At 44.1% G+C, this 72,089-nt stretch overlaps 1 protein-coding gene across 1 annotated transcript; it reads left to right on the forward strand.

The window, feature by feature from the left end:
• Window positions 1–13,333: 13,333 nt before the first annotated feature.
• On the forward strand, window positions 13,334–31,701 carry AKIRIN1 (akirin 1). The gene is made up of 5 exons (XM_075853235.1): window positions 13,334–13,721; window positions 23,206–23,346; window positions 23,607–23,738; window positions 28,061–28,132; window positions 30,270–31,701. The coding sequence occupies exons 1-5, from the start codon at window positions 13,520–13,522 to the stop codon at window positions 30,278–30,280; spliced, it is 558 nt and encodes a 185-aa protein (XP_075709350.1). The 5' UTR covers window positions 13,334–13,519; the 3' UTR covers window positions 30,281–31,701.
• The last annotated feature ends 40,388 nt before the right edge of the window (window positions 31,702–72,089 follow it).

The following is a 72,089-nucleotide window of genomic DNA, read 5'->3' on the forward strand; positions in this document are numbered from 1 at the left end:
CCTCCAGGAAGTGCCGCCACTCCTCAAAAGCCCATTTAATGGCTAGAAGTTCGCGGTTGCCAATATCATAGTTACTCTCCGTGGGCGAAAACTTCCTAGAGAAGTAAGCACAGGGGCGGAGATGGGTGAGGGAGCTGGTACCCTGGGACAAGACGGCCCCCACTCCCACCTCGGAAGCGTCAACCTCCACAATAAATGGCTCCTCTTGGTTGGGCTGAATCAGCACGGGGGCCGAGATAAAGCACTTCTTGAGGGTCTCAAAGGCCTGGACGGCCTCAGGGGGCCAATGGAGGACATCAGCACCCTTGCGGGTAAGGTCCGTAAGAGGCTTAGCGACGACCGAGAAGTTGGCAATAAATCTCCTGTAATAGTTGGCGAACCCTAAAAAACACTGTAACGCCTTAAGGGAGGCAGGTTGGACCCATTCCGCCACAGCCTGAACCTTGGCAGGGTCCATGCGGAATTCATGAGGAGTGAGGATTTGCCCTAAAAATGGTATCTCCTGTACCCCAAAGACACATTTTTCAGTCTTAGCAAACAGATTATTCTCCCGAAGGACCTGGAGCACCTTCCTGACATGCTCCACGTGGGAGGACCAGTCCTTGGAAAACACCAGTATGTCATCAAGGTACACAACAAGAAAATTACCCAGGTACTCTCTCAGGATTTCATTAATAAAATTCTGGAAGACAGCAGGGGCATTACACAACCCAAAGGGCATGACCAGGTATTCGAAATGACCCTCGGGTGTGTTGAACGCAGTTTTCCACTCATCCCCCTCTTTGATGCGGATAAGGTTATATGCCCCCCGTAGATCGAACTTAGACAACCATTGGGCTTCCTGAACCTGATTAAAAAGATCCGGAATCAAAGGAAGTGGGTACTGGTTCCTTACGGTGACCTTATTCAGGTTACGATAATCAATGCACGGCCTAAGACCACCATCCTTCTTCTCCACGAAGAAGAAGCCAGCACCTACAGGAGAAGTCGAGGGGCGAATGAAACCCTTGGCCAGGCATTCTTGGATATACACCCTCATGGCTTCACGTTCAGGACATGAAAGATTAAATATCCTACCCTTAGGAAGCTTGGCACCAGGCACCAAATCGATAGCGCAATCGTAATCTCTATGGGGGGGCAACACCTCGGAGGCCTCCTTAGAAAACACATCGGCGAAGTCCTGAACAAACTCAGGAAGCGTGTTTACCTCCTCCCGGGGAGAAATAGAGTTAACAGAAAGACATGACATAAGACATTCATTACCCCATTTGGTGAGATCCCCAGTATTCCAATCAAACGTGGGATTATGCAACTGCAACCAGGGAAGGCCTAAAACCAGATCAGACGATAATCCCTGCATCACCAGTACAGAGCACTGCTCCAAATGCATGGAGCCCACAAGGAGTTCAAAAACAGGAGTATGCTGAGTAAAATAACCATTAGCAAGGGGAGTTGAGTCGATTCCTACTACAGGGATAGGATAAGGTAAATCAATACAAGGCATCTTTAGAAACATAGCAAATTCCGCAGACATGATATTAGCAGATGACCCTGAATCCACGAAAGCACTGCCCGTGGCAGCCCGGCCAGCAAACGAGACCTGAAAGGGAAGCAAAATTTTATTGCGTTTCACATTAACGGGAAATACCTGTGCGCCCAAGTGACCTCCCCGATGATCACTTAGGCGCGGAAGTTTTCCGGCTTCTTATTCTTGCGCCTGGGACAGGTGTTCAGTAGATGCTTGTCGTCCCCACAGTAGAAGCAGAGACCATTCATTCTGCGAAACTCCCTACGCTGTCGAGGGGACATGGAGGCCCCGAGTTGCATAGGTACCTCCGAGTCCTCCGTGGAGGGGCGAGGAGACGGGACCTCGGGGGGGATCGCAGAAAAGTCAGAGGGGAGCAAACTGAAGCGTTCTAGCTGACGTTCCCTGAGACGTCGGTCAAGTCGTACTGCTAGGGCCATAACCTGGTCAAGGGAGTCAGACGAGGGGTAGCTAACCAGCAGATCCTTCAGGGCGTCAGATAATCCTAACCTAAACTGGCACCTTAGGGCCGGATCGTTCCACTGAGAAGCTACGCACCACTTCCTAAAATCAGAACAGTATTCCTCAACCGGTCTCCTACCCTGACGTAAGGTCACCAGCTGACTCTCGGCTAAGGCAGTCCTGTCAGTCTCGTCGTAAATGAGTCCGAGGGCAGAGAAAAAACGATCAACAGAGGAAAGTTCAGGGGCGTCAGGAGCCAAGGAGAAGGCCCACTCTTGGGGCCCTTCCTGGAGTCGGGATATGATGATACCCACCCGCTGGTTCTCGGAACCTGAGGAGTGGGGCTTTAGGCGGAAATATAGTCTGCAACTCTCCCGGAAGGAGAGAAACGTCTTACGGTCCCCTGAGAACCGGTCAGGTAACTTGAGGTCGGGTTCTAGAGGTGAGGTAAGGGGTACTACTAAAGCAGCGTCACCCTGATTGACCCTTTGGGCCAGGGCCTGGACCTGTAGGGAGAGGCCCTGCATCTGCTGGGCCAGGGTCTCAAGGGGGTCCATGATAGCGTCAGCGTAGGAGAAATGGTAGACTAGGTAAGGGCTTGTAATTATGTAATGGCCGGAAGGAGGTGAAGGGAAAGTGAGCCCTAATCTACCCACCGCCCTGTCCCTGCCTACTTGCAACGACCCGCCCTAGGCGACGAGGTACAACTGGGCGGCGGTCCCTACGCTGTCTAAGTGCACAGGAAAACAAACAGGGAACATGCAAGGGAAGGGGCAGTAGCCACGGAACGCCACGAGGAAACGGAGCGGCGAACGGACAGTCAGGACCAGGACGAAGTGAGTACACCCAAGCGGGCAAGGAGACAGAAGCAAGCCAGGGGCAAAGCAAGGCAGGTCAAGCAGAACTGCAGCAAGGCAGAAGCACGGCAGAAGCAGGCTGGAGCAAGCAGCAGTGGGGCGAGGAATCCAAAAGAATTACAAGCACTGAGGGAGAGAACAGGGCAGGTAATAAAGGACAGGGGGCGGAGCTAACTCCGACAGACCAGGCCGCGATAGGCTCTCCCACTCCTGAGCCTGCCACCCTGGTTGGTGGGAGATGGTGTCAGTCGAACAGGTCTGGCCTCAGGTGTGGATTGATTAATCCCAGGAGTATACCTAGATGAAGTACCTGGCAGATCCCTAACAATTTGACTCCTATTTCTCGTGTATTTATTTCAATGGTATTTGGGGTTTCTATTCCGACATTGGGGAGCATAGAAACCCGCACTTGCTGGTAGCTTAACCCATTTACTCTATAGTCCCATGAGACATATGTTGATAACATGGTAGATACAGTAGCATGCGTCGGTGACTATATAGTCACCGATATAGTCACCACATACTCTGGGAGTTTTTCCTGCCATATGAGTCTAACGTCAAAAATGAACACACTGTGAACAGTCTTCGGTATGTACCTTTATCATATAGGTAACTTTATTGATCACATGGGATTAAAATTCTAGGAATGGTTTAAAACAGTCAGGCCTTGTTCACATAGGGCAGTTTCGTGCAAGCTTTTGGTTTTCTAATGCCAGGAGTGGAATCTAGACCGAAGCAAAGTATAAATGAAGGATTTGTATTTCCAAAATCCTGGAAAACTTTGGTATATAAATCTCGCTACAAGAATCTCTAGTGATCGATAGCCTAATGTGGAACATATGTAGAGGACTTTCTACATTAGCAACTGACAACCGACAAGTGTAGCTCAATGTCCTAAATTAATCACTTAGTAGCTGATAGACACAATTTATTCTCCCTATTCTTTATCATGGGGAAAGAGATTATTCACCAAAAGTAGGAATTAGACCTACCGGTAATTGTATTTCCAGGAATCCATCATGACAGCACCACAGGAGGTTGCCCTATTGACCTCTATAGAGACAGGAAGACAGAGAGGTTAAAAGGCCCCTCCCACCACCCACTTGCCAGTCTTTTTCAATTACTACACCAGCATGGATGCAACCCTATTTTATTTCTAGGGATAAATAACTGACATGTTACTTGCACAAATCAGAATTTCAGTAAGGGAGGGAATGTAAGGGTGCTGTCATGATGAATTCCTGGAAATACAATTACCGGTAGGTCTAATTCCTACTTTCCAGTACATCCCTCATGACAGCACCACAGGAGCAATACCAAATTATAATGCTCAGGGCGAGACTACGGATTGGAGGACTTTCCATCCAAAACTTAAATCCGTATCTGACAGAACATCTAGCCTATAATGTTTGCAAAACGTATGGTGGCTTGACCAAGTGGCAGCTCTGCAGATCTGGTCCACAGAGGCTTCTCTTCTTTCTGCCCAGGATGCCGAAATTGCCCTCGTTGAATGGGCTTTGATGCCTTGTGGGGCACATAGTCCTTGGGACTTGTAGGCTTCTTGTATGGTAGTTTTTACCCATCTTGCTAGAGAGCCTTTTGAGGCTTTCTTTCCTCTATTCTTTCCCCCATACAGGACAAATAGATTTTTATTTTGTCTCCAGGAGGAGTGTCTATCCAGATACTGAAGAATTGTTCGCCTGACATCCAGGCAATAGAATTTTTCTTCTTGTTGGTTTTTAGGATCTGGATAAAAGGAAGGTAGAATTATTTCTTGTTCCCTATGGAAAGCAGTATGGAATACCTTCGGAATAAAGGAAGGATCTAGCTTTAGAATGATCTTGTTTTCTTGTACTTTTAGGTAGGTTTCAATGACCGACAGAGATTGGATTTCTCCAATCCTTTTTGCTGAAGTAATAGCGACTAAGAATGCAGCTTTTAGAGTTAAAAAATGCATACTAATAGTGTCGAGCGGCTCAAAGGGGGAATCGCAAAGAGCCGTTAACACTACATTCAAATCCCAGGTAGGAACTGATTTCTTTAGGGAAGGTTTCAGTTTAGAGACTGCTTGAGTGAATCTTCTGATCCACCGATGTTCAGCTAAAGGAATATTAAAAAAATTAGTTAAGGCCGAAATTTGCTCTTTTAAGGTACTAGGGCTAAGCCCTTTTTTCGTTCCCGATTGTAGAAAATCTAGAATTTTCGTGATATTGGGAGAAAAGGGGTCTGGTCCAGGGTCTACATACCAAGAACAGAATTTCTTCCAAATTTTTTGATAGATTTTTGAGGTAACTTCTTTATGACTTGATAAGATAGTTGAAATTACCTCATCTAACAGACCGTGGTTCCTCAAGATCTGCCTTTCAGGATCCAGGCTGACAACTTCAGAGTTTCTATTCCCTGAAAGAATAAGGGACCCTGGGAGAGAAGATTCTCCTTGACTGGGAGTATGATAGGGTCTTCCAATGCTAGGTATTTTACGATTGGAAACCAGCTTCTTTTTGGCCAATAGGGAAGAATAATGATGAGCTTTGTCAAATCTCCCTGGATTTTTCTTAATACCATTGGTATTAGCGGAAACGGAGGAAAGGCATAGGCCAGATCCATGTCCCAGGGTTGGGACAATGCATCTACTCCCCATGGGTTGTCTTTGAGATTTAGGGAGAAGAATGTCTCTACTTGGGAGTTTTTCCTTGTGGCAAACAGGTCTATTTGTGGATAACCCCATCTTCGGGTTAAGGACAGAAAGACTTCCCTGTTTAGGGACCATTCTCCAGGGACTACCTTGTCTATGTTGTTTGTGCAGAGCCACTACAGGAGGGATAATTTCACGGTCTCTGAAATTAGAATTCTTGAATTCAAGGAATCCTGTTTTCGATCCCACTGGGACAGGATCAGATTTTGTAAGGGTCTGGAGTGAAATTGACTCCATGGAATAGATTGGATGCAAGATGTCATCATTCCCAACATCCGTATTCCTTCCCCTAAAGAACAGGCTTCTTTACCCCAAAATTTCCTTACTTCTGTCAGTAGGAGTATTTGTTTCTCTCTTGAGAGGAAGGAATGTTGAAGGGAGGAGTCTAGTAGTACTCCTAAGAAGACCTTCTGTTTTTGGGGAGGAAGACTTGACTTTTGAAAGTTGATTATCCATCCCAATTCCTGAAGTAGGGAAAGAACCTGTGACCAATGACTGTCTAAGATAGACGGAGTATCGGCTGTCAACAAGAAGTCGTCTAGATATGGGATAATTACTATGCCCTGGCTTCTTACGAATGCCATGATCTCTGCCATAATTTTTGTAAAAATTCTGGGGGCGGAGGAAATGCCAAAAGGGAGGCAGACAAACTGGAAGTGGAGAATGGAAGGGCCGTTCTGAATCGCGAATCTGAGGAATCTCTGGTAAGCGGGGTGGATAGGAACGTGATAATACGCATCCTTTAAATCGATCGTACACATTGATGCCTCTTCCCTTATTAGAGGAATAGTCGATCTGATAGACTCCATCTTGAATTTTCGATATTTCACCCACTTGTTCAGGACCTTCAGGTTTGATTATTGTCCTGTAGGACCCGTTTGGTTTTTTGACTAAGAAGATCTTTGAATAGTGGCCTTTGAATTTTTCGTTGTGGGGAACTTGAGTAATTGCTCTCAATTTGCGTAGTTTCTGGACGTCCCGGATAAGGAGCTGATGAAGGTCTTTTGCTTGGTACTGGGTTATTAGAAATTTCTCTGGAGGAATGGAGGAAAATTCTATTTTGTACCCTTCTTCTATAATCTTTAGAACCCAGGGGTTCTGGGTTATTCTGGTCCATTTGGGTAAAAATTGTAGGAGTCTTCCCCCCACACTCTTGGCGTCATTGCTTTGAGGGCTGAAATGAATTATTGGGGTTAAGGAGATATCCTCGACCCCTTCTTCCTTTGGGGAACTCAAGCGACCGGACTTCCCTTTCCCGCTGTAGTTCTGTAAGGTTGGTTCCCTCTGTTGGCGAAACCTCCCAAACTGAGGGGTTTTGTTTTTTTTGGTTTCTCTTCTGGAAACCCCTTTTTCCTATCCGCTGCATTCTCCAGCATGTTATCCAGGAGAGGACCGAATATCAGAGACCCTGTAAACGGGATAGAACACAATTTGTTCTTGGACTTCGTATCTCCTGACCACATTTTGAGCCATAATGCTCTTCTAGCAGCATTTGAGAGAGCCCCATTCCTGGCAGCAAATCGAATGGATTCCGCTGAAGCGTCTACCAAGAATCCGGTTGCCATCTTTAGTAAGGGTAGAGATTCTAATAGATCTTGTCGTGATGTCTTCATCCTCAAATGGGTCTCCAGCTGTTTTAACCATGTAAACATTGCTCTCGCTACTGATGTGGCCCCGATATCAGTAGAGATTAAAGCGGAGGAAGATTCCCAAGCTGTTTTCAGTAGCCCGTCTGCCTTTCGTTCCATGGCGTCCTTCAACTGAGAGGAATTTTCAAATGGGATTGCGTTGTTTTTAGCTACCCTGGCTTACTGGGACATCTACTTTTGGGATCTCATCCCAAGGTTTAGTGTCTTCTGGATCAAAGAGAAGTCTGTTTTTAAATTCCCTTGAAATGAAGAGCCTCTGAGATTTTCGTTTACCGGAAAAAAACTTTGTTTTCTTTTCCGTTAGACCCCCCAAACATCTCATCCTGGATGGTATGTGGTTGGTCTTCTTCGGGAATATCCATGGTTTCCTGTATTGCCTGGATTAAGGTATCAGACATCTCAGAAGAGAAGAAACATTTTTTCTCTTAAGTGGATGAAGTTGAAGGCCAGAGTTCCTCTCCTTCTTCTAACTCACCCTCCGATAGGTAATAACACTCATGCTCAGAGTCAGACCCCTGAGATGGAGGACAATATTTTTGCTCCACTTCAATCTGTGGTCTTTTTGCCCGGGAGTGTGAGGGAGTTTCTTCAGGAGGGGCGAGGGAGGCTACTGACTGACTCACTTCTTCACGAATCATAGCCCTAAGTTCAGACATAAATGTCAGTTGTTCCTCTTTTAGTATTTTTGCAATACAATCCTGACACAATTGTTTCCTATGTGACTCTGGCAATTTTTTTGCACAAGTCGCACAAATGTTAAGCTTTTTATCAGTTTGTCTCTGAGAGGAATCTTTATCCTAGAGAAAACAGAAGGTAGGTAAAGTATGGTGTACATACATAAGGAGTCATAACCCTTACCCTAAGGCCTGATTTACACGAGCGTGTGCGTTTTGCGCGCGCAAAAAACGCTGCGTTTTGCGCGCGCAAAAGGCATTTGGCAGCTCCGTGTGTCATCCGTGTATGATGCGCGGCTGCGTGATTTTCGCGCAGCCGCCATCATAGAGATGAGGCTAGTCGACGCCCGCCACTGTCCAAGGTGCTGAAAGAGCTAACTGATCGGCAGTAACTCTTTCAGCACCCTCGACAGTGAATGCCGAACACAATATACACCAACCTGTGAATAAAAAAAGACTTTCATACTTACCAAGAACTTCCTGCTTCCCCCAGTCCGGGCTCCCGGCCGTTGCCTTGGTGACGCGTCCCACTCTTGTCATCCGGCCCCACCTCCCAGGATGACGCCGCAGTCCATGAGACCGCTGCAGCCTGTGATTGGCTGCAGCCTGTGCTTGGCCTGTGATTGGCTGCAGCTGTCACTTGGACTTAACTGTCATCCCGGGAGGTTGGACCGGAGTTATCGGTAAGTCAGAATTTTTTTTTTTTTTTACAGGTTCATGGATTTTCGGAGCGGAAGTCACTGTCCATGGTGCTGAAACAGTTTAACGCTTTCAGCACCGTGGACAGTGACTGTCTCCTGACGTCGCGTACCCGAACATTTTTTACCGGTTTCGGTCAAAACGAGTTTGGCCGAACCCGGTGAAGTTCGGTGCGCTCATCTCGAATTTGACACTCCGTTTGGATGTTTGTAAACAGAAAAGCACGTGGTGCTTTTCTGTTTACATTCAGGAGTTTGACAGCTCTTGCGCGAATCACGCAGTTCGCACGGAAGTGCTTCCGTGCGGCATGCGTGGTTTTCACGCACCCATTGACTTCAATGGGTGCGTGAGTGCGCGAAAAACGCACGATTATAGAACATGTCGTGAGTTTTTTTCTGCGCACACGCGCTGAGCGCAATTCACGCATCGTCTAAACTGCCCCATTGACTAATATAGGTGCGTACGACATGCGTGCAAAGCACGCGCGTCGCACGCGCGTATATTACGTTCGTGTAAATGAGGCCTAAGGGTGAGACTCACGTGACCCTGGGACATATCTGGAGTTCCGTCAGAACGAGGAAGTTCCATTCCGCAACAGGTAACAGCCAATGCAATCCACAAAATCAATCCAAGTTAGAGGTATCAGCTCTAATTACATACCTGTGCGTGTCCCTTTAAATGCAGGCGTTTTGAATTTCCCGCCTTCCAAGATGGCCGCGGACCGGAAGTAGCCCGACATAATTTCCGGTCGCGGATATTCGTTGAGGTGCGCCGCTCATAGCCGGCGACTGAGGCCTGCTATGCGGCGCAGCGAGGATACTTTTGCCGGTGCGTCCAAACCTATCGAGCTGCCGGTCCCCGCCTGGTCATGCGGCCAGGCCGAAGCCTGCTTGGGAATCACGAACCCCACACACTACCGGAACCCTGCCTAGGATTCCTCAGGTAGGTGTCTTAGGTTGGGAGCTAAGGGACCTCTCGTTAGAGGGGTATTAGCCTAGGCTTTAGGGGGGAATAGAAGGGGGGAGTGCACGGCCCCCCCGATCTTGCCCCCTGCCCGAGTTTTTCTCCTGCAGCAACACAGGAGCGACGTCTCTCTGCTCCTGACCCTGTAGGGACAGGAAGAACACTGGCAAGTGGGTGGTGGGAGGGGCCTTTTAACCTCTCTGTCTTCCTGTCCCTATAGAGGTCAATAGGGCAACCTCCTGTGGTGCTGTCATGAGGGATGTACTGGAAAGTATTATAAAGTAGCAGGACTGAATCTGTTTCTGAAATTTCTTTTAAAAATCGCTATTAATAAAATAACTGTTGATTGCTTATCTCTACTGCAAAAAAAATTGCTCAATCATGCTAATTTCTCAGGCCTCATGCACACGACCCTGCCCTTGCATACACAATTTCTAAGTATTTTTGCAGACCCGTTCATTTCTATGGCCCCATGCACAAGACCGTGGATATCACGGATCCATGCTTAGCCACGAATACACATGGCAAAAACTCAGGACAAGTCATTTTTACGATCAGGATTTGCGGCTTTACTAAACTGGTGAAATCAATTTTTTGTTGTGGATCCGTGAATCCTGATGACACACAAATGCACAACAAAGGTTTTTTTGTGGTCAAATAGACTGCAACATAGTCGTGGTTTTGCGGACCACAAAACCATTATGGTTGTGTGCATAAGACCTTAATTGTGGAACTTAAAATCACCCATGCAGCTTAGAGCTAAGGCCACATGCACCTGACCGTGCATTTGCGTCCGCGATTTAGCTGCATTTTTGCGGATAAATTGCGAACCCATTCATAAAACTAATGGAGGAAGCCCTTTTATTACCATCTTCTTTATCCTGTTCAGGAGGATGTGGTCCATTGAGCTCCATGTCCCAATATGTGTTGGAGAAGCAGAATAGTTAACACTGTCATTTTATAAAAAGCAATAATATAGTATAATATGTATCATCGTGTGGAATTACCAGTTTACAGAAAAAGTAAGAATTTATAATGCACCTCTGGAAAAAAGAACGTTTTCAACAATACAAATCAAGATACAATGGAGCGTCTAAAAAATGGAAATGGATACGATGACCTTTCTGTTTTGCCAATTGATTATATTCATAGAAGGGGTTAACTGTTATATCCCTGGTGTTACGAGATGCGCCATTGCAGTTCCAATCTACCAAATAAGTAAACACTGTGAATTTTGGTCAGATAGGCATGTGTGAAGGAAATGTTCTAACGCAACTTAGGGCTTGTCCACACGTAACGGATTTGCTGCAGTAAATTTCTGCAGCATTTCCACTAGCAGACAGTCCGCACCATTTCCTGCATTTTTTATTGCAGAAAATAGTATGGATTTTGCGGCATATTTTTCATGCCTGTGTGTAGCGATATCTCCTCAGAAAAATACAGGAATTCAGTCCACTTCCTGCAGCAGGAATTGACATGCTGCGGAACCAAAAATACGCACCGCAGGTAAATTTCTGGGCTGAAATTTTCCGCAGCGTGTGGATGTCACTTGTTCATTCACACCCACTTTGCTGCTACTGTATTCTGCTGCGTATCTTCCATCCGCAATTTCGGACGGAAAATACGGAGCAATTCCACTACTTGTGGACAAGACTTTACTCTTGCTGGCACGTTTATTTCATAGCATTATGTGTTTTTGCTGCTCTATATGCGTTAGGCTGGAATCATGCATTCGGTTTTTTTGAGACAGACGACAAGTGGATCCAAATAGTAGGAAAATCAAAAAGGAGAGACGCAGCATGGATTTATTTTATTTTTTTTAAATCTGCAGCAGACACTCTGATTTCTGGTATGTAGATCCGCATGCAGGTTCTGGAGCATTAAAGATCATTGCAGATAATCTGCGGCTTTCAGAACAGAATCTGGCAATAATGAATATACTGTGGCTTTTAAAATCAGCGGAGCAGCAATAAAAACGGTTACAAAAAAATTCAGGCGCACAGATATTTTCTGGCACGTGTAAATATGGCATAAAATACCACGTTCACTGCCAGCCGAATGCATGTAGATTCTGTCTTGATTTAGAATCGCCACCTAAATCACGACACGATCCACAATGTGTGAACACGGTCTTGTATGCATCCTCTCTTTTGTATCCACTGCTGTATGGCTCCAAAAGTTCCACATGTCTCCCACTGCTCCTGTTCTGCGCTCTCTGTGACATGTCAGGGGACTACCACAACATCCATAGTGAAGTGTGATGGTCATCTTGACACTCCAGGTGACCACCACAACCAAAAGCTGCCCACAGTGGTGATGTTATCCCTATAGTGACGTCAACGTGTCAGAAAGGATGGCACGTCAACCCACACGAACAACAGAAGCAATGTGGTACACAATAAGCACAGTATGTTTGGTTTTTTTACACTTTAAGCGCATATGCAGATAGTGAATTTTTACTTTTAAATGATGTTGGACGAGTTTAGGCTGTGTTCACGTCACCGATCCTTTCCGCTGAGGGGTTGCGTCAGTGGTTTCCGTCGAGTTAATTCCTTAGCAGAAAGGCAAACAGAAACCTAAGCTTCTGTTTCCCTCACCATTGAGGGAGACATTGCTAAAGGTTTCCGTTTGTCGACTGCGCTATTGATTCAGTCAAAACAAAGGAACCCTGTCACAACGGTGACAAATGGAAACTTTTAGCAACTTTTCCGTCACCGTTATCAATAGTGAGGGAATGAGGGCCTGTTCACATCAGCGTTCCGGAGTTTCGTCTGAGGTTTCCGTCGGGTGAACCCCACAACGGAAAGTCAAACTGAAACCACAGCTTCCATTTCCGTCACCATTGATATCAAAACGACGGCTCTGCGCTATTGATCCCGTCATTAAAACGGAAACCTGCCGGAATGGTGACGAACGGAAACCATTAGCAATGTTTCCGTCACCATTGATATCCATGGTGACGGAAACGGGAGCTGTGGTTTCAGTTTGACTTTCCGTTGCGGGGTTCACCTGACGGAAACCTACGACGAAATCCCGGAACGCCAACGCTGATGTGAACAGGCCCGTAGGGAAACGGAAGCTTAGGTTTCCGTTTGCCTTTTTGTTGAGGGGTAACCCAACGGAAACCCCTCAACGGAAGGGCAACGGTGATGTGAACAGGCCCTTAGTGCAATATGTAGTTATATAGGGTCATGGAAACATGTAATAATATCAGTGGGGGTCTACAAGATGATTTCAAGCTGTTGTGTCACGGAGAAGTGCCACATAAGAAGCGTTTCTAAGATGGAATCTGATACTATGAATAAAAAAAAATATATAGATCCAACATGCCCAAAACGCACACGTGTGAATGTACCCTTATAGAAGTCTCAACAAACGCTGTAGATGGACTACTATATTCTGAGACACTGTGCAGGTCCACAAGTCAAGGTTTAAATAAACAAACAATTTGACTGAATATCACAAGTTCTCCAGTGAATGTCACGTAGAAAACATGAAACAGAAATAACACCAAACATGCCACTATTCAGATCCACCGCTCGCTTCCTCCCAGGGAGACGTCGCCTCAGCGTCTGACCTCTGCCTCCGAAGCATTATCATTTGTATTGGCGCATACCATTACTTATTAAAACGGGGCAGTAATGACCTCGAGAAAACCTCCATGGCGTTACTCCATATTTCAATCCAACCTAAATAAAGGAATATCGAAAACAATTAATATCACCCAAAATAAATCTCCCGCGGCGGCTAACAATGAGGGGAATCGTGTACGGCACCATTTCCCATACGGAATGGTGTAGTCCTTCACGTGACGTCACAATCGCGGCAGTTGGCCGGTTGCCGGGAGGAGTCGCCATTGCTGTGGTGTGAAGTTAACCGAGAGGAAGCAGCAGGGTGAAGGTCTACGCTGAGCTGTACCTTGTTACCCCTCAGCGGCCACATACCGGACTCGGCAACTTTATCTTTTATACTAATAGGATTTTTTAAGGGCGAATATGGCTTGCGGAGCGACGTTAAAACGCTCAATGGAGTTTGAGGCCTTGCTGAGCCCACAGTCTCCTAAGCGGCGTCGGTGCACCCCACTCCCTGGATCACCGGCCAACCCTTCCCCTCAGAGATGCGGGCTCAGGCAGGAGAGTCAGCCCGGACAGCAATCCCCACTTCCCCAGCTGGGTGGAGACTGTAGGCTCACCCCGGGTATGTAGTCCGTCGCATTGTTTGAAGGTGTATTCTCTTATCTAATCTTATCTATTTCATCTATCGCCCCATTTTATTCTAATGAGCATGGCTGCATCAGATTGTCTCTGTCCTGTGTAATGTCTGCCTGCCTATTGTCTGGAGATGAATCCCTCTATTCATGTGATTCTGCTGTTCAGTACGTGTATAGGGTTTTCTATGGCTGACTATAGTTGGGGGTGGAAATATTCATGCATGATGAAATTTAAGGTGACCATAGAGATTTGGCAGCAATCAAACAATCTTTAATTCATGTCTATGCAAAGATATTTCACCAGAATCTGACTTGATGCTTAGTGACTTGAGTGGATCTGATAAATTTGTAGTATTTGAGGTGGAATTCCTTCAGTTGGATTGACGTCTTTTATGTGTCTTGGGCTGACCATAGAATTTCTTCCCTCCTTTAGAGGCAAATCGAGAGTTTGTCCTGGTAAAGGGAGACCGGCCGTTCTATATGGGACAGATGAAGTGCACCTCAACACCTTGTTCAGGGCTGCGTTACCACCAGGATAAATCGACACCGTAAACTACTTGGCTACGTGGGTTGATGCCTGTTTCTGATGGTCTATGGGGACTTAGTGGGTTTTCTGGGAATCTGAAATTGCATTGTATTAGGCTGAGTTCACACGGGGCGGATACGCTGCGTAATAGCACTCAGCGTATCTACCCTGTGCACCGAAGGGAATTCCGGGCGGAAAAACCGCACCAAACACTGGAATGTCTGCTGCGGAAACTGCAGCACTTAGCCGGTGAGCTAGCAGGCCAGCCTCCTGGGATGATGTTTCATCCCAGGAGACCGCTGCAGTCTGTGACTGGCTGCAGTGGTGGTCACATGCGTCATCCCAGGAGGCCGGCCCTTTGACGTCATCCAGGCCGGTCACATGGGATGAAATGTCATCCCAAGAGGCCACGCTGGAGGGAGGAACACAGACTCCTGGGTAAGTATGATTTGTTGGTTTTTTCTGACTTGCGTTCCTTGAGGTGGAATCGCTGCGAACTCGCCGCAAAAAAACGCAACAACTGCTATTTGTTGTGGGATTCACCTAACATTGAATTCAATGGGGAAATCCTGCAATAAAAAATAAGCAGCGTTTACGCAAATACAATTGACATGCTGCGGAATAAAATCCCGCGCCGCAAGTCAATTGCTGCGTGTTTTTTCCGCTCAGTATTTACGCAGCGTGTGGATGAGATTTGTTTTATCTCATCCACTTTGCTGCTACTGTATTTGCTGCGGATTTTCTGAAACGTGTGAACTGACCCTTCTAGTAAATACAGATCTATAATTTGGTGGCAGTGCAATTGATTCTAGCGTTCCTGGTGGCCTAGAGTAGTGAACAGGCTAATTCACACATGGTGTCCTGCTGAGACCTGTATCTGAATGATGTGTTGCGTGGCTATACACGTTAGTTGAAAGTTGGCCAAACCTGATGGATTGGCCAACTGTCTGTGTATGGGGTTCTCCTGATTAATCCCCCCCCCCCCCATGCCACATATTGGGGACGGACGGGAGTAGGATTGGCCATGTTGAATTTCAACATTCTCATTGCTTTATTTCCGTGGAAGATAAGCGGCTGCCAGTCTTATTTCCCTCTCGAGCCGAGCGTGCAAGTTAATAGTGGTCAGAAGGAATAGCTAGCTGTCTGCCGAATGAGCTTTTTTTTTTAAAGTGTATGGGCACCTCTGTGATCAGGGCAAGGACAGAGAGGACCGTAGGACTGTTGTTTAACAGTCGCACATAAGATCAGTTCTGTATATGGCCTTCACAAGGAGTAGCATATTTTCACAGCTAGATCTTCTGTTTTGCCTGGTAGGTAGCCGAATGCGGTGAACTGCACTAGTTCTCTGGCTAGGAATAGGTGGTTGTTGCTATTTAAAGAACATGGTGTCAGTTGCTATCTAGCTTTCTAGCAATTTTGTGTATGTTTAAATCAGGCCTGGACAAATTTTGTCCAGTTCTAGGGCCCAGCAACGGTCATCTGGGCAAGTCCCCCAGCAGAGGTCGCAATAAGGGTATGTTCACACGGCCTATTTACGGACGTAAATCGGGCGTTTTTGCCCCGAATTACGCCCAAAAATAGCGCTGACAAACATCTGCCCATTGAAAGCAATGGGCAGACGTTTGTCTGTTCACACGAGGCGTATATTTACGTGCCGCTGTCAAAAGACGGCGCGTAAATAGACGCCCGCGTCAAAGAAGTGACCTGTCACTTCTTTGGCCGTAATTGGAGCCGTTATTCATTGACTCCAATGAATAGCAGCGCTAATTACGCCCGTAATTGACGCGGCGTACAAGCGCCTGCACATGCCGTTACGGCTGAAATTACGGGGATGTTTTCAGGCTGAAACATCCCTGTAATTTCAGCCGTTACGGACGCCCTCGTGTGAACATACCCTAATGCCTGTAAGGCAATTTTAGGCTTTATTTCTACACATGAGACCAAAGTTTTCTAAACCCTGTGCCACAGCGTTACATCAGCGTGGTGCAGATGGGAAAGGAGAGCGGCAAAGCCATTGCGAAAACTCTGCACTTAATAGAGATAATAGTAGGTGGAATCGGCGGCGAATAAGGAGCTTTTTCTTTGTTAGGCCCCATGCGCACAACTGTAAAAATTGTCCGTAATTGCGGACCCGTTCTGTTGGCCACAGACCCCTTTCCGTATTGCTACGGATGGGTGTATTTGCTGTAGAAATGTTCAGAAAATGATGGAACATGTCCATTCTTTAGCATTTTACGGGCTGTGCTCCCATACTTTGTATGGGAGCACGGCCCAAAAATGTGGGCGGCCGGCTGTGCCCGCAATCGCGGGCTGTGATTATGGGCAGGTTACTGTGCCGGAGCACAGATGTATAATACAGTGGTCTCTGCGCTGAGCGACTGACGGAGCAATGTGTGGGAAGAAGCGGTGTCGTTTTCAATTACTGCACACTGTTAAACAGCTTCTTGGTCATACAGAAGGGGGAATAAACATGTAAACATTCCATATGTAATCTACGTGGTACATTGGGGGTAGCTAGCAGAATAAATTGTACTGCGTGTTCTCCAGCCGGGAATAGATGGCCACTGTTTACAGAACCTTGTCAGTTGCTCTCAAAGCTGATTGTGTTCTGAAGAGCAGAAAAATGAGCCTGGGTTGGGTTAATGTTCCCTGGACCTGCAGGTCATACAGTACATTGAGTATTACAGAATAGCTAGCTAGATGTACAATTATCAAAAACAAAAAAGGTCCCCAGAAATGATCTGTCTGACACAGTACCGTGGGTATGAGGCCACGTCTCATAATGTATGAATAATACCTAGGGAAAAAGATGGCAAATAGAAGATAGGCACTCGGTCAGAGACAAAAAGTAATTGATATTTTATTTAATCAAGTAGGAAAAAAATCATCATTTTATCTGGCGATTCTGCACATACGAACCTGAATACAAAAATAGAATATACAAAAAAATTCCATATTTTAGAACGGTCAGGCCATGTGAAAAATTATAATGATACATTATCTAAATAGTGTAAATATATCAAAAGCAATCTATTCATATAAACGCCAATGGCTGAAGCCGTGCTAGAGCCTACGGATAAGAAAATGACACAAGCTGGTAGCCGCTTAAAGTTCATGTAGGTGATGAGTGAAGAAAACATTTCATATATGTTAGATGGCATAACGCTAATATTGCGGAGTCCCAACAGTGTGATGCTCAACGCTCTGGTACCTGTGTGCACAATATCCATATAACAAAGAGATGGAAAATAAGGTACTTATCGACCAGTTGCAGCCCACCCATACAGGGGTAACATGGTAAGAACTTCAAGCTCTGACCACTGTATAGTGGAATCTTGCCACTCTTGTCCGTGTTTATCCATCTGCAGCAGCATCATTAATGTAGGTATACGTAGCGTTCTAGTGTGAAATGATGCAGACATTGGCAGCAGCTAAAGATTATGGCATGGAATTGTCCTACCAGACTTTACAGGTCTGGTTCAGTCAGGAAATTGTTGAAGGACTGACCACCTTGAGACCACCAAGGATAAGTGGACTGACTAGACTGGTTCCACTCTTGCCACCAGCTACAGGGACATAAGTCACAAGGCAGTAATGCAAAACAGTTCAGCTTGATCCACCATGGGCAGAATGGCATGATGTCAGAATGCAAGCTTACGCACGTGCGATGTCTACAGAGCAAACCAGGAGTATTGGAAAAGGCTATTTAAGGCAACAGATAGGCAAACCGATATGCTAGTATAAAAATTGCAGTACATAATGACATCAATTGGTTGTCAAAACCTCTAGTTATGCATATATAAGGCACACTTACCCTGTGTCTGACGAAAAATAGGGGAAAGAGGAAAAAAAAAAAGCCTTTTATGGTCACGTATAAGTAAGGTTGGTATCAACCGAAGTTATATTAGGTAGGACTCCGACCGCAAACTTGTAAACAGTCATGCAGGCGGAGTCCCCTTGACCCAAGCCACATCTTGAACATTTTCAATTCATTTTTCAGGCCCATTGGTGTCAACGTTTTTAGCATATTGATCCTCATACTCTTTTTGTAGACGGGTCCTTTTACACCGGCCCGCTTTGGCTGTAACAACGAGCGCTCATCAATGAGACAGCTAATATTTTAGGCTGGAGAAACGGTACAATCAGACGATGAATGTGTGTTCTGTCAACGCTCGCTATTCCGATAATTGGCCCATGTAAAAGGGTCTTTACGGATCCCGGTTACCAAATCTGTCTTTTGGCAACTGCTAGATAGCCGTAAAGGATAAATCACAAAGAACCTGCTTACAATGCATGACGAGGACTTTTCATCACCATTTTTAATATGTTTATGTTCACAAATTCTGAAACCCCAAGAATGTTTTTTTCCGAGAGATTTTAATGCAGGAACAAAAAAAAATCAAATATAAACCATTGATGGACAATTTAGAAACGTACGTACTTTCAAATTGTCTGTCCCTGAGGAATTGGTGGAAACATTTGATTATTTTTGTTTTTTTTTTTCTTCAGGTATTTTACATTGTGAGCAGCTACCACATTTATGCATCCATTTTGGGCCATGTCAAGGAATTTTTTGTATATCCGATTGAGAGGTGACCAGTTTGTCATGTAGATTTGGTCCTCATCTAGGTGTCCTGCTAGGGACATCGCCTACCATCTTCCTGAAGTCATTAGGCAGAATGAAATGTCCGTTATTAATTAGAGCGCCCTGGAGGGCATCCCAATGACCACTATATCAGGAAATACCGTATTTTTCGGACTACAGAAAATAGGAAAAAATTTCATTTTACTTTTACAAAGAAAAAAACTATTGGTTAAAAAAAAGAATTTGTTCAGTTTCACCACATTCTGAGAGCTATAACTTATATCTTTCCATCATTTGAGCGGTATGAGGGCATATTTTTTGCGGGATGAGCTGTAGTTTTTATTAGCACCATTTTTTTGGTACATACCTTTTTTTTATCACTTTTTATTTAATTATTTTTAGCGCTATGGTGACCAAAAGACAACGATTCTGGGGTTTTAAAATTTTTTGTTTTACGCCGTTCACTGTGAGTCTATATTGTAATAGATTCAGACTTCTACAGAAGAAAAACCGCTTGCTGGAAAAAGACGCGACATGCCCTTGGGGCGTTTCCGTCTCTGACCTCCCATTGATATCAATGGAAGGCAGAGTTTTTCATGGCGTTTTTTGCCCGCAGTGCAAAATGGGCGTGGCCGAAAACGCAACAAACAAGGTAAAATTTATATGTAGAATTATACTGTAAGCTCCTGCGGTGCAGAACATGAGTGTTGTACAGTGTCATTGTTTTTGACTTCCATTTGCATTGTCTACATTCCTGGGTGACAGATTTCATGTAAGGTTTCATACTTCTGTTCAGTTTGTGATGTAAAATAGTTTGTTACCTAAATTCTCTTTGTATGGAAACATTGAGTTACGATATGTGCGCACACAAAATCAAAAACGTCTGAAAATACGGAGCTGTTTTCAGGGGAAAACAGCCCTTTTTTACAGCTGTTTTTGGAGCTTTTTCTATAGTCAATGAAAAACTGCTCCAAAAACCCAGTTGGAACAGAACGCCGTTTTTTCCGTTGAAATCAATGGGCAGTTTATTTGGAGGCGTTATGTTCTGCTTCTGATTTTACGGCGCAAAAAACGGCCAAAAATAAGCCCTTTAGGGTATGTGCATACGCTTACTAAAAAAACGTCTGAAAATATAGACCTGGTTTCAAGGGAAACCTGCTCCAGATTTTCAGACGTTTTTTAAGCCACTCGCGTTTTTTACGGCCGTTTTTGGAGCTGTTTTTCTGTTGTCCATGAAAAACGGCTCAAGTAGTGACATGCACTTCTTTTTTACAAGCGTTGTTTTACGTGGCCGTTTTTCAAAATCAATGGGCAGATGTTTGGAGGCCGAAAATAAGCCTTGTGAACATACCGTTAGGGCAAAAAACTGCTCCTGATTTTCAGACTGTTTTTAAGCCACTCGCGATTTTCGCCGCGTTTTTTTGAGCTGTTTTTCTCTAGAATATGAAAAACAGCTGAAGAAGTGACATGCAGTTTTTCTGCGGCCGTTTTGAAAAACGGCTGTGTTAAAAACGGCCCGTCGGAACAGAGCGACGTTTTTCCCATTGAAATCAATGGGCAGATGTTTGGAGGCATTCTGCTTCCGATTTTTCAGCCGTTTTTGGGGACGTTTACGGCCCGAAAAACTGCTGAAAACACTGCGTGTGCACATACCCTAACAGTAATGTTTCTCTGCATAATCAGCAAGTATACCTACTTAATTTGAATAACTACAAAATATGTCCTCCTAGCAGAAATGCTAAGAAATGTAGTGCAACTTCTGCCCCTCCCACTCAACTGTCCCCAGAAGTCACAGCAGCAGCCCATTTCTGGCACCTTCCCAGAAGTCACAGCATAGCAATCCCCACCCCCTCATACTGGCAGAAAGCTACAGACCACAGCCTACTAGCATTCGGCTCCATGAGGAAGCCAGAGGTGGCTTTTAAATGTAACATTTTTGTCCAGCACTTGTATAAATATGTATTTTTATAGTATACAATAGATATAATTGCTGTCCTCTATGTTCGCATGCACTAGCGCAAAAAGAAATTGGTTGTGGTGTGTGACTGCAATGATTTTATAATGGAGAACTTGTATTTTCATATTTCCAGTGATTGTAGTCTTAGAAAATGAGCTATTGAGGGAAATGGAGTCTGTAAAATAATATATTGGGTTCTAGTGGTGCTGCCGGCAGACCTAGAATGTACGTGTTGACCATTCACCTCACGTACATGGCTGAATGCTGATATGGGTCTCCTGGTGTGCTGGAGGTGTTGCTGCTTCAGAATAGAGAACTTGTGATGAGTGGATGCCATCCGAGTACACTTGTATTTTGGCTGTTAGTCATGGCACTTGTCCAGCCTTGAGATATCTTTCTGAAAGGACTATCAAAACGATTGGAAAAAATATATATAATTTCTAATTATGGCAATGTGCGTAATTTTCTCCCGGCACACTCTAAACGAAGACTGGTTAAGTCGCAAATGCTGTATATTTTTATTAAAATCAGTCTTTGTGTTACGTCCTTGTACGTGGACCATACGGTACAGGAAATTCCTAAGTAAAACATAAAAAATGGTTCTATATTAGGCTACATTCACACGACAGTCACTCGTTTTCAGAACAATGAAGTTCTATGCGAGTACTTATATCGCCGTTTTTTTAATGGCCCGCGAATATTGGCTGTCAAAAAATAGGACATGTCCTATTTTTGGCCGTTTTCACGGCCAGACGGCTCCCATTGAAGTCAATGGATCAGTTTTTACCGGCCGTTTTCCAGGAAATAATCCTTGTAACGACCGGTAAAAACTGATCCTGGCCGAGGACTCCCCGCACGCAGTGCTACTTTGAGCGCTGAAACCGGGGAAGCCCTTGACATTACTGTCCATATAAGGACAGTGATGTCAGGGCTTTCAACAATGGAATCTCCGGCAACAGCATTGCAATATCTCTGGCCGGGGACTCCAGTCTTGTAGATAGCACCCCTCCATCCTCCCGTAGATAGCGCCACTGTAGCTCCCTGTAGAAGCGGAACCCCTGGCAGGGGATTCTTCTCCTGAAGAAGCCCCCGGCGTCACTATACATATATGGACAGTGGTGTCAAGGGGTTACTCCTGGAGCGGAATGTCCTATTTTTTTATTTCAACAAATAGATTTTTCTTTGTAAAATGTTTACCTCAAAAAAATTTGGTATCCCGGTTATCGTATTGACCCACAGAATAAAGTTAAAATGTTGTTTTTACTGCATGGTGAATGCCGTAAAAAGGAAACCCAAAACACAATGAAGGAATCGCTGTATTTTCCAATCTCGCCCCACAAATTAATTTTTCCAGTTTCCCAGTACTTTATATTGTACAGTAAATTTGTTTAATTTAAAACGACAAGTCGTCCCGACAAAAAATAAAATAAAAGCCTATGTTTACGGAAAAATAAAATTATGAAAAAACGGAATTTGGCTGCGTCCCCAAGGTGGTTACAGTGAAAAATCTATTTTCAATGACTGTAGAGGAACGGTGTGTAAATAAGATACTTTATCGTCACCTTTTACAGAATGAACATTCACGAGAATCCAGGTTGTAAAAATGTGCAGTGAGCAGCATGGGATGTTTTCCCTGAATGGGCCGGTGCTGGAATCAGGTGTGATCAGATATCTGTGCTGCGGTGGTCACCGTATATGGCTGCCATATCTCGCTTGTATGGCTAATTGCAGACAGTGCAGCTTCTTCATAGATTCTAGGATGCAAACACAAATGGTCCCTCTGATACCAGGAACAAAAGCGCTTTTTAGGGAGTTCATTTTTGCAAATAAGACCAATTCGTCTGTGAAGCAACCTCTTGTATCAGGAACCACTCCAAACTTGTCTGCAATGAGTCCAGGCAAGGTAAGCCACAACCCGTTAGCTGTTTCCTAATGTTTCTTTGCATACTGACAAATACCGTAGGTATGATTTTTTTTTTGTATTTTTTTTTATAGGTTGTCTAGGTTCCCATTTACACTTATATATTGTGAGAAATTCACTAATATACAGATATGATCTGAATCACTGCCTTTTAGAAGCAAGAACAAAACATGCAAGTGTAGAGCAGAGCAGCTGTGGGGAATTCTTCGTCCCCATAGATGTTCTTTCAACACCTGGATTCTGCAAATGGAAAGAGCAGAGGGGCTAATGACTATGATGAACATTGTATTCACAGAATAAACAGCCATTTTACCACTGTTTATAGATGTCATTCATACACTGCGGTTTACTTAGTGAATTTGGGCAGGTCGATCTCAGAGCTGTGGTCCTTGCCATTGAAACATTAGAGCAGCGGTGTGACATGTCATTTGTGCTGATAGATCTATCATGCTGTATTTTTATTTTCCTCACTTTCTCTGCAGAACAAATTTTTCAGAACCTAAGACAGGAGTATACTCGTTACCATAGACGAAGGCAACTGGAAGGAGCATTCAACCATAGTGAAGCTGGCCAGTCCAGTGAGGTTCAGACCAGTTCATCTATAACAGCCCCGTCTTCACCAGGTAATGACGTTTTGTTGTTCTTCAGATTAGTAGACAAAGTGTAACTACATTTTCAACAAATTTCTGACTTGTCAGAAGTTTTGATTGGTGGGGGTCCGAGCACTGAGACCCCACCGATCGCAAGAACGAAGTGACAAAAGCTGTCACAAATTTGAAAGTTTAGTTACCCTTTTTATGGTAAAGAAAATGGATTAATCACGGTTTCAGTCCATTAACAGGCATTTATATGTAATTCCCTGTGTCATTCTGTTTCCCTGAAGGGTCAATGGTGAAGAAAGACCAGCCAACATTTAGCTTACGACAAGTAGGAATTCTGTGTGAACGTCTTCTGAAGGACCATGAAGAGAAGATAAGGGAAGAATATGAGCAGATTCTCAACACAAAACTAGAAGGTCAGTGTGGAAACGATCGGCTTGATAAATGTTTGCATAAAGTCCCTGATCTTTGGGATCTGGATAAGAAGCTTTTGCAGAACGAAACACATTAGACTTTCAGACTGCAGTTGGTGAACACCACAGGTCGGATACGCTGCGTAAAAATCATGCAGCGTACTAGACCTGGAACCAGCAGCACCTTCCGTCCGAAAAAAATCGCACAACATTGTGGTATGGTTTTTCGGACGGAATTTCTAATGTGTAAAATGCGCTCATACTTACCCCTTCTTCCTTTTGACGTCCGCTCCGGCCTCCTATGATGATGATGATGCAGGCCATGTGACGCTGCAGCCTGTGATTGGCTGCAGAGGTCACAAATGTATGAAACGTCATCCTAGGAGGCCGGACTGCAGGAATAAGGAGGGCGTTCTGGGTAAGTGTGATTTATTTTTATTTTTTTTTCAGTTTTGTGTTTTTTGCGGCTAAATCGCTGCGATTACGCCGCAACACTTGGAGCCCGGTTAAGGGCTTTTGCTTCCCCATTGAGTTCATTGGGGAAAGCCAGCAAAATTGACAAGCTGCGGAATTAAATTACGCACCGCAGGTAAATTTATTAACTTTTACGCTGCGTTTTTTCCCCACAGTGTGGGCATGAGATTTACTAAATCTAATCCACTTTGCTGCTACTGTAAATGCTGCGGAATTTCCGCACACAATTCAGTTGCGGAAGTTCTGCAGCGTTTACACTACGTGGGAACCTGGCCTAACGGTTTAAATGAAGTCCAGTCCTTTGCATCATTTGATTAGTATTTCTTATAACATCTGTTATATGAAATATAACCTATAACCATATGTTTTGGTGCAGATAATATAAGGTTATTGATGGACTATTCTGCCTTGTCATCTCTGGATTCCAGCACTGTTGCCCGTTAAGGGCTTAGCAAGTCCTGGTGCTGTAACTTGCGAGTAATTTGCACATATGAGTCTATGGATATTTGGTAACTACTATCTTACATATGAATGTTAGTAGCTCATGGTTAAGTTATTCTCGTAAGTCCTGGGAGGGGGTGCATTAATGTATTATGCCTGCACCATTTTGGGTCCTTTAGGAGTAATTCATACAACCTAATCACAGATAGATAGGCTGGTAGTGGAACAGTATAGGTCCGAGTGTCGGTGTTCGGTCATATGCAGACGTAAATTATCTTATTTGTTTCGGTCGGATACTGAGGTGTAGAATCTAGGTGTCCCACTATAGCTGGCGCTTGGGTGATTACTGGTACAGTTCAACAGTTAACATCAAAATGATGCCATTTTCTACCTTGACGAGTGGTATGTTTTAACAGGAGGCTGTATCCTGAGAAGTGGCATGTCTTATCTAAAGTACTTGCCATACTATTCACTCTGGAGATTCATAAGGGCATATGAGGATTGACTTAATAGTATCAGAAGGTTCATTACTAAATTTCTGTGGTTTAACCTTAATATTGCAGTTTTTTGTTACTGCTTTTTATTAACCATACCAGAACTACGTCTGATATAGGAGGTTGGCCGTCACAAAGGTGTGGGGGGCAGGATGGTGATCATTGCCGCCAGGGTCAGGTGGAGGCTCTGTTTTTCGGAGGCTGCCATTTGCCACCATGCAGGACGCGTGCTTGACATCCCGGCACATGATTGGCTGAAATTGGGCCTGACCCCTGGGTAGAGGCGTAGCTAAGGGCATTACAAGGGAGAAAGGGTATAGAAATAATCTGAGATAGTATTATAGGGCTCATCAAAACCACCAAAAAGGCCATACTTACTAGGTAGGTGGGTGGGTGAAAACCCGTTCCCATCAGGACGCAGACGGGTCAAAGAATGCTGCAGAAGGAGTGTGCATTAAATAGTGATAGCCCCTCCCACTAGTCTTGAGGGGAGTGGCGAACTAAGTGCTCAAAGGTGTGCCATAAATGAGTGTCAGTGTAGTGCTAGGGTGTGAATGGATGGTAAAAAATAAATATGTATGTATGAAAGTGTCAGAACTGTAATAATGTAATAAAAATAAATAAATAAATGTGATGAATAGGGGTCAGTGCTGTGAATAGTACATGGGGTGTCAGTACTATGTGTAATACGTGGAGGGATAATGTGCTGGTCGTCAGGCATGGCGTAACTTGCCGAATAACAGCCTATTTGTAACGCCGCTAGTGTTAGCTAAAGCGGGCTGCTCTGCATTCCAAACCAAACGTATTATAGGGCTGACTAAGGCAAGTAGATAGCTCTCCCTCTTGCTACCAATTGCTATACCATCAGACTTTACAAAGGGTTTCAGAAAAAAAAATAAATGTAAAGACCGCATTCATCATTTCATTGACCCTTCTCACTAATGTGTACCATGAAATAAAAAGCAGCAAGGCCTAACAGAAGACAGGAGGAAGCTACCAAGCTTTGAATTTCTTCTCTTGCTTCCTCCTTCCCAATACCCATGCTTCCCTGCTTAACCCCTTAATGACCAGGCCTTTTTTTGGCGTCCATGACTAAGCATTTTTTTTTCAACGTCTCCTTTCTCAGAGTCCTAATTATTTTTCATTTGTGTGAGAACTTGTTTTTAGCGGGACAAGTTTTTGTTTTTTTTTAAATTTTCAATTGCATTTTTTTGTGTGCACAAAGTATAATGATTAACCTTTTTTATTAACTTTTTTTTTGAGGAGGGAATTGGAAAAAAAATAGCCATACCAGCATTGTTTGTCACGTTTCAAATTTGTCGTTCACTATGCGGCATAAATAGAATGTTACCTTGTATTCTGTGGGTCGGTACGATTGTGGCAATACTAAATATGTATAGGTAATTTAGTTTTACTACATTTGCATAAGGCTAAGTTCACACTACCGTTGTCTGCAGTTTCTCTTCCATCTGAGGAAGAGATGACTTAAAATTCAGTTGGAATCCGTTTGTCTCCGTTCGCTAGGTTTCCGTTTTAATTTTTTACGTAAGCAAAAGTGCTGCATTGCTGCTAGATCTACTTACAATAGGGAGGTACTTAGCGCACATTTTGAGCAAATTGTGTGAGCCTACCTGCCATGACAAAGCGAGCGCTGAGGTGGGAACCTACGCTACACATACACACAGAACTGGGACTAAACCTACATATTCTTGAGGATGGTAGGAACCAGCACTAAACACTTTAAAACCACTCAGGGCAGAATAGGAGGAGTGCAAGATCAAAAAAAATATATATACATACATATTTCACACTGTTACAGCTCTGTAACAATTAGTCAACTCCTCTCTCCGACAGCCTGGATCGCTGTGAGGGGAGAGAAGAATGCTATGTTCACACGACAGTCAAAAAAAAAAAACGGTTAAAAATTGGATCAACTCTCTTTCTCATGGCTTTTTGCATCTGTGTTTCAAAACTTTCATCCATTTCCCAGTCGTCTGGTTTTAACTGCCGTTTGCCATCCGTGTTTCTTGGCCGTAAAAAAAATGGATGAGTTTCATACGTCAGGGTTTTGTGTTTTTTTGTCCCAACCCCTCTAGTCACCACAGTGCCTATGTAGATAGTTCCACATTGCCCCTGTAGATAGTGCCCATCTACAGTAGGCACTGTGGTACTATGTGGGTACTATCTACAGGGGACACTGGTGCTATCTACATGGGCACTGTGTATGACACTATGTAAATAGTGCCACTGAAGCTCCCTCTAGGAGTGGAGTTCCTGGCCAGAGCGTTGCGGACACTCTGGCTGGAGATTCTGCTCTTAGGGGAGCCCCTGACGCCACTGTCCATCTATGGACACTGACGTCATGGGCTAATCTGGGAGCGGATTCCCCGGCCAGTGTGTCAGCAGCGCTCTGGTTGGGGACTCCACACCTAGAGGGACAGAAGTGTCTGAAATGCCTAGCAAGATGCACCAACTTTATCATACAGCGTGTGCCATATCACCTGACTGGTTGGTCTAAGTTTACACTGTTAAGATCTTAGATGACATTAGTCTAAACACAATGGCGCAGATTTACTAATGTCAGAATACCGGTGCAAGACCCCATGCACACGACCGTGCCCGTAATTACGAGCATGGAATGCAGCGGACAGCCGGTTGTATTTACGGGCCGTGCGCCCATTATAAAGTATGGGAGCATGGTCCGTAAAATAAAAAAGACATGTCCTATTTTGTTTTCGTCACGTTTCTACGGCACAGACACCTTCCCGTAAATATACGGGAAGGCGTCCGTCGGCCGTAGAAACGAATGGGCCCGTAATTACGGCCGTTTTTTTTTAAACCGTTGTGTGCATGGGGCCTAATTGTAAATTGGAAAAAATTTTCACTTTATTTTTCCACATTTTCTTTTTTACCTAGAACAATATGAATCCTTTGTGAAATTTACACATGACCAGATTATGCGACGGTATGGGGCTAGAACTGCCAGCTGTAAGTATCCAATTATTTACTGAATTGACAGTGTGAATTTAGGGATTTTGCCGTGGCAGAGGGCCGTGTGATTTTGGGATTAACTGCACTCGTACCTGCAGTCTTTTTTTATAAGACCTTTTTGATCAAGACTACTTGCAAAGTTGATCCATTTTTTTTTATATGCATTAAAGCAGAAAATGGTTAGAAAAGTGTTAGTATTTAAGCTTTTCCTTTTTTTCTTTTTCCATTATACTAGTGCTAGATGATGATTTATGTACTGTAATAACTCACTAGCGTGCTGCACGGTTTCCATAACTCCTATTCATTTATATGGGAGTTACAGAAACAGCGTAGCTCAGCAAGCTTTGCTGTTTGCGGATTCCCAACCATCTTCATTGCCTGAAAGCAGCGGCTGCCTCACCAGGTACGCCCGTTCTTGAGATAGCTGTGGGACACATGGCTATCAAAGATTTATGTGGCTATGCTATAAATGTCTGTTGTGAAACAACCCCTTTAACAGCTTTGAATCCTACAGATCGTAGCGAGCTTTGGCTTATCGACGTTATTTTACTGATCATTGCTATGGAATGCTACTGAAGGAATCTAGGGCAGAAGTTTTACTTGTAAGGGCTCATTCAGACGAGCGTGAATCTCGTCCGTGTTCTGTGCATTGAAACAACGCACAGCCCCATTGATTTCAATGTGGCTATTCACACATACGTGAGTTTTCAAGCAGCGAATGTCCGTTGCGTGAAACTCGCTGCGTGTCCTATTTTGGTGCGTTTTCATGCACCTAGTCAAATGGGTGCGTGAAAACCATGCACGGCGCCCGGATGCACATTCACGTGCTGTCTGTGTTTTACTCATCAATTACATTGAATAAAAAAAAAAAGTGCTTGCAAGAGAAGTGCTTGCACAAGGACAGATTTACGTGAGTTTTTTTTACGCGCGTAAAATCTGTTATGCTCGTGTGAATGTAGCCTAAAGGCTCTAGCCTTATTGTAAAGCCTGACTAGGAAATACGAACTTGTTTGGCTATGCTGGGTCCATTCTGGTCAGTAAATGTGACTCATTCTTTTTCTATGATTTATGTATCTGGGAATATACTTTTTAATGATTGAACAAAAAATTTATAATTTTAAATACATTTCTTGTTTATATTGTGTGTGGTGCTTACTCCGCTCTTAGGCTATGTTCACACTGAGTTTTTTGACGTGGAAATCGCGTTGCAAAACTCTTCAAAAACGGCCCGAAAATGCCTCCCATTGATTTCAATGGGAGGCGGAGGCGTCTTTTTCCCGCGAGCGTTAAAAGCGCCTCGCGGGAGATAGGGCATGTCCCTTCTATCTTCGGGCGTTTACTCCTCTGACCCTCCCATTGACCTCAATGGGAGGCAGAGAAAGCGTATTTCGCTGCGTTTTATGCCCGCGGCTAATGGCCGCGGGCGAAAAATGTTGCGAAAATCCAGGTGCAGTGAGAGGAAAATCTGCCTCAAACTTCCCAACGGAATTTTTAAGGCAGAAATTCCACCTGCAAAAAACTCGGTGTGAACACAGCCTTATATAGATTTAACCTTTTGTATCGAAGTCTGCCTACACATGCATCAAACAAGTCCATGTAGCAGAAAGTTTTATATAATTTCTTCATGAGAAGTTACATTTTGTGTGACAAATTATTGCGCGACTCTTTCAAATCTATATGTAGCCGCTCCAAGAAAGTATTACATTCAATCGCTTTAGGGCCTGTTCACATGAGCGTCTGGTTCCGTTCAACATTTAGATCAGAGGAACTGATGAACGGAAACTATTGCTTCCATTTTGATCACAATGGTATTGCCCCCGTTTCAGTGTGTTTCCGTTTGTTTGTGTCGTAAAGGTTTTTGTTCACAGATAATAGTGCTCTTGACTGCGCTACTGCTTCCATGAAACAAATGGAAATACACAAACTGAAGCATTACCATTGAAATCAATATAATGCAAACGGAAGCGATAGTTCCTTTCAGGTTTCTGTTCATCGGTACCTCTGACGTAAGGGTTGAACGGAACCTGAACGCTGATGTAAACAGGCCCTTTTGTTTAGACCCGTCCTAAGAATTGCATTTAGCCTCAAAATGTGAAAAGTTCATACAATAACTAGTTTCTTTCTGTTTTTACAGATGTGTCTTGAGATTTTCATCCATTACCTGGGTACCAGTTTTGACTTTTACAGCTGCTCCACATTCTTGCCACCTGGGAGGTGCCACATATTTTTATTTTATTTTTTTCTTGGCTTCACGTCGTGTCATCCAGACAGTTATAACGTCATTGCTGGCTGCCTTCATTTCTTTCTTTCTATTTTGTTTAAGCTTTCTGTTATCTACATGAACGTTCATTTTAATACTTCATTGCCCAATAAAATGGACTGTAATCTGCCAGATTGCATTTTTTTTTTCTTTCATGGATAATCCCTAGTCATCCAATAATCTATGCCCTACATGGCATTTTATATAAGGACCATTTTTAATTTTTTTTCCCATGGAGTGATTTTTCGTTTTTTTACCTCCTGAAGATTGAGGATGGTTTTCTGGGGGTTTTTTTTATGCACCACAACAAAGTTGTACTTCCTTTTTTTTTTATGTGGCGGCTAAATAAGAGGATATAAAAATAAAGGACCATACAAACTATAACTGTGGCTTAATTAGTGAATAGTGACATTAACCTGATGGCTATATACATACCATGCCAATCCCAACCTGTTTAATCTGAAATATATGTATTTTTTATTTTATTTAACTGGCTCTGTTTTGTTTGCTACAGACAGAATAAGTTTTTTGTTTTTTTGGTTTGTAGTAAGATATCTGCTGGGAAGTTGATGTATGCATTATTTAAAGGGTTTATGGTTTTTGCATGATCATATACTGAGTGTTTTGTCATACTATACTTTAACAACAATTCTTTAGAATGAAAGTGTTGAGAAGGAAGTCTAGTTCCACAAACAGCCTTTATAAAATAATATTGTGCCTCTAGTGTCATTTTGAATTGTATGGAATAAAGGTTCCTGGTTTTAGTCTGTTATGAGGAGTTCCGATCGATAGAGGAAAGCACATGAATAGTGATGTAAAGAACAGAATTTGTATTTGTGCATAGGTTTTTGTATTGTTTGACTTGCATACGCAATCTAATGTCTTATGTTTCTGCACTTTGCATAAGGCTCTGGTCTTGTTGGCCTCAGGGGGATTCATTTTACCTTTTATGATTTTTCTCACCAGAAACTGGAATATTTAATGTTCCAACTTCTGAGTTTTTTTTTTTTTCCTGTTTTTGACTAAGGAAAATAAAACAAAAATCGGATGTTGGAAAGAATCTATCCCGACTCCAGTGAGAACAGAGCATTAATCTTCCAGATAAGGTTGAAATCCTTGTGGGTTTATACATAGACTGTCCTCAATGTATATTTGGTTCTATGTAACCAATATGGTTGAAGAAAACAAGTTAAACTAACCTGGATTATACTAATAACAAGCAATATTTGCAGGTATTTTACAGCGGTGGGAAAGTATGTAAAGCGTTCAACTTAAAAATAAAATGATCCCATATACTACAATGAAAGCCCAGGTTATGCTGGTGTCCATTTTTTTTGTGTACAGTTTGCTTTTCTCCGAGCGCTTCGCGCTCCCCCCCCCCCCCCCCGCTCGTGGGAAAAAAAATAATCCTCCGTCTCCCACTGAAATCAATGGGATCTGTTTTCGGTTGTGTTTTGGCGAGTCAAACAGCGCCAAAAAACACCATGTGAACCAAGTAATTTTATGCAGCTGGTAGCTGCAGTAGACCAGCTTTTTTGTAGCGTAGTATGGTTACGAGGAATCTTTAAGGTGGTGATGTGAGGAGTAGGCCAGAGTGGAGCAGAGAAGGTCTTGAGAGAACTGGAGCTTACAGGTGGCAGGTATGATGCATGGACTCTGGCAGCCCTGACCTCAAAATTTGTGCCACCATGCTTCTGTTTATCGACTCTTGCCTTGGCGATACCATCTGCAGTCTGTCAGCGCTCACTGTTGGAGACTACTCGGGAGTCACAAGGTGGGCCCACATTCCTGTCCTGAGGTTTGACATTGATAGATGAGGGTCTTCAATAAGGGACCTCACTCTGCCACAGAGTATATTTAAGCTGTACAATATATGAGGTATTTCTTTGGTTTTAGATCAGGCCTTTGACTTGGAATATCAAGAAGCCTCAAAAGAAAAGATGTGCGCCTTTTTAATAAATGTAACACATCTGACTCCAGCGGCGTTCATCCTTACATTGGCGTATTAAACGTCAGTATAAGGCCCCATGCACATGGCCGTAAAATCGCCCGTAATTCCGGACCAATTAATTTCTATGGCCGACGGACATCCTCCTGTATGTCTACAGAAGGGTATCCGTGCCATGAACTGGCCGAAACAAAATAGGACGTGTCTTTTATTTTACGGACTGTGCTTCTATACTTTATAATGGGAGCACGGCCCGTAAAAACGGCCGGCTGCCTGCGATCGTGTGCAATGAGCCTTAGTCGTTTTCCCCCATAGACATGTATATTTTTCTTTCTGAAGGCCTCAGAGAGATCTTTGTATCTCGACATGGTGATACCATACATTTCAATAAAAGAAAACCAAACCAAATGTTTGAATCTTAAATAAGAAGCGTTCCTCCAAGATCCTCTCTTAGGCTGGGGCTTGACTGACTTTTTTTTGTAGTGAGCAATAAATCGCTGTCCATAGGAATGCATTAGACTAGTGCTTGTTTTCTAAAAAAAATAAAAAATAATTATCGCTAGGATATCGCTGTGCTAAATCATCCATAGGAATGCATAGAGTAGCTTAAACATCTCTTCTAAATTGCTTCAGACAAGTGTGTAGCTCCGAAATCCCAATATGTAACGATTAAAAAAATAAATCGTTAGTAAATCTCTTGACGAGCGATTTTTGAAGAGATCTTAAAAGCTACTCAATGCATTCCTATGGACAGCAATTTATCACAGTGAAATCACAGAATTTTTTTTTTTGTAGTGAGATAAGCTCCAACCTAATGCCTATGGACATCGATGTTTCCGCTCACTACAAAAGTCTAGGTCTAGCCCCTAAGGGTGTATCAACACAGATTGGTAGCCTGCTGCAAGGCCAAAAAATGTGGCAAAATCACTTACTTTTTACTATAAATTGCTGCAGATCCTGTGTAAATACACCCGAACGGTGTTCTGAAATTAGAATCCGGTTCAAATGATTAGATCTTTATCCCCTTATTGATTAGGCCTGTATTGGCCTTAAAGAGACTCTGTCACCACATTATAAGTGCCCTGTCTCCTACATAAGGAGATGGGCGCTGTAATGTAGGTGACAGCAGTGCTTTTTATTGAAAAAAAAACAATCTTTTTTCACAACGTTAGGAGCGATTTTGGTTTATGCTAATGAGCTTTCTTAAAGAGGCTCTGTCACCAGATTTTGCAGCCCCTATCTGCTATTGCAGCAGATAGGCGCTGCAATGTAGATTACAGTAACGTTTTTATTTTTAAAAAACGAGCATTTTTGGCTAAGTTATGACCATTTTTGTATTTATGCAAATGAGGCTTGCAAAAGTCCAAGTGGGTGTGTTTAAAAGTAAAAGTCCAAGTGGGCGTGTATTATGTGCGTACATCGGGCGTTTTTACTACTTTTACTAGCTGGACGTTCTGATGAGAAGTATCATCCACTTCTCTTCAGAACGCCCAGCTTCTGCCAGATCACGCTGTGACGTCACTCACAGGTCCTGCATCGTGTCAGACGAGCGAGGACACATCGGCACCAGAGGCTACAGATGATTCTGCAGCAGCAGCATCGGCGTTTGCAGGTAAATCGATGTAGCTACTTACCTGCAAACGCTGATGCTGCTGCAGAATCAACTGTAGCCTCTGGTGCCGATGTGTCCGACACGATGCAGGACCTGTGAGTGACGTCACAGATCTGCACTGCCAGAAGCTGGGCGTTCTGAAGAGAAGTGGATGATACTTCTCATCAGAACGCCCAGCTAGTAAAAGTATTAAAAACGCCCCGATGTACGCACATAATACACGCCCAGTTGGACTTTTACTTTTAAACACACCCACTTGGACTTTTGCAAGCCTCATTTGCATAACTACAAAAATGGTCATAACTTGGCCAAAAATGCTCGTTTTTTAAAAATAAAAACGTTACTGTAATCTACATTGCAGCGCCTATCTGCTGCAATAGCAGATAGGGGCTGCAAAATCTGGTGACAGAGCCTCTTTAATGCCCAAGTGGGCGTACTTTTACTTTCGACCAAGTGGGCGTTGTACAGAGGAGTGCATGATGCTGACCAATCGGCATCATGCACTCCTCTCCATTCATTTACACTGCACTAGCGATATAGTTATATCACTATGTGCAGCCACATACACAAGCCCTAACATTACTAGTGTCCTGATAATGAATACACATGACCATGCAGCCTGGACGTCATGTGTACTCAGAATCCTGACACTTCTGAATCTTTTCTGTGAGATTTACAGCAACGGATACGAAATCTCGTTTACCTCGTAATCTCGCGAGATTTCGTATCCGTTGCCGGAATCTCACAAAAAAAGAGTCAGAAGTGTCAGGATTCTGAGTACACATGACGTCCAGGCTGCATGGTCATGTGTATTCATTATCAGGACACTAGTAATGTTAGGGCTTGTGTATGAGGCTGCACATAGTGATATAACTATATCGCTAGTGCAGTGTAAATGAATGGAGAGGAGTGCATGATGCTGATTGGTCAGTGTCATGCATTCCTCTGTACAACGCCCACTTGGTCGAAAGTAAAAGTACGCCCACTTGGGCATTAAGAAACTCATTAGCATAAACCAAAATCACTAACGTTGTGAAAATAGATCGGTTTTTTAAATAAAAAGCATTACTGTCACCTACATTACAGCGCCGATCTCCTTATATAGGAGATAGAGCCTCTTTAAGTGCTCTGTCACCACATTATAAGGACCTAGCATTCTTTTTTTTGTTTTTTCATTGTTTCAGACTCCCTAACCTGTTTAAAAAATAAATTAATTAACGGTGCAATATGGTCTGCTGGAACCTGTTTTCTATGTTGACAGTCAAGTGCACTCTTATCCACGTAAGAACCTGTAGTGCGCGTTATAGCGTCCAGACGACTGATTTGGTAGTCTGAAGAACTCCGGCTATAAATCAGTGGGTAGAGGTTTTAACTTAGGTTACATGCAGACTGTTGGTTTTTTTTTGTCCGTGTGCTATCCATTTTTTTAACGAATAGCACACTGACCCATTCATTTTTATAGCCCCATGCACACTACAGATTTATCCCGGATCTCAGAACAGGTCCTATGCCTGTCCATGTTTGCTGCACGGTCTTGCCCATTCAAGTCTTTAGCGCCATTAAAACCATGGACTGCACACGGATGCCATTCAAATGCTGTCTGTGTTTTGCAGATCTGTTGTTTACGGAATGCAAAATGCTAACCCATGGATACATGTGTTTCTCGACCTTGGCTCCTTCCCTAGTAGCCTTCAGCAAAGATATTGAGTCCCCTTACAACTGTGCAATTTTATAATATTTTGGTTTGCTAATAAAATTGGACTTAATAAAAGAGAGATTTATATAAACACCAGAGATTAAAGTGTAGCTAAACGTTTGACAAACTTCTGACATGTCATAGTGACATATCAGAAGTTTGGATTGGTGGGGGTCTGAGCACTGGGACCCCCACCAATCTCTAGAACAAAGCAGCTGAAGTGCTCGTGTGAGCGCTTAGCCGCTTCGTGTCTGTTCGGCTTTTTCCGTAAAGCCGATGTATCGGAGTAGGGGCTCATAGACTTTGTATTGAGTCTGAACACCGATACATTTATTTATGGAAATAGCCAATCAGACACAAAGTGGCTAAGCGCTCACATGAGCACTTCAGCTGCTTCGTTCTAGCGATTGGTGGGGGGGCTCAGTGCTCGGACCCTCACCAATCCAAACGTCTGACATGTCAGAAGTTTGTCAAACGTTTAGCTGCACTTTAAAGTATTTGTAATGACGTGAATGGATATATATGTATCGCTGCACTGTTTGTCATGTAATCACAGATGATAGTGGATACAAAACATGAAACTGATTCCCTTTTTTATACCTTGCAACACCTACCAGAAATTAAAAACACCCAAATTTATACGTGCCACCAGTGTGTGTACCAATGAATACTACTGCAAATAGAAAATGTAATTAAAAATTACCAGATGTAGATGGATGGACTGGTGTGTGAGCAGAACCATGCGCTGGATAGCAACATGACTACAGATGCGCCAAGAGAACTGTCTCTATCCGACCCAGTGAGCATCCTCACGATCATTCTAATCAATCTCTCAGATTTGTAAGAAAGGGGGCGGAGCTTGACAGTGAGCGGAGAAGGCTTGATTCTGAGCTCCCGCTTCAGCCTGACTTACCTGAGCTAATAGCGGGATAAAACACACCAGCATGGTGAGGACCACGAAGGACAAGACCTTTCTGGCACCCCGAAAAATCAAGCCGATATGGAAAAGTTTTTGAGGAGGAATCTTGATCCCTCTCCGACGCGCGCATCCAAGATGAAGCCGGACAAAACGGGCTCCCACGCAGCTGCTGAAGGCTCTGATGCCGGCAGCACAGGAGATCGTTCAGATGCAGGGGGGAGGGGGGAGTCTGCTAATGCCCCTGTGTCCAGAGGATTCATTAAGCGAGTCCATTTTAAAGCCCTGGGTCAATACTGAAGTGTTGATGTCTATGCACAATGTCTGCACTTCGTTACTCTGTCTGTGGTAGTTACAGCAGAGAAAGCGTAATCTCGCGAGATTACGCTGTAGATGACAGGTTACAACAAGATTATGCTTCCTCTGCTGTAACTACCACAGACAGAGTAACGAAGTGCAGAGATTGTGAATAGACATTCCGTGGAATGTCTATTCACTGTCTAAACACTTCAGTATCGTTAATGTGTTAGTATAAGACAGCACATAAGGATTTAGCAGGATCCCTATGCGCTGAGTAAATGAATGGAGAGGAGTGCATGACGCTGATTGGTCAGCGTCATACACTCCTCTGTACAACGCCCACTTGGTCTAAAGTAAAAACATGCCCACTTGGGCATTAAGCAACTCATTCGCATAAATCTAAAATCGCTAATAAAGTGGTGAAAACAGATCGTTTTTTTTAAATAAAAAGCATTACTGTCACCTACATTATAGCGCCCATCTCCTTATGTAGAAGATAGGGCAGTTATAATGTGGTGACAGAGCCTCTTTAATATGGCTTTGTTAGAAGCTGAAGATCAGGAAAACAGAAGTCGCCGCAAGAATATTAGGATTTGTGGCCTTCCGGAGTTCATAGTTCATGAGGCTTTACCAAAAATTGCACAGGAGATTTTTATTTCTATATTGACTGAAGATAGAGCTACCTCGATTCGCATTGAACGTATACATCGTGCCTTGAGGGCTAAACCACGTTCACAAGATCCACCTAGATATGTAATCTGTGGTCTGCTCAGCTATGTGGATACAGCAGCACTTCTAAAACAGGCAAGGGCATTAAATGGAATACAATATGATGGAACTTCTAATCTTCTTTTCCAAGATTTGGCGTCTTCAACTCTTGCCAAACGTCCCATATTGAGGCCGCTGTTGGATATGTTGAGAACTAACAACTTCCCGTTTCGTTGGCTGTATCCTTTTGGTGTGGCGATCATTAAACATGATAAGCAAATTGTGATTAGGAAGCCAGAAGATCTTTGTGTTGCCTGGGATTTGCTTGGTTTACAACCTATAGACATTCCATCGTGGCTTCCTTTGGCTCAATCACCGAAGATACCTACTTTACGTGAGGCTGATCCCTGGACACGGGTGTCTGGTCATCGCTCGCCAAGGGGAAAGAAAAACACTCCCATGTCCCAAAGAGTGGATTCGACCTGAGGACTCTTGGTTGTTTCATAGTAAATATGTCTTGGCGTAACTCTTTGTACTAATGGATGACTTCTTTTTCAGTTTCCTTGCTCCTGTACTGGATTCGGGAGATTTATAGTCATATCTCAAATGTTATAAGTTGACTACTGATTGTTTCTTGGTACTCACATATGATTGTATAAGGTATTATCATTGAACTCCGAAGTGTCTTATTTGTATTACAATAGCAATATTAAAAGCTGTTTGGGTTATCGTGCCTTGAGGTCAATCTCATGTATTCTATAGTGACCCCCCAACACTTTCCTTGCCTTTATTCGTTTCCTTTATTTAGGGTGATGCTGATTGTTTTTTTGGCTATTGCAACTGCACCCTCTTTCGTAGTTCTTGTTCTATTCTTTTTTGGAATAGGGTTATTTAATATTCTAATAATTTTATGTTATTTCTGTCATATCATAGATAAATAGACTCCAAGCATATATAGGTTACAGGCTAGGTAAAGTTTAACAGGCCAACTTCCCCCCATAATGTATCGGATAGACTGCTCCGAAATATAGAACCATACCGAAGAAAAAATAGAGCATATAGTCAGGAGTATATAAGAATATATCAGTTTTATTAATACAAAATAACTTACATTTAAAAACACATCATTCAAAGACTCTAGTACTAGTACTATGGTACGACATTCAGCACGGAACGATTGTATGTAACACAAACGAAAAGGTATATACCGCAAACCAGTATACACTACCCACGGGAATAGTTATAGTATATTATATCCATGTGGCTTATATACTGATCATCCACAGTGTCCTCTCAGTTAAATAGGCATAAAGGTAATATCAAGTCAAGAGAGAGTCACACCGGGAGGATCAGTAATGAGAGTAGTGAGTAGTTATAGCAGAGCAGTCTTACCCATTTCAGAGAGGAGTAAGGGATATCAATACACGTCCGTGCTGTGTCGCCCACAGAAAACCCCAACGCGCGTTTCGCTGTTAGTCGCTTACCCCCTGAGGAAGCGACTAAGAAGGTACCCCCTGAGGAAGCGACTAAGAACAGCGAAACGCGCGTTGGGGTTTTCTGTGGGCGACACAGCACGGACGTGTATTGATATCCCTTACTCCTCTCTGAAATGGGTAAGACTGCTCTGCTATAACTACTCACTACTCTCATTACTGATCCTCCCGGTGTGACTCTCTCTTGACTTGATATTACCTTTATGCCTATTTAACTGAGAGGACACTGTGGATGATCAGTATATAAGCCACATGGATATAATATACTATAACTATTCCCGTGGGTAGTGTATACTGGTTTGCGGTATATACCTTTTCGTTTGTGTTACATACAATCGTTCCGTGCTGAATGTCGTACCATAGTACTAGTACTAGAGTCTTTGAATGATGTGTTTTTAAATGTATGTTATTTTGTATTAATAAAACTGATATATTCTTATATACTCCTGACTATATGCTCTATTTTTTCTTCGGTATGGTTCTGTCATATCATGTGGAATAAGAGGATATTAAGGTGGATTCTTATGTGAAATGGCTGGTTTTAAGATTGTGTCGCATAATGTAAGGGGTCTGAATGTGCCGCAGAAGCTACCAAAGATTTAAGATCCTGGTTTCATTGCCCCTAGCATTCGGCAGCCAGAGGTGTTAGCATAGCTATACCTAAATGCATCCCGTTTTCGTTGTTAGCGCAATTAGACGATCCAGAAGGTAGATACATGTTTATAAAAGGGATGATTGGTAACGCAGTATATACTTTCGCTAATCTATATTCTCCTAATTTGGACAGTCTTTTTGGTTTATTCCGACCCTGAACATAGCACATTTGAACAGGGTTTGAATTCCTTACACTTGACAGATGTCTGGAGATTAATGGATCTGTTAGATAAGGATTATTCTTATTTTTCATCCACTCACAATACATATCACAGATTAGATTATATGTTTCTTTCGCAGAAGTATACTTCCTTAGTTCGCTCTGCGTATATAGGCCATATTGTATTACCGGACCATGCCCCGATCTCCGTGTCCATAAGTTTAGTAGGTATTCCTAAGGTGGATTGGTGTTGGCGACTCAATGACACTCTTATAGCGGATAAGACTAGTGCCCAGATTATTGAAAACCATTTATCTCAATATTTTGCACAATGTCTCAGGTGAGCTTAATTCATTAGGAACACATGTAAAGAAGAAGACCAATGCTTTACTAGATTCTCTGTTCTCTCTGATTGCTCTTTTAGAGGGTGTACACAAAAATAAATGGCCATCTCTTCATTAGCCGAATTGACCAGTCTTAGGATAAGGTGAAAGACATTCCTAATGTTAGTGCGAGAATTAGGGTTAATGGGATCCTATCCAAGCCTTTTAACATTAACAATGGTACACGTCAGGGTTGCCCTTTATCGTCCTCTTTGTTCATTCTGGTAATGGAGACTTTACCTGAGGATCCTGTCGTATCCTTTGAATTACAGGGCATTAGGGTTGGTTCTTACACACAAACCACTGCAGCTTTTGCTGACGATTTATTAATTTTAACTACAAATCTTGTAACTTCGATTCCTCATCTTACAGGTCTGTTTCATTCTTTTGGGGAAGTGTCTAATTTTATTGATCCTGACAATGTTATTGATCCTCTCAGGGTGAATTCTTTGTTTAAGTGGCCAGATAGCAGCTTGACGTACTTGGGTATTCAAATTACTAAAGATCCAGCAAATTTATATACTTGTAATTATACGCCTTTATTCATGTCTATACAGACCCAATTAAGAGAACTTAAAGTACCATATTTGTCTTGGATGGGACGCAAAAATCTTTTAAAAACTTTTATAGTCCCTAAACTTCTATATTTGATACAGACACTTCCGATATGGCTACCTAGAACGTTTTTTGATAGGGTTAGGAAATTCTTTACTGCATTTTTGTGGAACAATGCTAGGCCACGGCTGAAATACAGGTTACTCACTCAGAAACCGCATCTTGGAGGTTTAGGAGTACCAGATTTCTTTATTTATTACAAAGCAAATCATTTAAATAGAGGGCAATCTTTGGTTAGCACATCTCAGTCTACTCTATATGTGGAATTGGAGTGGGAGTTTCTCATGTTACCTGACCAGCTGTTTATTTGGGGATTGAGACCATTTTCTCCGAATTCTATATGTTCCAGCATTTTATTGAAGGGCACTATAAGGGTGTGGCAAGAGGTTAACACACATAACTCCCTCTTATCTGATAATTATCCACTTTGCCTTTTGCCTTTGCCTTTCAGATTAGAAGTGCCCTATCTCCTACATAATCTGATTGGCGCTGGAATGTAGATAACAGCAGTGGTTTTTATTTCGAAAATCGATCATTTTTTAGCAAGTTATGAGCTAGTTTAGATTTATGCTAATGAGTTTCTCAATGGACAACTGGGCGTGTTTTTACTTTTTACCAACTGGGCGTTGTACAGAGGAGTGTATGAGGCTGACCAATCAGTGACTAATCAGTGTCATACACTTCTCATTGTTCCAGCCCGGCTTCTTTCACTGCATAATCACACTGTGCTGTGGATCATGGCCCTTTAAAGTAAAATGCAGTTTTCGCACATCGCTGTTCTTGTTACTATTGAGAGACATGCAAGTCACATGACCCATGTGGGCAGGTCCTAGTACAGCAGCAAGACTCCATAGAGAAGACTGAAAGCTGCTATGCAAGTATAAGGGGGGATTGATTACCGTGTTTTTCGGACTATAAGGGTATGTGCACACGGCTTATTTTTGGCCATTTTTCTGGCCGTAAACTGTCGAAAAATCTGAAGCAGAATGCCTCCAAACATCTCCAAAAATGGCCGTAAAAAATGTGGATCGGTCATAAATGTCAGATAGATGCAGGTCCCTCTGGGACCCGCACCTATCTCTAGAACGGGGCTCCCTAATCCCTGTTCTAGCTTTGTGTGCTCTCCCGGCAACTTAAAGAGGCTCTGCCACCACATTATAAGGGATCGGCGCTGTAATGTAGATAACAACAGTGTTTTTTATTTTGAAAACTATTAATTTTGAGCAAGTTATGCACAATTTTAGATTTATGCTAATTACTTTCTTAATAGACAACTGGGCGTGTTTTTACTTTTTTACCAACTGGGCATTGTAAATAGAAGTTTATGACGCTGGCAATCAGCATCATACACTTCTCTCCATTCATTTTTAGCAGTACTCGCAACACAGCGTGATCTCGCGAGATCACGCTGTACTGTCACATACTCAAACATTAACTTTACCGAAGTGTCTTGAGAGTGAATAGACATTGCCTCCAGCCAGGATGCGATGTCTATTCACACTCCCGACACTTCGGTAAAGTTTCTTGGGGACTTACTCACACAGCACGGCGTGATCTCGCGAGATCACGTGTGCGGTCATTCACAGAAACTTTACCGAAGTGTTAACAGACATCGCGTCCTGGCTGGAGGCAATGTCCGTAACTCATCCATGTACTGCAGTGTATTGTACCAGCGATCTAACGATCGCTGGTTCAAGTCCCCAAGGGGAACTAATAAAATGTGTAAAAAAAAAAAAAGTTAGATACATTTTCATGTGTTTAAAAAAATATTCAAAGTTAAAAAAAACAAATTTTTCCACTATTCCCCAAGCACAATGTAAAAAATTGGTATCGCTGTGAAGTCCGAACTATTACAATATGCCATTATTTAACTCGCATGGCGAACAGCGTAATGAATTTAAAAACACCAGAATCACCTTAGTGCTAACAAAAATTAAATAAAAAATGATCAAAAAACCATATGTACCAAAAAATGGGGGCAATAAAAACTACAGCTCGTCCCGTAAAAAATAAGGCCTCATTCACACGGCAGGGTTTCCCGGCCGTTCATAAATCGGCCGGCACCCGGCTGCATTAGGAATAATAGACCCCTAATGGGGCTATTCACACGACCGATTTTTTGACGGCCGGAAAATCCGGCCGTCAAAAAATAGGACATGCTCTATCTTTGCCCGGCCGCCCGGCTCCCATAGAAGTCTATGGGGCCGGGTATTACACGGCCATCACCGGAATGTGTTCCGAGTGATGGCCGGGTTTCCCGGCGCTTGCGCTCTATCTCCTCCTCCTCACAGCGCAGAGTGCATGTGAGGAGGAGGAGTTGATGCCATTCTGACGAATGGCATCGCTGTACACTGTGTTGCAGGGCCGGGGTGTACAGCAGGTGGAGGGAGCGCTGCGCTGGCTCCCTTCCCCTGCTTGTTAAAAGCACCCTGGCTCGGCGACACCTTCGATGGCGCCGCTAGTAGTAGTAGCAGCCGCTGCTGTTGCTGCGGCTGCTACTACTGTAGCGACGCCACTATAGCAGAGCAGGGAGGTATCTCCCCGCTCTGCTATGTGCTAGCCGCACTTTAGCTCCTTGAAGGAGCGGAATCCCCGTGTTTTCGGGGATTCCGCTCCTGGACAGAGCGCTTGATGTCTCTGTCCATATCTGGGCAGTGACATCAGGGGAAACTCCTGAAGCGGAATCCCCGAACACATGGGGATTCCCCTTCAGGAGCTGCCGCTGATGTCACTGTCCGGATCTGCCCGGCCCGGCACGGATGCATAACTTTATGCAAACCGGCCGGGCAAAATGGCCGATTTTACCGGCCGACACTCGGGCTCGGGAACGACCCGGTCGTGTGAATCCCGCCTAAGTCTTCACACCGCTCAATCGATGAAAAAATATAAAAGTTAAGGCTCTCAAAATGTGGCGAAACAGAACCATTTTTTTTAACAAATAGTTTTTCTTTGTAAAAGTAGTAAAATATGAAATAATTTTTTCCTATTTTCTGTTTTAAAACCTGGGTGCGTCTTATAGTCAGGTGCGTCTTATAGTCCAAATTTATATATAGTCTGTATTTATTTCTGGTACTTGTTCTGGGGTCTGTATTTGTTTAGGCAGTGGCGGATTATCATATGGGCGATTCGGGCGGCCGCCCGGGGCCCGAGGCTCCCAGGGGGCCCATGGCAGCCCGAACCGCACATCATCTTACAAAGGTACCTATTCAGCGTGCTAGCTATCTAACTGCCGAAGATGAGGAGGGGAGGAGCAGGGAATTGGCCGGGAAAGGGCTAGGACACGCCTCCCTGACAAGTGCGGGCGCTGCCATTGAGTAACAGAACAGCGACGGACGGCTGTTCTGTTACTCCAAAGCTGCAAGAGAAGAGCCGGGCGGGCGGTCACCGGCGCTGAGGTTAGTTATCCTCCTTCCCAACTGGTTCCCGACCGCTGGCTGTATTTTTACGGCCAGCGGTCAGGGACGGGTCCTTAAAACCCGAGCCATAGACTTTCTACGGCTCGGGTTTTAACTTGCTGCCCGCGCGATCGGGCAGCTGAATGTCGGGTCTCCGGCTGTGAGTGACTGCCGGGGACCCTGAGGAGAAGACAGAAGCAGCTTTCGCTGCTTCTGTCTTCTCCGATGTCTTCTTACACAGCGTTCAATGAACGCTGTGTAAAGGAATAGAGACAGCAGCAGCGGTGCGGTCTCTATTCCTCCCGGTGATCTTGTGACTGGTCACATGATCGCCGGGTGCCGTTAGTGACAGACTGTTGCTGGGTCTAACTAGACCCAGCACAGCCCTATTAGTGACAATCGTCACTATGAGAGGGCTGATTTCCCCTGTAACTGGGGCTGCTGTGCAGCTCCAGTTACAGTGGAAAAACATGGTGTAAAAGAAAGGAAAAAAATATATAAAGTTCCTCAAAGGTCTTTTTTGACCTTTGAGGGACAGACCACAGTGATAAAAAAATAATAAAGTAAAGTGCAAAAAAAAATTAAATAATAAATACACTTAAAATACCCACCCCAAAAAAACAGTTCCCCCCGCCAATCATTGTTGTAACGCTAGCGCTGACCCAATTACCCGAATATAGACATGTAATATATTAAAATTTACGGTAAACAATGACGATTACAAATAAAAGGTCTATTTTAGGGTAAAACTATGTTATTACCCCAAAAAATAGCTGAAACGTCAAAATGCAAATTTTTTTACTATTATTTTCAAACTTTATGAATAAAAATTCTAAAATAGCAAAAAAGGTGTGCATAAAAACGATAAAAAACGAAACCTGCATTGTCTACGGAAAAAACGTCGCAAAAATCACGTCGTTTTTATTTATTTTTTATAAAAATGTGTTTGGTGCAACTTTGTAAGGCCCCATGCACACGACAGCAAAAAACCTCCGCAAAAACGGAGCCATTCACTTTCATTGAACACTGACACCTTTCTGTAGCACTACGGAAGGGTGTCAGTGCCGTGGAAATGTTCCGGGAATTATGGAACATGTCCGTTCTTTCGCATTTTGCGGGACGTGCTCCCATACTTTGTATGGGAGCACGGCCCGAAAATGCGGCTGTCAGTCAGCGGCCGGCCGTGCCCGCAATCGCGGGCCATGATTGCGGGCATGGTCGTGTGCATGGGGCCTAATTATGTTTTATTAAAAAATATTTTCACTTTTTGAGATACAGCTGCTTTGTATCCTGTATCCGTCAGGTCAGCAGGACTGACGGGATCAGTGAAACGGGCCCTGCGCTAAATTATAATCTTAGATGTGATAGATTTGAGGTGGATCCTGCGTGTCACTGATCCTGTCAGTCCTGCTGACCTGACGGATACAGGATACAAAGCAGCTGTATCTCAAAAAGTGAAAATATTTTTTAATAAAATCAATCAATCACACACATACTAATATATATATATATATATATATATATATATATATATATATATATATAACATTATGATATCAAGTTTTTAAATGTGTACATAACCTTGTGCCACTATATACAAGGGGGAGCGCTGTGTGCCACTATATACAAGGGAGAGCGCTGTGTGCCACTATATACAAGGGGGAGCGCTGTGTGCCACTATATACAAGGGGAGTGCTGTGTGGCACTATATACAAGGGGGAGTGCTGTGTGGCACTATATACAAGGGGGAGCGCTGTGTGGCACTATATACAAGGGGGAGCGCTGTGTAGTGCTATCCACAGTGGTATGTGTGTGGCGCTCTTTATAGGGGGGGCTTTTTGGTGCTATTTACAAGAGGGGGAGGGCTGTGTGGCGCTCTCTACAGGGGGCTGTATGGCACTATCTATATGGGGCTGTGTGTAACGCTCTCTACGGGGGGGATGTGTGATATATAGAGGGGGCTGTGTATGGCCATATCTATGGGGGTGTATAATATCTACAGGGGCTGTGTGTGGCACTATGTACAGGGGGCTATGTGTATGTGGCGTTTTACAGTGTGTGGTATTATATTCAGGCGCGCAGTGTTTGGTGCTATTATATTTAGGGGTACAGTATGTGGCACCATGATAACTTTATTTTCGTTTATAGGTGTGGAAATGTTGGAAAAGTGAGGAGACGTCTGAGTGGCAAATTCTGCAGAAATGAGTCATGGCCGGGAGAAGTCGTCATGAGCGCTGGACCGGATGGAGAAGAAAAGAGGAAAAAAACTACTAGAATCTGAGACGTCGTCACCTGTGAGTCACTAGATTTATAGAGAATCTGTCGCCTCTCCTGACATGTTTATTATAGGAATCCTTGTATTTCACAAAATGTCTTTCTGCAGTCCAGGACTGATAGACAATTCCCCTTGTCAGGAGGTTGTGTCCCTGCACAGTGTGATACTGTCAGTATGTAGGGACACAGCCCTGTGACAAGGGAAATCGTAACACTGTTAATGCTTGCCCAAAAAAGTAGTGTTAAAAATAGTTACGGCAGGGCGGCGGTGAGGAAGGGGGGCCCAAGTTTGGGTAACAGCCCAGGGCCCATGGTCTACTTAATCCGCCACTGTGTTTAGGGGAATTCTGGTCTAGGAACTGCAATAGTTTAGAAGGTCTTAAGTCTGTATGTATTGTGGGGTCTGGTCTGGGGTCCGAATTTACTAGTCTGAGTTAACGGGGTACGAACCGTTTTTTCATACTGATGACCTTTCCACAAGTCATACATGATAGGTCATCAGTATATAATCGCTGGGGTTCTGACACCTGGACCCCACACTGATTAACTGCTATGGCTGCCTCCGGGCACCAGATGTCTGTGCCGGAAGAGGATGGCTCCAGTCACACTATAGCGGCCGAGGTGCAGTACTGCAGCTCTGCTCCTATTCAAGTGAATAGGAGCAGAGTTGCAGGCCTGCAGCATGAACGCTATGCAGTGCATCTGCTTTCAGGACTGAACACTGCATAACATCCGGTATCCGGGGGCAGTCGTAACAGATGATTGATGTGGGGTCCGTGTATCGGTCCCCCACTGATCACATACTGATGACATCCTTTGGATAGGTCATCAGTTTGACAAAACGGTCCAAGCCCGGACAACACCTTTAATGTATGGGCCTGGGGTCTGAATTTGCTCAGGGATCTGGTCTGGGGTATGGAACAATTTAGGGGGTGTGATGTCTGAATTTTTGTGTTATTATAGAGGCTGTAAATGGCTGCAGAAGCGAGGAGCAAAGATGTCTTTTCAGGAAACTGCAGTCATCAGGAGAAGTCGCTATAACGTCTGTGTCAGATGGGAAAGAAAGAGAACGACTCCCATCAGAGAAGACGTCATCTGTGAGTCACTGGATTTAGGGTGGATCTGTCCGACTTGTGACACGACTATTATAGGAAATACTTGTATTCCACATAAAGTCTTTGTGTAGCCCAGGACTAATAGAAAAATCGATGTTACCATACCCTTTGTCATGAGGATGTGTCCATACACAGTGTGATGCTGTCAGCAATGGTTGGAGACTGTCAGTATGCAGGGACACCGCCCTTTGATAAGGGGAATCGTAACACCCATTTGTCAATTCTTGCACAAAAAGGTGGTTTTCGCTATAGAGATGGCACGGCAGAGGGGTGGTGGAGAAGGTGGGCCCAAGTTTGGGGAACAGCCCAGGGCCTATGGTCTACTTAATCCATGACTGGAACTAGGTAAATGATAACAGGTATGTAAAATATAACCATTTTTGGCTGTTGGTTTGTGATATGTCTTACATTCCAACTTTGACCCTGACACAGTAATTTGCAAATCCAAATATTCTATAGGCTCTTGACTAATATGTAATGTAAAATGTAAATTATAATCATTGGTGTTCAAAACCTGTATGAAATGTTTAAATTCTGATATTGACGTTTCCCACACCAAAATCACGCCACCTATGTAGCATCGCCAGAGCACCAGGACTGTTCTCGATCTAGGCAGAATTGTAAGGAGCTCCCAAAATGCCATTAATAAATTGGCATAGCTGGACGGAATTCTGGTGCCCATGGCGGTACCAGACTGCTGACGATAAAATTCTGTTAAAACAAAAATAACTGTGTTAAACTGCACTCAATACTTTCAAGTATGAATTTAATTTGTTCTTGTTGTAAACTTTTTTGGTCTTCCAAATACTGCTTATATTTCCTGTTGGCATTCAAGGCGTGTATAAAGGGAACTGACATCTAGAGTACCTAAAGCCTAATTCCGCTGCCATTCTTGATTTTCCACAATTTCTATAATGTCTGTTGTGCCTTTAAATATGTGGGAGTCTGTTTGATGTAGGCTGTAGAAATTTATCAATGTATTGTGATAAATTAGATGTTATGAACGCAAAGTTAGACACAATGGGCCTTCCGGGTGGGTTATCTTCATTCTTGTGTATTTTTGGGATACAGTATTCTTTGTTGTGTAACCAATATAAGCTCATGTTCCTGTTTGTTGAGTTGCCTGCTGTAGTGATCTGTCCCATAACTCTTGTAGTTGTCATTTACCTCTCTGTGGGGTCATGTGGAAGTATAGCATAGATTTTTTTCTTTTATATATCAGTGTCTTAATATAACTATACCTCCCTCTTTATCTGCAGGACGTAATGCAATTTGTTCATTTAATTGTAGATCTTTCAGCATGTGCATTTCTTCATGGGATAAATTGTGCTTATAACAAGGATTTTGGAGATCTTTTTCTGCTACATAGAGGAAAGCTATTAGTTCCCCTCACATGTCCTGTGTAAAACTCATAGGCAATCTTTTAGGCCATTGCTCTGGCTCAGCGAGCCGCATGGTTTGTCCTTCTTTCCATTCTTTAAAAGTCAGGAGGTATGTATAAGACAGCGGCTGCAGGCATGGGGACCACACAGACCTATGTATAGATATATATTATGTGTCTATACATAAGTCTGTGTGGGCCTCGTCGCAGGTGCTTGCTATACTTGTGCCCATCCTCTGTAGTGTTGGCGCCTTGATCTTTGTCTGAGTTGGTGGAGGGCCCTGAGTTAGTTGCGGGGCTTTGATAAATTAACTGCTCCACATCCTAAACATCCTTTACCTGGCCTTGCACGTATTTTAAAAAATAAAAAATTACCTGTACGCAGGCAACCAGTGTTTGGTTTTAGACAAACTTGTAGTTATTCTAGTTTATGTTCAAAAGCTTTGACAATATGCACGCCATTTGTTTTTTTTGTTGAAGATTAACTGTATATATGGCCTGCATGCGAGTTCTTTTCATTGTGTTTTTTTTTTGTTTTTTTTTTAATATATATGGTTTCTGAAAATAAAAAAAGGCTCTGCTTATTTTTCTGAGAAACAGTGGCACTCTGGTCCAGGGAGGCACATATGTGCACTGCGAGGTCTGTAGTATGGAGACACCCCATGTGACACAGTACAGGGTCTGTACACCATGCTTTGTCGTATGCACCCTAATGACTTGGCCGTTTTCACACAGAGTTTACCGGTGTTTTTGGTGAGGTTTACGCATTTTTTTTCAAAACTTTGTCGTTATATGTTACTTTAAGGTCTATAAAAAAAAAATCCACCAGAAACGCATGTAAGAAAAAAACTTCAGTTTTTTTTACATGCATTTTAAACACAGCAAATAAAGTGTGTGTGAAAAAAAATAAGTGACATTGGAGGGCAACTCCTCTTTGGGGTAATATATATCTGGGACAACAGTGACATACGCACATAAAAACGCTGACGCGCACCGTACACGGAAGCCACACGTTACTGCAACACAGAAAAAACGCTGCTTTTTGTACACGCGCAAAACTGACACGCTCGTGTGAATTAGGCCTTAGATTTGCAGGCGAAGATTTCCCCATTGTTCCGAGACAAGTTTTTTTTTTTTTTTTAAAAAAAAGGAAAATTATTGCAAAACTCGATGCAATATCGATGAATAACTCGGTAAAGTTTTTAAATATGTCAAAAAGCGGAATTGTGATATAGGTTAAATTCTACCATCTTATTGGGGGAAAAAATTGGGCAAAATTACTAGTATCACTTTCAATGCTACATAAAACATTTCACATTGCTTTACAGTTTAAAAATTAAACTACACTCCAAAATTTCCTATATAAGATCAAAAAGGGAGCAACAGATAAATGCCCTAGGTATTGTCATTCCTCAGCTGATTTAATATACCTTCTCTGACGATGTCCTAAGCTCCACCTATACTGAAAGGAAATAACTGTTAAATTAAGTGGGGTATATAAGACGAAAGTTTCATCATAGGCCTCTCTATGCCTACTCGGCAGAGTCGGCGTCAGCACCCAGTGAATCCGGGCAAGGGCCGGGGCCTACTGCATTTGAAGGGGCCCACTCACCGCCGGGTTCTTTACGCTGCCGTCATGGCTTCTCTAGGAGCGCTGCTGACACTCTGGCCGGAGATTCCACTCCTAGAGGTAGACCCTGGCGTCCCTATCCAAATATGGACAGTGACGTCAGGGGCTCCTCCTGGACCGGACTACCCGGCCAAAGCGTTGCCGATGCTCTGGCCAAGGATTCTGCTCCAGGAGAAGTCCATGATTTCACCTCCTCCAGGAGAAGAATCCCCGAATCTGGCTGGGGATTCCACTCCTAGAGGGAGCCCCAATGGTCTTATCCAGGGCCAGCCTTAGGATAGATGGCGCCCTGTGCGAAATGATCTTTTGGCGCCCCACCCCCGTCATTAAAAAAAAATGCCCCATAAAGAAATTATAATGCCCCTTTAGTGCCCCCATACAGTATAATAATAATATTTAATAATATAATATATTAGAACCCCTTCAAGGACACAGTATTTTCTCCTCTAATTGTGCCCACAGAATTATGCCCCCTGTAGTACCCCTACACAGTATAATGTCTCCTTAGTGGCCCCCATACAGTATAGTGCCCCCCTGTAGATTTTGCCATACAGCCTCCCTGTAGACAGTGCCATAATCCCCCACCACCTCCTTGTAGATCGTGCCATACAGCCCCCCCACCTCCCCCTTGTAGACAGTGCTATACAGTCCCGCACCTCCCCCTTGTAGACAGTGCCATACAGTCCCCCACTCCCCCTTGTAGACAGTGCCATACAGTCCCCCACCTCCTCCTTGTAGACAGTGCCCCCAAACAAAAACAAAAATTGTACTCACCTAGGCCCCGTTCCCACAACGAACTGAGCTGCTCCACGACAGGATCCTGTAGCCTAGTACAGAGTTTCCCAACCTTTTCGGACTCAAGGCAGCACTGGAAAAATAAAATTTCCTCAGGGGACCCACTCACAGTAATGACCATCAGCCCCCCACTCACAGTAATGACTATCAGCCCCCACTCACAGTAAAATTACCATCAGCCCCCAACTCACAGTAATGACCATCAGCCCCCCACTCACAGTAATGACCATCAGCCCCCACTCACAGTAAAATTACCATCAGCCCCCAACTCACAGTAAAATGACCATCAGCCCCCCACTCACAGTAAAATGACCATCAACCCAGCACTCACAGTAAAATGACCATCAGACCCGCACTCACAGTAAAATGACCATCAGCCCACCACTCAAAGTAAAATGACCATCAACCCAGCACTCACAGTAAAATGGCCATCAACCCCCACTCACAGTAAAATGACCATCAGCCCCCCCACTCACAGTAAAATGACCATCAGCCCAGCACTCACAGTAAAATGACCATCAGCCCCCCACTCACAGTAAAATGACCATCAGCCCAGCACTCACAGTAAAATGACCATCAGCCCACCACTCACAGTAAAATGACCATCAGACCCGCACTCACAGTAAAATGACCATCAGCCCCCCCACTCACAGTAAAATGACCATCAGCCCAGCACTCACAGAAAAATGACCATCAGACCCGCACTCACAGAAAAATGACCATCAGACCCGCACTCACACTAAAATGACAATTTTCTCAAGCTTGAGAAAGGTACAGGTGTGAACCGAAACGTTGCTCACTCTTTCCACCTGGTGGTGAATAAACAAACATCTCCCAAACTTTGAAGTCTTCTGGTTCCTGCTGATTATATATATATATATATATATATATATATATATATATATATATATATATATATATATATATATATATATATATATATTATGTATAAAAATGGTTTTCTTTAGTAAAAGTGTAAAACTAAAATCAAAACTACACATATATGGTATCTCTGCAATCGTAATGACCCAAAAAGTAAAGTTAGCTTAAATAAAAACCCAAAAACAATTGCTATTTTTTCCATTCCCATCCCCCAAAAATAATAAGGTTAATCAATAAGTCCCATGTACCTCAAAATTGTAGCAATGAAGTCCCGCAAAAAACAGCTATGTCCACGTGAAAATAAAAAAAAGTTACAGCTCTTTGAATTTGACAATGGAAAAACGAAAAAATAAAAAAAATGCTTGGACATTAGGGCCCAGAATGCATGCAGGGGGAAGGGGATAATAGACATTACAAAGGAAAAAAACTATACAAAACATTTTTTGGACCCTGCATCATTGCTAATACAGCAGCGCCATCTACTGTCCATTTTTTAGAAAGATCCTCAGAGTAAAATATTAATTATAAGTATACAGAAAAAAAAGCTACCAAGAAATTTGCCACTTATGTTAGTATTCTGGATGGGTTTACCAGTTTGCTTAGTAGTTCCGTCTCTTATGGAATATTGATCTAGCAATGCACTGGTAGAGGTCTTGCTCTTGATGCTTTACATTCATAATTGAAGAATCATATAAATATCTGCCTACTCTTTAACAAAATGTATTCCCGTTGCTTATATAGCACCAACATATTCCACTGTACAGAGATTGTCATCATACACATCAGTCCCTGTCCCAAATAGCTCATAATCGAATTTCTCTATCTCAGACACACACTAGGGCCAATATCATAACCAAACCAGAGTACCCGGAAGCCCACGTAAACACAGGGAGAACATACAAACTCTAGTCAAATGTTCTCCTTGGTCTTGACCCTAGTACTGCAAGACAACAGTGCTGACCACTGAGCCATCGTAACGGGTTTGTTTTTTGAATTTTTTTTTTACTGTTAGGGTATGTGCACACGAGAAGTGGTTTTACGTCTGAAATGACAGCCTGTTTTCAGGAGAAAACAGCTGCGTAGTTTCAGACGTAAAAGCTCCTCCTCGCATTATGCGAGGCGTCTTTGACGCTCGTAATCTTGAGCTGCTCTTCATTGACTTCAATGAAGAACGTCTCAAATTACGTTGCAAAGAATTGTCCTGCACTTCTTTGCCGAGGCAGTCAATTTACGCGTCGTCGTTTGACAGCTGTCAAACGACGACGCGTAAATGACAGGTCGTCGGCACAGTACGTCGGCAAACCCATTCAAATGAATGGGCAGATGTTTGCCGACATATTGTAGCCCTATTTTCAGACGTAAAACGAGGCATAATACGCCTCGTGTACGTCTGAAAATAGGTCGTGTGAACCCAGCCTTAGGGTATGTACACACGGGCTATTTTCGGCCGTTTTTCAGGCTGTAAACGGCCCGAAAAACGGCTAAGGAGTCAGAAGCAGAACGCCTCCAAACATCTGCCCATTGATTTCAATGGGAAAAACGGCGTTCAGTCTTCTTGGGACGTTTTTGGAGCCGTTTTTCATAGACTCTATAGAAAAACAGCTCCAAAAACGGCCGTAAAAAAACGCTGCGAAAAACGCGAGTTGCTAAAAAAACGTCTGAAAATCAGGAGCTGTTTTCCCTTGAAAACAGCTCCGTATTTTCAGACGATTTTGGTTAAGGGTGAGCATACCCTTAGAAATTGAGTCCAATGTAGAATCCTGTTACCAAGTCTAGTAAACTAGTAAAAACAAACCATGCATAACACGAGGAATAACTAAGGTGGATATCAAGTCACCAGCTACAGATACCATCTATTCATCTTTTACGGTGTTGGCTGGCTGCTTTTTAGCTCTTTTCCATTAGGGCACAACTGTGATAAGTGTCTGCAGCTCAGCTGTATTGTCTTTTAAGAGTCTCATCACAGGCTGTGATTTGTCTATACTTTAGGCCCCATTCACACGATCGTAATTTTGGTCCGCAATTATTGACCGTAATTGCGGATCAAAATACTTTTTCCATTCATTGCCCATGGACACCTTCCCGCATATTTACAGGACGGTGCCCGGGTCGTAGAAAGCTTCCGTAAAAAAATAGGACATGTCCTATTTTTTTGATTTTACGGATCGTACTCCCATACTTTATAATGGGAGCACGGGCCACAAATGCGGGTGACTGTCCGTGGCATAATCAGACCGGGATTACACTGCAGTTCTTCCTATTCAGATTGGCTGCTGGGTAAAAGGGGCTTGCCACAAGCCCGCTAGGAAGTCAAGCATATAGAGCTGTTTTCCATTAAGACAAGTATGGTATATAAAATAGTTCTAAACTACAAGCAACAAAACCACCAATGAGAAAACGATGACTATAATTGCCACGCATATACTGTGGTAAATGAGTCTCCACAAGAGGTATCCAGAAACAAAAATATTTCTATAGTATCTGCATTGCCTACCTTTACAAGTGTTAGCATTCTGACAAAATCAATGAATTTCCTTTTATTGCCCTGCAAATCCAACAGCAGGGATCGAATGGTCTGATTTTTGGGTGAATTATGTCAAGTGTTTATAGATTTGGTCTTCTCGGTTAGGAAATACAAAGGCAAGATCCTCCTTTCGAACACGTTCAGACAGCCACAATATAGTTCCACGCAGGCGCCATACATTTAGCGTCAAGTAAGGGATCAGATCCAGTCAGGAAAAAGCAGAGAAGCCTTTCATTAAGGTTTAGGCCTCAAAACCACAGGTACGGTGCGGTCGACCGGAACGCAAAAAAAACCTTCATTGTGCATCTGTGTGTCATCTAAACTCACGGATCCACAACATTTCACCAGTATTGGTGAATCTGCAAATCCTGACCGTAAAATGACATGTCCTGAGTTTTTGCGGTCCAAATTTGCGGCCCCCACACGGGTTCGTGTAAACCACGGTCGTGTGCTTGGGACCATAGAAATAAATGGGTCCACAAAAATGCGGATAAATTGCGGCTGCAAAATCACAGATCTGATCTGGTTCTTGGCACTACATTTGTAGCTCTCACACATAGCTGTATTATGACCATATGAATGGCGCCTTATGGTGGACTGTCAGAAGTCCCCTATTCAGCAGTGCTCCCAGCCGACGGCTATACAGGGGAGTGCAGCAAAGCTTCAGTCACTTGATAGCGATATACCATCACATTATGTCATGTTAAAAACCTATTTAATACCCTATATACAAAGCAAAAAAAATAAAAAATAGGACAGATCACTTTCTTACAGGCACCCTTTGACCCCTGTTTGCTGCAGCCATTTTTTGGTTTTTCATTTTGTTTTTTTCCTACCAGCTTTTCAAAAGCCATAACTTTTTTATATTTCCATCGACATAGCGAGATGAGGGCTTGTTTTTTGAGAAACGAGTTGTCGTTTTTAATGTGACCATTTAAAGTACCATATAATGTACTAGGAAATGGAAAAAAACGAATCTTTGTGAATGACTGAACTGCGATTCCTTCATAGTTTTTGGGGTTTTGTTATTACGGTGCACACAGTGCGATAAAAACATGTTAACTTTATACTGTGGGTAAATAGGGATTATGGCAATATTAAATTTATATAGTTATATCGTTTTTTTTATAAAGTACTAGTGTTACACAAAAAAAAATATTTGTTTGTAACACCCCTTTGGGCCGACCTCTGTAGACAGGGTGTCGTGTAGTTCTCACCTCACTATGGCGCAGTGCCTCCACCCGAATCTTGCTAGGAGCTCTATAGCAAAGCAGGAGGGTCTTCCTCTTCTGCCGGGGGTGAACTCGGTAAACCCCCACCTGAGCTCAGTACACACTCACAATTGGTTATGGTGAAACTACTCAACCGTTTTATTTAGGGAAAGGTAAACAAGGGCGATCTGAATAAGAATGATGCAAATAAAGAAATAAAGCACAAATTACATAACAGTTACAGTTCTGTGTGATTGACCCCTAGTGGTGGGCATGGACTATATGCCAGGCCTGGCTGCTACAACACTTAGCAATATTCCCTGAAATGTTATGGGGATAACAAAGGGTTAATCTACTGTCTTCACCAAACATATACAGTATATCAGTGACCCACACAGGATAATGATCACTCACCCACACTCATACTGCTGGCAATAGCTGGCACACACTTATACTGTACTAATGGCTGCAGTAATGCAATCAACACAGTACAAACGTTGGGGCCCTGTTGCCGCGGACGTTGGCGCGCTTTTCAGGAACCGTTGATGCACTTAAATACTGAAATTCCTCTCAAGAACAGTTCTCTCACTAAGTCCTCAATATCAGCACAATCAGTTCCATTAATGTGTACTCACTACTTCTTGCAGCAAAGATCATATTCTCCCGGGATCCAGCTCGGGGCCGCAACGTTCAGACGTGTGGACGACAATGGAGTGGCAGGCAAAATCCTCCTGTGCTGCAGAGCAGGGAACCTCCCTGGAATCAGGCTGTTTTGCAGAGGTGATGCTGCAGCAGCATTTCTTCCTCTCATACAGTGAGCTGCTGGGCTGTCAGGACTGTCTCTGGGTCTCTGTGCTGTGTGCCCCAGTGCAGGACTCTCTTCTCTCTGCAATGCACTCACAGTCTCCCTATCTCCTGACCATGTGTCTCTCCCAAAGATGGCCACCGTCTCTCCTCCCTGCTCAGCCTTGTCCCACAATCCCCTGCTCAGCCAATCAGTGCTCCCCTCTGCTGCTCCTCTCCTAGGCTGCAGGGGTATAGAGAAGCAAGTGGTGCTGGGACATGTAGTCCACTGCACTTCAGAAGAAGATGTGCTAAAGTCTGTTGATGTGAGTCCCTGCTTGGCATTTACTGCAGCATCCACTATACACAATGCTTTCTCTGCAGGTGTTACATGTTAATAAAAAAATATTTTGTGTTGCTATATTCTGAGACCCATTTCTTTTTTATTTTTCAATCGATGGAGTGGTTTGAGGGCTTGATTTTTTGCAGGTCGAACTGTAGTTTTTAGTTTTACTATAAAACATGGGCTACATACTAATAAACTATATCCATATACTACCAGCGATTCATACACTACCAGCGATCACTTTTTCTAGGGGGACTAAAAAAAAATAAAGAAGTTAAAAACAGTTAAATAACATTTTTAATAATGTACAAAGAAAGAAAAAATAAAATAAATTAAAAAAACAAACCTTTTACCATTTTTCCCCTAAAGTAGTGTAGTGTTGACCTTCCTGACAGAGCCTCATTTTTCAAATCTGACATGTTTCATTTTATGTGGTAATAACGTCGAAGTGCTTTCACCTATCCAAGCGATTCTGAGTTTGTTTTCTCGTGACACATCGGACTTTATGTGACTGTCAAAATTTGCTCGATACATTTAGTATTTAATTGTGAAAAATTTGAATTTTTCTAAATTTAAATGTATCTGCTTGTAAGACAGGCAGTTATACCACACAAAATTGTTGCTAATTAACATCCTCCATATGTCTACTTTAGATGCAGTGGCGGATTATCATTAGGGCGTTTCGGGCGGTCGCCCGGGGCCCAAGGCTGCCAGGGGGCCCAAGGCTCCCAGGGGGCCTATGACCGCCCGAACCCCCTCATGCCCAGTGGCGTCGCTAGCACCGGAGGTAGCCCCGGTGCCAGGACCGCACCTGTCAGGCGAGGGGAGCTTTGCTTCTACTTAGCAGCCGTGGTCTGTGCTGCTATAGAAGCTCCCCCTCCAGCCCCCCTTCCCTGCTCTAAACATCTCTCCTCTGCTGCTAGCTGTCGGGACATGGGGGAGGGGAGACTGTCGGCGGGCTCTGTGCTGTGAGCAGGAGAAGAGCTGCAGTGAAGACATAAAAGGTAAGTGCATGTGTGTTTAATGTCCATATTCATGTATGTTTAATGTCTATATTCATGTATGTTTAATGTCCATATTCATGTGTTTACAAGGTGTACTTTGTGTATAATGTGCATACTCGTGTATAATGTGCCTACTTTGTGTATAATGTGCATACTCGTGTATAATGTGCCTACTTTGTGTATAATGTGCATACTCGTGTGTACTTTGTGTACTATGCATACTTTGTGTATAATGTGCCTACTTTGTGTACTTTGTGCATAATGTGTGTACTTTGTGTACTGTGCGTACTTTGTGCATAATGTGCGTACTTTGTACTGTGCGTACTTTGTGCATAATGTGTGTACTGTGCGTACTTTGTGCATAATGTGCGTACTTTGTGCGTACTTTGTGCATAATGTGCATACTTTGTGCAGAATGTGTGTACTTTGTGCATAATGTGGTACTTTGTGCATAATGTGCCTACTTTGTGCATAATGTGCGTACTTTGTGCATAATGTCCTTACTTTGTGCATAATGTGCGTACTTTGTGTACTGTGCGTACTTTGTGCATAATGTGCCTACTTTGTGTACTTTGTGCATAATGTGTGTACTGTGCGTACTTTGTGCATAATGTGCGTACTTTGTGCATAATGTGCGTACTTTGTGCGTACTTTGTGCATAATGTGCATACTTTGTGCATAATGTGGTACTTTGTGTACTGTGCATACTTTGTGCATAATGTGCCTACTTTGTACATAATGTGGTACTTTGTGTACTGTGCATACTTTGTGCATAATGTGCCTACTTTGTGCATAATGTGCCTACTTTGTGCATAATGTGGTACTTTGTGTACTGTGCATACTTTGTGCATAATGTGCCTACTTTGTGCATAATGTGCTACTTTGTGTACTGTGCTTACTTTGTGCATAATGTGCCTACTTTGTGTACTTTGTGCATAATGTGTGTACTGTGCGTACTTTGTGCATAATGTGCGTACTTTGTGCGTACTTTGTGCATAATGTGCATACTTTGTGCATAATGTGCGTACTTTGTGCATAATGTGGTACTTTGTGTACTGTGCATACTTTGTGCATAATGTGCCTACTTTGTGCATAATGTGCGTACTTTGTGCATAATGTGCCTACTTTGTGCATAATGTGCGTACTTTGTGTACTTTGTGCATAATGTGCGTACTTTGTGCATAATGTCCTTACTTTGTGCATTGTGCATAATGTGCGTACTTTGTGCATAATGTGGTACTTTGTGTACTGTGCGTACTTTGTGCATAATGTGCCTACTTTGTGTACTTTGTGCATAATGTGTTTACTGTGCGTACTTTGTGCATAATGTGCGTACTTTGTGCGTACTTTGTGCATAATGTGCATACTTTGTGCATAATGTGCGTACTTTGTGCATAATGTGGTACTTTGTGTACTGTGCATACTTTGTGCATAATGTGCCTACTTTGTGCATAATGTGCGTACTTTGTGTACTTTGTGCATAATGTGCGTACTTTGTGCATAATGTGCCTACTTTGTGCATAATGTGCGTACTTTGTGTACTTTGTGCATAATGTGCGTACTTTGTGCATAATGTCCTTACTTTGTGCATTGTGCATAATGTGCGTACTTTGTGCATAATGTGGTACTTTGTGTACTGTGCGTACTTTGTGCATAATGTGCCTACTTTGTGTACTTTGTGCATAATGTATTTACTGTGCGTACTTTGTGCATAATGTGCGTACTTTGTGCATACTTTGTGCATAATGTGCATACTTTGTGCATAATGTGCGTACTTTGTGCATAATGTGGTACTTTGTGTACTTTGTGTACTGTGCATACTTTGTGCATAATGTGCCTACTTTGTGCATAATGTGCATAATGTGCGTACTTTGTGCATAATGTGCGTACTTTGTGCATAATGTGCCTACTTTGTGCATAATGTGCCTACTTTGTGCATAATGTCCTTACTTTGTGCATAATGTGCGTACTTTGTGCATAATGTGGTACTTTGTGTACTGTGCGTACTTTGTGCATAATGTGCCTACTTTGTGTACTTTGTGCATAATGTGCGTACTTTGTGCATAATGTGCGTACTTTGTGCATAATGTGGTACTTTGTGTACTGTGCGTACTTTGTGCATAATGTGCCTACTTTGTGTACTTTGTGCATAATGTGCCTACTTTGCGTACTTTGTGCATAATGTGCGTACTTTGTGCATAATGTGCGTACTTTGTGCATAATGTGCCTACTTTGTGTACTTTGTGCATAATGTGCATAATGTGCCTACTTTGTGCATAATGTGCGTACTTTGTGTACTGTGTGTACTTTGTGCATAATGTGCCTACTTTGTGTACTAGTGTTTAGGTAGTGTTAGCAATAGTTACGGCGCGGCAGGGTGGTGGTGGAGAAGGGGGGCCCAAGTTTGGGTAACAGCCCAGGGCCCATGGTCTTCTTAATCCGCCACTGTTTAGATCGGCATCGTTTTTTGAACATCTTTTTGTTTTTCTAGGACGATACAAGGCTTAGAACTTTAGCAGCAATTTCTCACATTTTCAAGAAAAATTTCAAAAGGCTATTTTTACAGTGGCCAGTTCAGTTGTGAAGTTGCTTTGAGGGCCTTATATATTACAAACCCCTAATAAATCACCCCATTTTAAAAACTTCACCCCTCAGAGTATTCAAAACAGCATTTAGAACGTTTCTTAACCCTTTAGACCTTTCACAGGAATTAAAGCAAAGTAGGTGAAATTTACAAATTTTTTTTTTTTTGCAGAAATTCATTTTTAATCCATTTTTTTTGTAACACAGAAAGTTTTATCAGAGAAACGCAACTCAGTATTTATTGATCAGCTTCTGCAGTTTTAGGAAATATCCCAAATGTGGCCCAAGTGTGCTTATGGACGGAAGCATAGGCCTCAGAAGAAGCAGAGCACCTAGTGGACCATTACAGGTGGATGTCAGCTGTAACATACAGCGGACATCCACCGATGATGACGCCAGCTCTTGAACCAGCGCCATCTTGTCGGCGGCTACGGAAGCCTTTTAGGCCCTGGGTCCGGGCGGGCCTGAAAGTCTTTTGTCCATCCTAGGCATACCGCCAGGCTAGTGTTAAGCCTCTGGTTGCCTTTGCAGCCACCGTCACCCCGGCAATTTCATTGCCGGGGTGCCGATGAGCTGCAAACCCCTTAAATGCAGCGATCGGTTTTGACCGCTGCATTTAAGGGGTTAATGGTGGGGATCGGAGCAAACTTTGGTCCCCACCATTACCCCAGGGTGTCAGCTGTAACATACAGCCGACACCCAGGAATGGTGGCACCGACTCAGTTTCTGAGCCGGTGTCCACCATTTGTCGCATGGATACAGCAAAATGTGGGAAGCACTAGCTTTCCAGAACGTATCCATACGACAAATGTCGGGAAGGGATTAAAATATCACAGTATTTAAACCGCCAAATGAACGCTGTAGGCAGAAAAAAAAAAAAATCACAATGCTAAAATTGCCTTTTTCGGTCACCTCACTTTTTAAAAAACTGGGAAAAAAAAGTGATCATAAACCGGAAAGCGAAGTGACCAAAAAAGGCAATTTTAGCATTGTGAATTTTTTTGCCTACAGCGTTCATTTGGCTGTTTAAATAATGTGATATTTTAATAGTTCAGACTTTTACAGCTGCTCCAAAATCAATTATGTTTACTTTTTTATATTTGGACACTACTTCTGAAGACAATTTTTTTACTTTATTTTATTTTTTCTTTCTTTGTACATTACTAAAAATGTTATTTAACTGTTTTTAACCTTTTTTTTTAGTCCCCCTAGAAAAAGCGATCGCTAGTAGTGTATGAATCGCTGGTACAATACACTGCAATGTCTAAGTATTGCAGTGTATTGTGCTATTTACCATCTCCTATTAAGCCCTACTTAAATGGAGCACAAAGATGGCGGACTTGGGGCCTTCTTTAGGCCCCCAGGCTGCCTTTAAAACCATCGGCCCCCTGCAATCGCGTCGCAGTGTTGCTGATGGAGGGAGCCGTCCCCTCTCTCTAACGGCTTAGATGCCGCGGTCGCTATGACTCGGGGCATCTAATTGGTTAAATAGCTGTATTGGAGTCATCCCCGATCCCTGCAATTGTAGTGAGGTGTTGGCTGTAATATACGGGCAACACCCGCTTAGTATGGAATGGAATCAGCTCTTAAGCCTTCTCCATACTCCCCTTGGCAGCTGTTACGTACAGTTACATCACATGTTGCCAAGGTATTATTATGAGGATATTAAATGTTCATTTGTTTTCAATAATTGTAATTTTGGATATTCACTGCTTTCCTTGATTGTAAATTTGTGTAAAGGTTCAGATAGCACCAGATACGTGGAAGGGTGAGGTTTTGCACGGATAGGGGCCCAACCCAAACATAAATATAAAAGAGTATCCGGCACACCAATATAGAAAAAAAGGTATTTTTTATTTTGTTTCTAATGCCACTGGCATTAGAAACAAAATAAAAAATACCTTTTTTTCTATATTGGTGTGCCGGATACTCTTTTATATTCCTTGATTGTAAAGCGCTGTGGAATATGTTGGCTCTATATAAATGTTAAAATACAGTATTTTCTATATATACACAGACCTTGTACTAGAATGTCCTTCACTTTGTTTTGAGTGTTTTTGTGAATTATTAGCATTTATTTTTACTATTTAAACCCCAAGAGGTTGCAATCACAGGCTATAACCTATCGTGGTGTCCGAATCAACCAAACTCCCTCCAAGCTACACTATGGACAAAAGTATTGGGACACACCTCTTAATCATTGAATTCAGGTGTTTCATTCAGTCCCATTGCCACAGGTGTATAAAATCCAGCACCACTGAGGACTGCAGTGTGTGTTTGTGTGTGCTTGGGTGTGGTCGCTTGTGGAGCAGCTCCTGTGATTCCAGCTTCCAGGCCCTGGCTTCCAGCATCCAGCTTCCAGGCTCCAGCTGACAGCTTCCAGGCTCCAGCTGACAGCTTCCAGGCTGCAGCTACCAGCTTCCAGGCTCCAGCATCCAGGCTCCACCTACCAGGCCCAGACCAGGGACTCTCCTATACCAGCAGCCCAGGTTTGTAACATCGTGCCTGGGCTTGGAGAGGGCCCTGAAGGGGGCTCCATCCTAGGATGGAGCCTCGGTCCTTCACCCTCAGGAGCAGGCTGGTGGAGGGTGGAGGGACCAGCCAGCAGGCTGGCAAGAAGCAGTCAGCTTCAGGGGAGAAGAAAACATCTAGGGGCAGCAGCAATGTTGTCCCAGCTCCCCCAAAGGCTGAGGCTCCAAAAGGGGCCGTGAGGAGAGGAACGGAGATGGCGTCGGTTTCCCGCGGAGAGGGCCCAGCACCATCGGGGCCGGAACAACAGAGCTGCGGGGACACCCTGGGATGGGGATCGCTGAGGCCGGGAGAGGATGTCACGGTGTTTAGCTCCCGCCTGGCGGCCCACGTCCAGGAGTACCGTGACCTGGGTAAGTCCCTGCAGCTCCTCCGGGGGGAGCTGACAATGGCCCGAAGCAGGGCGGCCAAGTCCTCCGGGGTGAAGAGGGCCCGATACGCGCTGCAAGTGCGCTCTTTGTTGCGGGACATCGAGGAGATGAAGGAAAGGCGCCAGGAGATTGTCGCTGGGGGAGGCGTCTTCTCGGAGAAGCTCCGGAACGATGATCGTTTTGGAGAGATGTCGTCCCCCAGCGTGAAGACATGTGTGGCAGAGGAGGACAAAAGTTTAATACCATCTGTGTCGGTTTCGACCGGGTCCCCTCGGAGGGAGGACATCGATTCGGAGGTCCCTGGGGAGACTGGCAGCGAGGAGGAGGATGGAGGAGGGAGGAGGATGGCGTCGCCCAGCAATGTGCGGCTGCCTTCATCATCTGAGAGCAGCTCTGAGTCCGAGGACGAGCGTCCCCCGGGTGTTCTAACGCAGATCCAGGAGCTGGAATCCCCAATACCCATGGAGGGATTCTGCTTTGGCTCAGAGCTGCCAGCTGAGGATGAGGAAAAAAAAAAGAAGAAGAAGAAGAAGAAGGAGAAGGAGATGAGGCACCAGATGAGACTCGTATTTAAATTGGGGTCTCCCCTGCACTCCGGGCCAGAGGATGTCTCGGTTTGGGGTGCAGGTCCCGCAAGTCCCCCAGTTCCGGCCTCTGCAGTGGGGTTGGAACGGGTAAGCGGGGAGAAAATCGTGGGGCCGGGCAAAATGGCGCTGGACGCCGTTCTCTGCAAAGGGGGCGGTACTGGTGCCATCGTGTCAGGGGGAGTGGTCCCGAGGCTGACAGAAGGCGAGCCCCTGAAGCTGGCCAGTAGCGTGAGTCAAGGGCCGGTGAACGGGGTGGACCAGAAGTCAGCGGCGCGTCCCCGTGATGTAGCTGACTGGATGTCAGCCGGCTCTGTAACATCTGAGTCGGCTGACAAAGTAGGCCGAAAGTCAGCTACCGCCCCGGACAGAGGCGATGCTGACAACGAGGAGCCAGTGGGAAGCCACTCCCTGAGAAAGGGGAGTGGTTTGGACGCCGCAGACCAGCCCGGGAGCGGCGTCCGATATGTGGAAAACCCGATGCTGGCACTGCCGCAACGCAGTGTCAGAGTAAATGTCTCCCCTCCCCTGGTTGCCATGGACACTAATGAAGCGGAGGGTAGCGTGGAGGTACCGCTTATAACATCTGGCGGTCCCTCCACAAAAGCACCCAATGATGCGGAGGTGGGAAGTGGAGGAGGGGGGGCAAAAGCAATGGAAAAAAAGAAAAATGTTGATCCTGACCTGGCCAAAGAAATTATGTATGAGAGTATATTTAGAAATGTTATAGGTAATAGCGTGATTAATGAAAATGTGGTGAATGGGTCAAATATTATCGATAATGTGCCAACCAGGTGTGCAGAGGGGCCGAGTGCTCCCTCCACTACTACTCCCAGCAGATCTTATGCTGGGGTAGTGAGGGGGGGACCACCGGCTCACCCTTCTTTCTCCTCTGGCCCCAGGGACGGTAACTTGCAACAGCGTCTCCTGGAGGCCTTAAGGGAGGGGAAGCAGACCCTAACAGTAGGGGGTGTGCAGCGAGACCTATCCTTTTGGATAGAGAGGTACGGTCTGGATGCCTTCCGAGAGAGAAGGGGAGATCAGTGGTCGCTCCCAACAACCGGGCCGGCCGCTGCCAGGAGGAATGTGGTCCGTCTCCGGTGGCGTGGCAATGATGCGTGCCCTCCTAGAAAGAGGGTGGTGGAGCTGCTGCTGGAGATGGGCTTCAAGGCGAGTGACATCTTTGCCTTGATACATCCTTATGGTACGGCCTAGTTCGACATCAGCTTTGTTCACCCGGGCGGCCTTGAGGTCTTCTGGGGAAATTATGAGCTGGTGAAGAGCGAGCCCGGCTGGTGGGATTTTGCTGTACAAGCGATATCCCGCCAGAGTGGTCTCAAGAAAGTGACCGTTCTCACCCGTAACGAGTCACTTTCTTGCGTTGATATCATGACCTGGTTGAGCAGATATGGCGAGGTGGCGGAGATGCCAAGCAAGAACTTGGATGAGTTTGGCATCTGGTCAGGGGCCTGGACGTTTATGGTCAAAATTTTTTTTTAAAAATATCCTTTTTATTGTCAATTTTCACATTTTCTTACAAACATTTCACGTAAAAGTTACATCATGAGTGCGCAGCACTCAACTGTCATTGAATTAACTTTGAATTAAATTCAACATAACATATAAACATGGCATAAGTGTCGATCTTCATATGGACCGAAAACATGACTTCCCCCAACCCCGACACGACCTAGGTCATCAATGAGTATCTACTTATCATTTATCCCCAAACTAGTTCAAAGTTGCAACCCCCCTAAAGTGCCTGCCAAGAGCTGTGTGCAGTACCACTTTGTGTGCTGGAAAGGCTTAACAATTTCCGCTATTTCGGCTGCTGTACATTGCGATTCTATGAATATCTGCCACTTATCAAATAGCTTCTTGGTTCCCGTTTCCTTCCGCCTTTCCACCTCCACCCTCTCAAGAACTAATAACTGTTTCAGCCGTGACACAATCAGTTCTAACCCCGGCGTGTCTGCCTCCAACCATTTACTCAGCAGGCATCTCAAGGCTACCAGTAAAATCGTGTGCACCAGCGCTGGAGGTGATCTCACTCCTCGAGCACCCTCTTCCTCTGGCGGCCTCGCCTGATGGAATAGTAGCGCTTGAGGCGTCAGTGGGAGGTTCGCTTTCCAATGATCCTCAATATATTTTTGTACCATCCCCCAAAATCGTTTCGTATGTACGCACCCCCACACTCCATGCCATAAATTCGTCAGAGGTGTATTGCATTTGGGGCAACACGTAATGCGGTCAGGGAAGGATTGTGAAGGCAGAATATTAAAGCCATATATAGCTGAATGCATCAACTTAAAATAGGTTTCCCTCCAGCTCTCATTTATAACACTCTTCCGTACCGTCTCCCAACCCCCCAGTATGATCTCTCCTATACCTGGATCTTGGGTCCACCGTTCCCAGATTTTGAAACTAACCCTTGATTGCGGACGAACAAAACCATCTCTCAGTGCTTTATACAACCCTGAAATGGTCTCCCGCCCAGTTGTTGGACCTATGACCTCATCTAGAGTGTGCGAGGTAGCTTCCTTACTCAAATCGCTGAGCCTGGAGGTGCAAAATGCTCGTACCTGAAGTATTTGTAAAAAATTTACCCTACCTTCTATGGGTCTGAGTTTAGTGGTAATTTCCTCCCCAGTTAACCACCTCCTTTCCTCTATGTGCATAAGATCCCCTGCGTTGTCAATGCCTACCATCCCCCATGAGGCAAATCCGTCCCCCTTGCCTACTCCCGGTAAAAATTCCGGGTGTCCGCTCAACGGCATATATTTCGATACCAGGTGAGGTAACCCAAACTGCTTACGTACCACTTTCCAAGCTAGGACTGTATCTCTCAATACAATGGAGGTTTTGAGACGGCACGGAAGAGAAGCTACTCTACAATGTAACAAAGCTTTCAGGTTCCAGGGTGAGGCATACTCCCCCTCCAGATCGAAGTTGGAATAATTGCTCGTTTCTTGAAGCCAATCTACTACATGACGAAAAAGACAGGCCACGTTATAACCCCTGACATTCGGAAAGTTCACACCCCCTTCTTGTTTTCCCATCATGAGCTTGGTAAGTGCGATGCGAGGCCTTTTTCCTGCCCATATAAATTTAGTGAATGAGGCCGTCAGTTTAGAGACATCCATGTGCTTCAATAAGAGAGGGATTGTTTGAAAGGGGTATAGCAATCTGGGGAAGCTAACCATCTTAATTAGGTGGCACCTTCCCAGGAGAGACAACGGCAATTGGCCCCATCTAGTGAGTTCCGCTTGTATTTTTTTAATTAACGCGGGATAATTTAGGCCATACAGGGTGTCCGGTATCCTTCCTATTCTGATACCCAGATAAGTAATGCAATGTTCAACTGGGGATATCCCACACCCCAAGGATTGCCAAAAGGTCTTAGGCAATGGCCTGCCCAACTCCAGCAGTTCGCTTTTAGCTAGGTTGACTTTATATCCCGAGCATTGCCCAAATTCCTGCAAAAATTGAAAAACCGTCCTTAAATATTCTTGAGGATTTGACATAAAAAGTATAACGTCATCAGCAAACAGGGCTAACTTCACTGCCCGAGACCCTACTTGAATGCCTCTGAACATATCCGATTCCTCCAGACATCTAGCCATAGGTTCCAATGCGAGATTGAATAACAGGGGCGACAGGGGACAACCCTGTCGTGTTCCTTTATGTAATTGGAAGGGATCCGACCGGAACCCTGAGGAGTGAACACGTGCCTGCGGGTTATTGTAGACACCCTTCAGGAAGACCCGGAAGTCTCCCTGAACGTTCATTTTGTCCAGCACCATCCCCAGCCATTCCCATTGTATGTTATCAAAGGCTTTCTCTGCGTCTAACGCTAATAGTGCCGGCCTGGTACCTGGCTGGGGATCGTGCCTGACTGTTTCTAGCACCGTCAACACTTTGCGTAGATTCGTCACTGCTGCCCTGCCCTTTACAAATCCTACTTGGGATTTTCCCACCAGTGTGGGTAGATACATAGCCAGCCGATTGGCCAGAATTTTTGTGAGCAATTTCTGATCTTGGTCTATCAGTGAAAAGGGACGGTACGACCCCGGGTCAAGAAGATTCTTCCCCTTCTTGGGTAACACCTTTATATGCGCTACTTTGGCCTCTGCTGGTAAAGCACCCGTCCTTAGTAAAATATTATAGTATGCCACCAAGGTAGGGCTGATTTCTTCTCTCAGAGATTTAAAAAACTCTCCTGTGAATCCATCTGGACCCGGGGCCTTTCCGTTAGATAAGGTCTTAATGGCGCTCCGAACTTCCTCTAATGTAATCTCTGCGCTCAAGTGACCGTTCTGCTCCTGAGTGAGCCCTGGCAGCTTCACCTTCTCCAAAAATTCCCTCCCTTTTTGGAGATCTATGGGTGTTTCTGAGTAAATGGCTTGGTAGTATTTACTTAGTATGGTGTTGATTTTTTTTGGGTCTGAGGTAGAAGTTCCATTAGATTCGTTAAGTGTTGAAATGTGTGACGGTGCATACCTCCCCTTCGGTAATCGCGCTAATAATTTGCCCGCTTTATTGCCGAAACGTATTAGATCGGCATCAAATTGGGACCGGTAAATACTCTCTATTTTATCTAACCACTGATCAAACTGTCGCTTGGCTTCCCTCCATTTCTCCCCCAATGGCGGTGATGGAGAATGTAGAAATGCTGTGTATGCACACCGTAATCTGTCGCTCGCTGCCTTGTATCCTTCGGTCGTTTTGCGATTAAGATTAGACATAAATTGCATAACTTTCCCCCTTATTACCACTTTGGCTGTACGCCAATACAATGACGGTTCCGAGCGATGCGATACATTATCCCCATCAAATTCCATCCACCACCCCTTAAGCTTCTGTATAAAGCCCTCATCCTTTGCCAGAAAGGCGGGAAACCTCCAGATAAAATCCGTTCCTCTAGCTACTGTGTCGGCCAAGGTAATGGTAACCGGGGCATGGTACGAAATAACTAGATCTTCAATCGCCGCTTCACGTAATCGTCGCGATAATGCGTCATTAACTAGCAAGTAATCAATACGCGACCATGACTGATGAACATGGGAGAAATGTGTATATTCCCGCGCATCTGGGTGTAGACTCCTCCACGCATCTATTAGGGCCGTGTGTCTTAAAAATTCGGGCAAGATCCTATCTCTATTTCTCTGCGAACTAGTCCCTGCGCTCCTATCTTCCCTTGAAGACCTCACAGTGTTAAGGTCTCCCCCCAGAATCAAAAACCTAGCGCGATCCTGCTGGAGTTGGGTTTCCAAATGACCAAAAAACCCTGTGTTAATCGTATTTGGGCCATACACATTATGAATACTGATAGTTTCCCCTGCATGCTCCATCACTAGATGGATCCAACGGCCCTCGTCATCCCGTTCCTGGGACACCAGCGTAAACGCAAAATTTTTATGTATCAAAATTATAACTCCCGCCTTACCCTCCCTTGCCGACGAGCCAAAAACCTGACCCACCCAGAATTTTTGCAAATACTTAAACTCTGGCTCGGTAAGGTGAGTTTCCTGTAATAGGGCCACATCTGGGTGCAATCGTTTCATGTGTCGCAAAAGTTTGGTCCGTTTCTGTGGGGATCTCAGCCCTTTAACGTTCCAAGAGACTATTTTCATGTTATTGGGCCGTGCATAAGATGAGCTAAAATGCCTAAAAGTCGTGATAGGTTTGGGGAGTCAGATCCGCCTTTTTCCAAGAGCCATGTATAAACATTAATAACATAACCAAAACCCGGCTTATAAACCAGAACCAAACTCCATGTCAAGGCCATCCGGCCCTTATCTAACAAAACCATAAAATCACCTACGGCAAGGGTTATCAGCCCCTTAATACCCACTGGTGTAAGTGACTTCACTTTTTTCTGTTGTGTCAAAACACGCCCCTCCCTCCCCCTCCCCTCAGACCTGCATATATGTCTCCTTCAATGAGGAAGCAGCACCTGCCCTTACCACCTCATTACCCCTTTGTCGCCTGTGCACACATTTATACATTCTCATACCGTCGGTTTAACAACCTAGAGTCCGTTTGGATTATATCCTCACGTAACCACATAAATCTTGTTTTGCCTCTAGGTTTCCCTGCCTCCTTTTCCCAGATCACCTACCGCAACTTCCCCCAGTATGCCATCTGTGGCAGATATAACTAATCCCTTGTGTAGGGGAGGCATTGTATCATTCCCGGTCGATCCCGCCCACAAGGAAAAATCTCAGAACCTGATCTAACTCCCTCACTAATCTCCTGTAGCGAGAATGCAGGGAAATATCAAAAATGCATACATTTCAACATTGTAACATTATAACATTAGGTCAGCTGTTGACCGGTACAGAGTGCCGTATAAGACCGCCAAATATCGCCCTCAAAACTTTCAAATTATCTGCAAACTTATCTGTAGCCGGTCGGAATCTGCAATTGGTCTACAGCGTCCACAGAATCATCATCACATCAGCTTAAATAAAATGGTGCTGAAAAGAACTTCGTCCGTCAATCAGGAGACGTAGATCGGGTGTGGTCCCGCGTTCGCCTCTGCGGCTTCGGAGAGTCCCCTCCATTTCCGGCTCGACCCCCCCCGGGATCTTCCTGGTGTGGGCATTAAAGCTTCTGCCCAGGTTTGCTCCATATTTTGTCGGTTCCGTTTGGCTTCTCTTGACTTGCGATTTGGACTGTATGCTGGACTGTGACGCTCCTCTTCTTGCTGGGGTCTGTGCCTGCAAAGCTCTGTAAGTGCGTCCTACGCTTCCTGTGGCGTGGTGAAAACCCTGTTCCGCCCGTTCTCTTGAAACACCCGTAAGATGGCTGGGTACTGCAGATTAAAGCGTATTTTCGCTTGGAACAGCGTGGTGCAGATCTTGCTGAAGGCCCGCCTTCGTTTTGCAACCTCCGCAGAGAAATCCTCAAAAAGTAGCACTTTCATGCCCATTATTTCCAAAGGACGCGATCTGCTGCGGAATGCTTTCATGAGTGCCACCTTGTCATTGTAATCCAACAGCTTAAAGATTACTTGTCTGGGACGAAGCGAACTGTGGTCATCTGTTGCTGGGAGGTTTCTGGGGTCCGGCCCCACTCTGTGCGCCCTCTCCACCCGGCAGGGACGGGGAAGACCTAAAGCTGCTGGCAATGTCCTCTCACATAGTCGCTGTAAATCAGAAGATATCACCGCTTCCTTCAGCCCCACCAGTCGCAGGTTGCTCCTCCTGGAGCGGTTCTCCAGATCCTCCACCTTGTCCCCCAACTGCGTAGTAACAGACAGCACCCCTTTTCAGTTTGGATTGCAGACTCTCATTTTCATCCTCCAGCAACGTCATACGCTGTTCTAGCTCATCAGCTCTGGTAGTGACTTGTGCCAGCTCCGCCTGCACGCGGAATCTTGCACCGTTTTTTCCAGCGCCTTTTGCAGTTCTGGCACTATCTGTTTGGCTACTTCACGGGCCAGGGCTACATAATCAATGGCTGCAGGGTGAGAGGACATTATGTGTTCTGCCGGGCTTGAAAGCTGGGACTGATGGTGTTGCAGCTCATCTTCCTGTGTGTATAGCAGGGTCGCAGTGGCGGGAAGCGCCGCCATCTTACCTCCCTTTACCACGGCCGCGGCTGAATCTTCCATGGCTGGCTTCTGCGCGCTTCTGAGGAGGTACCTGTCCATACAGGCACCACCGGGTATGTTTCCGTGTGCAGGGCTGGTGGCTTCACCGCTGATTGTCGTCGCCGAAGCGACTATTGCGATCAAACACGCTGGACGGGAGCGGGAGCTCAGTCACTCGCGTCCTGCATCGCCAGCGCCGGAACCG

Source organism: Rhinoderma darwinii, chromosome 2 (genome assembly GCF_050947455.1).
Source record: "Rhinoderma darwinii isolate aRhiDar2 chromosome 2, aRhiDar2.hap1, whole genome shotgun sequence".
Lineage (NCBI taxonomy): Eukaryota > Metazoa > Chordata > Amphibia > Anura > Rhinodermatidae > Rhinoderma > Rhinoderma darwinii.

Excerpts from the sequence above, each read along its gene's own strand:
- AKIRIN1 (XM_075853235.1), top strand. The coding sequence starts at position 13,520 with ATGGCTTGCGGAGCGACGTTAAAACGCTCAATGGAGTTTGAGGCCTTG. Across the intron at positions 23,347-23,606 it reads AACAGCCCCGTCTTCACCAG|GGTCAATGGTGAAGAAAGAC; the intron begins GTAATGACGTTT and ends GTTTCCCTGAAG. Across the intron at positions 23,739-28,060 it reads TCTCAACACAAAACTAGAAG|AACAATATGAATCCTTTGTG; the intron begins GTCAGTGTGGAA and ends TTTTTTACCTAG.